General features: G+C 45.7%; 1 protein-coding gene across 1 annotated transcript; it reads right to left on the minus strand.

Moving 5' to 3' along the window:
* Positions 1–6,237: 6,237 nt before the first annotated feature.
* Positions 6,238–39,926, minus strand: LOC113501545 (fat-like cadherin-related tumor suppressor homolog). The gene is made up of 30 exons (XM_026882735.1): positions 39,544–39,926; positions 28,673–28,768; positions 25,516–28,575; positions 25,236–25,310; positions 24,948–25,152; positions 24,547–24,864; positions 24,065–24,270; positions 23,715–23,864; positions 23,260–23,626; positions 22,956–23,095; positions 22,590–22,879; positions 21,844–22,498; positions 21,425–21,754; positions 20,825–21,349; positions 20,119–20,749; positions 19,771–19,794; positions 18,075–18,311; positions 17,795–17,995; positions 17,318–17,727; positions 16,761–17,217; positions 16,134–16,451; positions 15,902–16,060; positions 14,895–15,446; positions 13,196–13,587; positions 9,818–12,271; positions 8,960–9,584; positions 8,380–8,874; positions 7,974–8,288; positions 7,786–7,902; positions 6,238–7,592 (listed from the first exon to the last, which is right to left on the minus strand). The coding sequence occupies exons 3-30, from the start codon at positions 28,549–28,551 to the stop codon at positions 7,441–7,443; spliced, it is 13,836 nt and encodes a 4,611-aa protein (XP_026738536.1). The 5' UTR covers positions 28,552–28,575; positions 28,673–28,768; positions 39,544–39,926; the 3' UTR covers positions 6,238–7,440.
* Positions 39,927–72,089: the final 32,163 nt, after the last annotated feature.

The following is a 72,089-nucleotide window of genomic DNA, read 5'->3' on the forward strand; positions in this document are numbered from 1 at the left end:
AAGTCTTGCTACGAAACCCTCGAGAAACGAAAAATAATAAAACTTACGGATCACCGCGATATCGACTATTCTGAGCTATGCTATGCTAGAAACTACGGTAAACGTTAAAACAACTCGATTTCCGCGATATCGACTTGTGGAGTTTCACCGAGCTACGCCGACCTAAGTCTTGCTACGCGCCTCGAGAAACGAAAAATAATAAAACTTACGGATCACCGCGATATCGACTATTCTGAGCTATGCTATGCTAGAAACTACGGTAAACGTTAAAACAACTCGATTTCCGCGATATCGACTTTTGAAGTTTCGCCGAGCTACGCTGACCTAAGTCTTGCTACGAACCCCCCGAGAAACGAGAAATAACAAAACTCACGGATCACCTTGATATCGACTATTCTGAGCTATGCTATGCTAGAAACTACGGAAAACGTTAAAACAACGCGATTTCCGCGATATCGACTTTTGGAGTTTCGCCAAGCTACGCCGACCTAAGTCTTGCTACGCGCCTCGAGAAACCAAAAATAACAAAACTCTCGGATCACCTTGATATCGACTATTCTGAGCTATGCTTTGCTAGAAACTGCGGAAAACGTTAAAACAACTCGATTTCCGAAATATCGACTTTTGGAGTTTCACCGAGCTACGCCGACCTAAGTCGTGCTACGAAACCCCCGAAAAACGATAAATAACAAAACTCACGGATCACCTTGATATCGACTATTCTGAGCTATGCTATGCCAGAAACTACGGAAAACGTTAAAACAGCTCGATATCCGCGATATCGACTTGTGGAGTTTCACCGAGCTACGCCGACCTAAGTCTTGCTACGCGCCTCGAGAAACGAAAAATAACAAAACTCACGGATCACCTTGATATCGACTATTCTGAGCTATGCTATGCTAGAAACTACGGAAAACGTTAAAACAACGCGTTTTCCGCGATATCGACTTTTGAAGTTTCGCCGAGCTACGCCGACCTAAGTCTTGCTACGAACCCCCCGAGAAACGAGAAATAACAAAACTCACGGATCACCTTGATATCGACTATTCTGAGCTATGCTATGCTAGAAACTACGGAAAACGTTAAAACAACGCGATTTCCGCGATATCGACTTTTGGAGTTTCGCCAAGCTACGCCGACCTAAGTCTTGCTACGCGCCTCGAGAAACGAAAAATAACAAAGCTCACGGATCACCTTGATATCGACTATTCTGAGCTATGCTTTGCTAGAAACTGCGGAAAACGTTAAAACAACTCGATTTCCGAAATATCGACTTTTGGACTTTCACCGAGCTACGCCGACCTAAGTCGTGCTACGAAACCCCCGAAAAACATAACAAAACTCACGGATCACCTTGATATCGACTATTCTGAGCTATGCTATGCTAGAAACTACGGAAAACGTTAAAACAGCTCGATATCCGCGATATCGACTTGTGGAGTTTCACCGAGCTACGCCGACCTAAGTCTTGCTACGCGCCTCGAGAAACGAAAAATAACAAAACTCACGGATCACCTTGATATCGACTATTCTGAGCTATGCTATGCTAGAAACTACGGAAAACGTTAAAACAACGCGATTTCCGCGATATCGAGTTTTGGAGTATCGCCAAGCTACGCCGACCTAAGTCTTGCTACGAAACCCTCGAGAAACGAAAAATAATAAAACTTACGGATCACCGCGATATCGACTATTCTGAGCTATGCTATGCTAGAAACTACGGAAAACGTTAAAACAACGCGATTTCCGCGATATCGACTTTTGGAGTTTCGCCAAGCTACGCCGACCTAAGTCTTGCTACGCGCCTCGAGAAACGAAAAATAACAAAACTCACGGATCACCTTGATATCGACTATTCTGAGCTATGCTTTGCTAGAAACTGCGGAAAACGTTAAAACAACTCGATTTCCGAAATATCGACTTTTGGAGTTTCACCGAGCTACGCCGACCTAAGTCGTGCTACGAAACCCCCGAAAAACGATAAATAACAAAACTCACGGATCACCTTGATATCGACTATTCTGAGCTATGCTATGCTAGAAACTACGGAAAACGTTAAAACAGCTCGATATCCGCGATATCGACTTGTGGAGTTTCACCGAGCTACGCCGACCTAAGTATTGCTACGCGCCTCGAGAAACGAAAAATAACAAAACTCACGGATCACCTTGATATCGACTATTCTGAGCTATGCTATGCTAGAAACTACGGAAAACGTTAAAACAACGCGATTTCCGCGATATCGACTTTTGGAGTTTCGCCGAGCTACGCCGACCTAAGTCTTGCTACGCGCCTCGAGAAACGAAAAATAACAAAACTCACGGATCACCTTGATATCGACTATTCTGAGCTATGCTATGCTAGAAACTACGGAAAACGTTAAAACAACGCGATTTCCGCGATATCGAGTTTTGGAGTATCGCCAAGCTACGCCGACCTAAGTCTTGCTACGAAACCCTCGAGAAACGAAAAATAATAAAACTTACGGATCACCGCGATATCGACTATTCTGAGCTATGCTATGCTAGAAACTACGGTAAACGTTAAAACAACTCGATTTCCGCGATATCGACTTGTGGAGTTTCACCGAGCTACGCCGACCTAAGTCTTGCTACGCGCCTCGAGAAACGAAAAATAACAAAACTCACGGATCACCTTGATATCGACTATTCTGAGCTATGCTATGCTAGAAACTACGGAAAACGTTAAAACAACGCGATTTCCGCGATATCGACTTTTGGAGTTTCGCCGAGCTACGCCGACCTAAGTCTTGCTACGCGCCTCGAGAAACGAAAAATAACAAAACTCACGGATCACCTTGATATCGACTATTCTGAGCTATGCTATGCTAGAAACTACGGAAAACGTTAAAACAACGCGATTTCCGCGATATCGAGTTTTGGAGTTTCGCCAAGCTACGCCGACCTAAGTCTTGCTACGAAACCCTCGAGAAACGAAAAATAATAAAACTTACGGATCACCGCGATATCGACTATTCTGAGCTATGCTATGCTAGAAACTACGGTAAACGTTAAAACAACTCGATTTCCGCGATATCGACTTTTGGAGTTTCACCGAGCTACGCCGACCTTAGTCTTGCTACGCGCCTCGAGAAACGAAAAATAACAAAACTCACGGATCACCTTGATATCGACTTTTTTGAGCAATGCTATGCTACAAAACTGCGGAAAACGTTAAAACAACGCGATTTCCGCGATATCGAGTTTTGGAGTTTCGCCGAGCTACGCTGACCTAAGTCTTGCTACGCGCCTCGAGAAACGAAAAATAACAAAACTCACGGATCACCTTGATATCGACTATTCTGAGCTATGCTATGCTAGAAACTACGGAAAACGTTAAAACAACGCGATTTCCGCGATATCGAGTTTTGGAGTATCGCCGAGCTACGCCGACCTAAGTCTTGCTACGAAACCCTCGAGAAACGAAAAATAATAAAACTTACGGATCACCGCGATATCGACTATTCTGAGCTATGCTATGCTAGAAACTACGGTAAACGTTAAAACAACTCGATTTCCACGATATCGACTTTTGGAGTTTCACCGAGCTACGCCGACCTTAGTCTTGCTACGCGCCTCGAGAAATGAAAAATAACAAAACTCACGGATCACCTTGATATCGACTTTTTTGAGCAACGCTATGCTACAAAACTGCGGAAAACGTTAAAACAACGCGATTTCCGCGATATCGAGTTTTGGAGTTTCGCCGAGCTACGCCGACCTAAGTCTTGCTACGAAACCCTCGAGAAACGAAAAATAACAAAACTCACGGATCACCGCGATATCGACTATTCTGAGCTATGCTATGCTAGAAACTACGGAAAACGTTAAAACAGCTCGATATCCGCGATATCGACTTGTGGAGTTTCACCGAGCTACGCCGACCTAAGTCTTGCTACGCGCCTCGAGAAACGAGAAATAACAAAACTCACGGATCACCTTGATATCGACTATTCTGAGCTATGCTATGCTGGAAACTACGGAAAACTTTAAAACAACTCGATTTCCGCGATATCGACTTTTGGAGTTTCACCGAGCTACGCCGACCTAAGTCTTGCTACGAAACCCTCGAGAAACGAAAAATAACAAAACTCACGGATCACCGCGATATCGACTATTTTGAGCTATGCTATGCTAGAAACTACGGAAAACGTTAAAACAACTCGATATCCGCGATATCGACTTGTGGAGTTTCACCGAGCTACGCCGACCTAAGTCTTCGAACTACGCCAGGCTTCGAAAGCCTCGAGAAACGAGAAATAGCAATCCTTGCTTATCCTCTGAGCTTAGTTAAAGCCAGCCTTTGTATCACGAGAAGTCCCAACGAGACGCTTTGCTAGCTTTTTTAAAAGCGTTTTGGCACGCGGCCCCCACGGCAGAAGAGCCGGGAAGGTGAGCTGGCGCAAGAGTATCGACACAAGTGGCGTCTCACAATAAATGCCTACCCATCTTCCAAGGGAACAAAGACATACCGCCCGGCATCTTGCCATCATCGTGTCCCAAACCGTTCGGTTCTGAATACAGCAGGTACGCCGACGGCAACAAGAGCTCGACGGATAATGTCAATATTCTTACAAGCATAGTCGGGACTGGAACCAGGTTTTAGATTAATATTTATGATTAATTTGATCGGCATAAGATTCAAACTGGTCTCGCATGTCGTCAAGAGTCTCGGACTTAGTCATAAAACTCTCGCTCTGAAGCGAATCGAAGGAAGATATATTTATTTCACATAGTTACGATTAATGCGTTTAAATAACAATCCCTTTTTTTTTCTTGAATGATTGTCAGTAAATCTTCAGGATTTAGATGAGTCATTTGGTTAATGACTTTAATATCACAAAGCCGAAACAATGGATATCTACCTCCTATAGTGGGTAGTGTGGGTACAGTGAAAAATAAATTCTACGTACATAAAATGAACTTTACCAAATAATACGTAACACGTTCAATTTCCTGAAACAATCTTGACAGATTTACCAAAAAAAATATTATTCTTCATGTTAAAATTGCAAAACAGCAAATGACTACGTACCTTATAAATCCAGGGACCCCGCTTAGGACCTGGATGAAGGGAAAGTGCCTGGTTCCAGAGAGCGTCGCCGCGTTGTGGTTTGCCGGCGACCTTAACCTGTTCTCTGGTTCATCCACCGGTGCTGCGCGGGTAAAACTCGGGAAAACAACACTGCACTCTAGGTTTATGAAGTCTCACGGCAGGTCTATTTAATTCACGAGATACATTCGACCCAATAAAGTTGGCGGCAAGACGAAACTGACTTTTCTTTACGGAGGCCGCCCTCTGTTGGTCATTCGCGAGAGTCTAATAACCACTCGATACGTAACCAGTGGGCGTGACGGTACTTGCTAATGGCAGCGGAAAACATCAACAGGCTTTCAATTATGCTACTATTTTCAGTAAAAAAGGAAAAATAAAGTTCTTAAATGCGGGAAAAATGACTAATTTCATTCTATAGATTATGTAAGAAATATTAATCGTATGAAAAAGTCATTGCGCTTCACTACCTTGATATCGCTTTGATAATATAGAGAGTAATATTCGGAGGTATTCATTAAAAAAGATATTCGTGACAGAATTATGCTTTCTTATTGATTTCTTAGTTTAGATATTTTTGAATACACTAAAATCGTCTATAAAAACAGCATTAAGTAATTCTAACAGGGGATTATTAAGAAATTAAACAAACCGAAATTTATTTTTTATTCTTCATATCTATATTTGGACTGTTCTGATTCAGATGATTCATGACCGGAACCTATCTACTCATGTTCGGATCATCTACCACCTATCTCAGAATCCGAAGTCCGTCAAGCACTGCTGAACATCAAGTATAACAGGAGCCCCGGACCTGACGGAATTACTACTGAAGCTTTAAAGGTCGGAGAACCAGCTCTGTTACTGTATTTAACTAAACTATTTAACGATATTTTAAAATCAGGAACATTCCCATTATTTCACTCAATATGTAATAAAAATTATAGAGAACCGTATTTCCGAAAAACTAGATAACTATCAAGTATCAACCTGCAGAACAAGCGGGTTTCTGGGACTTAGCACCTCCGACTTCAGACCTTCTTTAGGGTTTAAATCAGCTGATTGAGAACCATACCGAATTTAACATCCCTCTATACATCGCTTTTATTGATTTCTCGAAGGCTTTCGACAGTCTCAAAGGTTACGTAAGAATTAAAACACGCAAACGTTTCAGTTAGTCTTTATTGGTCGTGTCAAAATTTACACAACGATTCAATAAATTATTTTATAAACCTTTCTTTATAAAAAAAAGATACAGATTTGACAAGTAGAGGGCGCGTGCGCGGCCGCGCGTCAGGCGCGAGCGCGCGCGCGCCGACAGCGGCGCGGGTCACGAGTTCCCGCCCGCGCGCCATATTGTTTGTATATATAAAAATAGATCCTTAATTTAGTACACTAATCTAGGAGGAGAACGCATCGGCTACTCGATTTTTAAATGCACAGTTTAGAGTATGATATGAAACTACGATTGGAGCACCATTTCATTAACATAGAGCGCGGCCGGCCGACGCGCCCGCCGGCCGCCGCCGACACAAGTGTCCTAGCTACCGCCGCCGCCGGGCACTCGACACCCGCGGCATCACTTGCACATCGTAGTCTTTGTATTGTAGAGTATTAAATACTTATAAAATTGTTCCCGGCGTGCGGCGCGTTTACATCTTCGTAGAAAAGGAAAGTAACACAAACGAACGATTTATCACTTTCTTACAGTTATTTACAACTTGTTCTATCTAATTCGTAACTATATACTAGCGCTATGTACAAGTCTTATCCTTCCCGTCCCGGTCCATTCTCCGTCTTACCTAACATATACATGAAAGTTATTATGTACATTATCAGTTACTGATAGTTAAGTCATGTTTTATATCTATTTGTATAACTGTGTACTTTTCGTGAAGTCAGCTGACAACAGATTAAGCGTTATAATATATACAGAAACGATTCCCAATTGCAGCAGTCCGTCGGAGTCAGTATTCGGATCAATACCATAACACAAACGAGCTGCCTTTATATGATACAGGTACTTTGATGTAGGCAGACAGGGAAGATTAAATAGCTATTGGTTAGTTAAGCTCGTTTATAACCGCAGTTGTTCTTGCCGCGAATGCACAGCACTCACGTACAGAATTAGTGGGGCTCATCCTGTTAATATGTCACGAGCGACTTAAACAAACGTTGGAACCATAGTGAATTTGGCAAACATAAGGTTTTACAGTTCGTCTACGCAACCTCCAAACAGTAGAGTAAGTCTTAACTAAATTTAAATATAACTAGGTAGTTCAGCCTTCTGCAGAGTGCAACGTAGTGCAGTAGTAGAGAGAGCACGCGCGCAGTGTGCGGGCGAGGCCAGCTCGCCGCGCGCCGCCGTCACACGTCCGTGTGGCGCGCGCCCGGCCCGCCCGGCCCGCCCGCCGGCTCCGGGTCGCCCTCCGCGTCCGACTCCTCGATCTCGCACAGGTTTGCAGACAACTCGCTGCCGGACTCGTAGTCGTCGCCTCCGAGTAGTGAATTTCGTTCCTCTGAAAAATTATATTATTTATAACACACGGAAGTGAAATGACTGGGAGCTGTGACTATCAAACGCGGCTGACGTCACTCGGCGGTTCGGTTTAGTCAGTAAGAGTCTGTCACTACCAGTACCAGTCCTCTCCTCAATAAGGCAAGTGTCCACGAGGATTCCCCCGCATTAGCAAAAAAAAGTCGAGACCTCACCTAGCATAGTTATGAGGCTCGCCGCGTCCGGTTCGCGAAGCGTCCGAGCTCGCAGCGGTTCGCTATCGCTACCGACTCGAACTCCGTAGTCGTCCGTGTTCAGGAGATACGATGAAGCTGTAACAACCGGGACAATGAGTCGGGACCCGGGCAGGAAGTGAAGCCGACGTGGTCGGGGCGTAACTCACCGTCAGTGAGGCGCGGCGCGTCGGCGTCGTCGGGCGCGGAGTCCGTGTCGAGCGGCAGCGCGCGGCGCGGCGCGCGGGCGGGGCGGCGGCGCGGCGCGGGCGAGGCGCCGGGCGACGCCGCTGAGGACGAATCGGGCCGCTCCGAGCCCGCCACCTCGCTGATGCCGGGCAGCGCGCCGCCGCCGCCGCACCAGTCGGAGCAGTCCCAGTGGTAGCCGCCCACCAGGTGCGGCTCCACGCCGCCCGCCGCCAGCCCCGTGCGCCGCGCGCAGCCCGGGGACCGAGCTCGGATTCGGCTCTTGCAGCCCTTGAGGTCTGGGGGAGAAGGTTACTCGAATTAGTGACCGAAGCCGATCCACATTATTAGTTATTTTCATTTCGTGTAGAGTTTACGACGTTCACGCACCGTTATATATTTTATTGTCTACAAACGTATGTAGGTGCATTTGCTCAGACCAGGGTTTGCGATCGACGACGTCTATGTTCAAGTTGCGGCGGTAGTCGGGCGGTATCCCTTCGAGTTCGTCACCGGCGGAGCCGTAACTGCGCAGCGTGTCGACGTTGTTGAGCGGATGAGGATCGGCACAGGAAGCGGGCCGTTCGCGACGCACGGCTTCCAAGTTAGAGAGTTTTGAAGCACGTGGTGCCAGTTTGTCAAGCGCGTGGCTGTTGAGAGGCTCATCGTCTTTAGGCTTAGCCCGCGCTGCCCGGCGGCGGCGCAGCACTAGCGGCAAGGCGGCGGCCAGCAGCAGCAGCAATGCCAGCGCCGCGCCGGCGCCAGCCAGCGGCCAGCGCGCCTCGCACGCCCAGCGCCACGCCGAGCGCAGCGCCCGCGCGGTCGAGTCTCCCGCGCCGCCAGCCACTACTGCGTCTGAGTACAGCGGATTGCCGCAGTTCATGCCTGTCGGAGAATGGTCACAATATAGAAACCGCAGTCGGAGCCTAACAAAACTTCACTGAGCATAGCACGAGACAAGAGTAGTTACCGGTTTTATCCGGAGGACAGAGGCAGCGGAATGAGCCGGGTTCGTTGACACAAGTGGCCCCGTTGAGGCACGGTTCTCCGGCGCACTCGTCGACGTCGTACTGGCAGCGCGGGCCGTAGTAGCCGCGGCAGCGACACGAGGGCCCCCACTCGCCCTCCTCGCAGGCGCCGCCGTGCGCGCACACGTCGGCGGCGCACCAGCGGCCGCGCTCGCAGCGCTCGCCCTGCAGGCCGGCCGCGCAGGCGCAGCGGTAGCCGCGCGCGTCGGCCGAGCACGAGCCGCCGTGCAGGCAGGGCTGCGACGCGCACGGGTCGCTGTCCACCTCGCAGCGCCTCCCCGAGAAGCGCGCGTGGCACGAGCATGTATAGCCCTCGTCGGCCTCGCTCGTGCCTTCCGCGTCGCCCTCTAGCAAATCTGCCACATCGCGACACGAACCTCCGTTGAGACAGGGGTATGACGCGCAAGGCGTGGGCGGTGGCAATGCCGGGCACGAGCTCGCCACTCGAACGCGTACCCGCCTTACTAGTTGAGCGCGCCCATCGCTCGACGTGCCACCTTCTTCCAAAGGTAAAACGGCGCCACCTAATTTCACCTCCGATATGCAGCCGTGGAAGCCGTATGTCACCTGTTAACGAAGAGAATATTAAAATTTAGTAGTTTCTTAGGTTTACGCGAATAATAGACATTGAAATGAAATTGAAACGAATTCTGCCCGTGACCATGAGACCTGCAAAGGTGTCGAATAATAATCCGCGATAAAATCCGTAAAAGTAGTTTCATTCGAAGAGAATATTAACAAAAAAAGCTATGATTATGACTAAAAAATTACATAGGATAATTAAGACGTGGTTTGGGTACCTGTTCTGCAGCAAAAGCGTGAGCATGTCGTTGCAGCGCGGCTCCGAGCAGCAGGCGGTCGGCGCGCACGTCCAGCACGGCGGCGGGCGGCGGCGTCTGCGCCTGCGCGCTGCGCCGGTCCACGGTGAGCCGCATGCTGGCGCCGCGCCGCTCCAGGCGCGCCTCGTGCCACAAGCCGTCCGCCACGGGCACCGCCGCGCGCACCTGCGCCGGGCCTGCGCCTAGCTCCATGCGGAACTGCAGGTAGCCCTCCGCCACCTCCAGCGTAGCGTAGTCCACGCGCCCGGCGGCCTGCAGCAGCGTGCCGCGCTCGCGGCGCGTGCGGAAGCGCAGCGACAGCGTGAGCTCGTCGTCCAGCAGACGAGCGCCCTCCACCACGCCGCGCTCCAGGCGGTACAGCAGGTAGCCGTCGCCCGCCAGCTGCGCCACGGGCGGCGCGCGGCACTCGGCGCAGTCGGTGAGCGCGCGCTCGCAGCGCTCGCCGCCGTAGCCGGGCGCGCAGGCGCAGTCGCCGCGCAGGCGGTGCGGTGGCGCCACGAGCGCGAACACCTCGCTGGCCACGGCGCGCGCGGCGGCGGGGCGCAGCGCCACGCGCTCGGCGCAGGCGCCATGCACGCAGCCGCCGCAGGCCGCGCGCACCAGCTCCTCCACCACGAGGCGCGCGCGCTCCTCCAGCCGCTCCAGGTGCGCGTGCAGACGGCGGCGCAGCGCGTCGGCCGGCAGGAAGCCGCCCGCCACTCGCACCGCGAAAGCCACATCCAAGTCCTGCGCCACCTGGCGGCGTGAGCGCGCTAACTCACCTGTTTCGTCTTGCTCCCCATAGGGTTGTACGCTGACTACAATGACGTCGCTGGGTTCGCAATCTGTAGCTTCGGCGATGGCTCTGACAAATCCCTTTCGATGGCTCAGGACAAAGTCTCGATCGGTAACTTCTCGAAACCGCACTACGATTGATTGTGCGAGCATTTCATCTGACACTAAAATAACTGTCACTTTCACTATTGCGAAGCCGACAAATTTGCTATCGTCGACTGTCACGTTAAGTCGATAGTCGCCGACGTCGAGGCGAGGTGCAGCTTTTAGTGTACCATCGGATGAGTCGATTTCGAACAAGTCTGTGGGAGGGTAAGGAGCCCCATCGACAGGTGCGATGGCGTAAGTTAGAGTATCGTACGCGTCACGATCGGATGCATATACGCGACCTATGACACCTCCAGGAAATTCATCTAGATACGAATTGACAACTACTTCTAGCGGGGTCACCACTGGAGGGTATTGGGATTCTTCTATTACTTTTATGTAAACCCACGTGTCTGAGTAAAGCGGTGGTGTTCCGTTATCAAATACACGCACTTGCAAGATATAACGGTCTTTAATACGATGATTAAAGCGAGTCGCCGACCGTAAATATCCATCCTGTTCCAGTCGAAAGGCGCCCATCTCATTGCCGGATTGAAAATCAAAAGTGTAAGGTGCGGCATTCGGAGGAGCATCGGCGTCTTCCACGACAAATTTCAAAATCGTATGTCCTAGCGGTCTATCTTCCTGGACAACCGCTGTGTAATTGGATTGGGCGAAGAGAGGAGGGTTATCATTGGCATCGACCACCTCAATGTTAACAAGAGCGGTAGCCTCGAGTACCGGCAGGCCATGATCCCTGGCATGCACCTCTAGCACGTAGGCGGGCGCGGTCTCGCGGTCCAGCGGCGCGGCCACCGACACGTAGCCGGTGTCGGGGTCGATGGCGAAGCGGGAGTCACGGTCGCCGCGCGCGATGGAGTATGTCACGCGGCCGTTAGCGCCCGAGTCGGCGTCGTCCGCCAGCACCTGCAGCACGCGCACGCCTAGCGCCGCGTCCTCGCGCACGCGGGCTCCGTACGACGCCTGCGAGAACAGCGGCGCATTGTCGTTGCCGTCCGACACGCTGACGTTCACGGTAGCCAGGTCGCTGAGCGGCGGCGTGCCACCGTCGATGGCTTGCACGGTCAGTAGGTACTCCTTGCGGCGCTCGTAGTCCAGCGGGCGAGCGATGGTCAGCACGCCCGAGGCGCGGTCGACGGCGAAGTCGTCCTTGTCGTCGCCGCCCACGAGCGAGTAGTAGACGTCGGCGTTGACGCCGGCGTCGCGGGAGGTGGCGCGCACGCGCAGCACCTGCGTGCCGGGCGCGTGCAGCTCGGGCACGGCGGCGCGGTAGCGGTGGAACTCGAACTCGGGCGGGTTGTCGTTGACGTCGGCCACGGTGAGGCGCAGCGTGGCGGTGGCGGAGCGCGGCGGCTGGCCGGCGTCGGCGGCGCGCAGCACGAGGCGGTGCTCCGCCTGCGTCTCGCGGTCCAGCGCGCCGCGCAGCGTGATGATGCCGGACTCGGGTGCCAGCGAGAACGCGCCGCTCGGCTCCTCCACGAACGAGTATCGCACGAGCCGGTTCTCCCCGAGGTCAGCGTCCGTCGCGTGGACCTGACCAATTTCAACTTAAGTTTCAAAACGGTTTTAGTGTAAAATGTTACAAGTATTTAATTTTAAATGATGTTCCTCCTTGACTAGCTTGTTGGTCTACCTAATGGTTAGTGGACTAACCGAGCACGGTTTCTTGTGTATTTGTTGTATTGAAGTTTTTCAAATGAAATTCAATATACAAGTACTCAATCGAAAGTTTTGAACATGCGTATTTTTCGTTTCAAAAATCATCCCCTAACGGTCCTAGTCGGGTGTTGGAATATTGTATGTAATTGATCTGATTTTCTATGGTTTCCAATAAAAAATTATATGCATGTTCTTCATAGACCGTAATGAAAGACATGTAAAATATTTTTTTAACAAACATCCCTTGAAATAATAGGGAGGGGGCCTCCCCCCTCCCTACTCCTCGGAAGAAGTTAGGAATTTATATGGCAGCAAAACACTTTCCGGGTCAGCCAGCTTATCCATATCATATAAGTATTAAGATATTCATAATTATGATTATCTATTATTGTTTAGTATTCATAATGCAAACTCTGTTAAGTTTGAGACTAGCCAAGCTTTGTTTGTAAAATGTGAAATCTATAAGCACTGCAATGCTAGAGCACAGCAAAAATAAGAAATACGTGCGCTGCGTCAACGGTTAAAGTTTTGAAGAAACAGGTATGAATATGAGGGAAACGTTGCTTTAAAAAAAGTCTACAGTAGGTAATATAATATCTAATGTTTATCTTGTAAGGTTAAAAACTATAACAATTTTATCAAAATATTTTTAAACTGCCTAGTCATTTATTTTACTTTGCTTGTACTGTGCTGAGGCTAGAGTTGCCGCACAGGAAAATTATGAACACAAAGAAATTGCGGTTTTATGCCCATATGCGTCGAAAATGAGAAATAAATAGTAAAAGGCGCAGGCTTTACCTTAGCGACGAGCGTGCCGATGTCGGCGTCCTCGGGCAGCGTGACGCTGTAGGTGTCGGCGGAGAAGCGCGGCGCGTTGTCGTTGACGTCCAGCAGCCACACGCGCAGCTCGGAGCTGCACTCCCAGTCGTGGCGCTCGCGGTCCTGCGCGTGCGCGCGCAGGCGGTAGGCGGCGCGCGCCTCGCGGTCCAGCGGCGCCGCCACGCTCACGGCGCCCGTCTCCTTGTGGATGCTGAAGTGGTGCGCGGCGTCCCCGCTGAGGTAGTAGCGCAGGCGCGCGTCCTGCGGCTCGTCCGCGTCGCCGGTCTCCAGCGTCATGACGTGCGTGCCGTTGGCCGCGTCCTCCGGCAGCCGCGCCACGTAGCGGTGCCGCAGGCAGTAGGGCGGGTTGTCTGCCATGGGAATTCAGCTTTTTATTATAACATAATATGGCGATGGTCGTGCAGTCTGACAGTTTTTTTTTAAAGATATTCTATAAAACCCTACTAGGTGTTGCCCGCGACTCCGTCCACGTGGAGTTTAGTTTACGGCGTTCGGGGGTTCCCGTTTCTATGGGGATGCCGGGATAAAATGTAGCCCTGGGTTGATTGACTTAGGCTTATACTGATAAACTGCGCATCTATCCAATATTATAAATGCGAAAGTATCTCTGTCTGTGTGTCACGCCAAAACTACTGCACCGATTGTATTAAAATTTGGTATACAGATAGCCTGATTAAGGATATAGGCTACTTTTTAAATGGAAAAAAGGGTTGCAGTAATGGTGAGATATGGGATGGGTCAAACTTATATAAAACTTTTTTTGTAGTTTGAATTTAGGGGGGTGTAATAGGGGGTCAAGGCTACGTTTTATCTCGGCATTCCCATGAAAAAGAGGACTCCGAATGCTGTAAACTGAAGTCCACGCGGACGTAGTCGCGGGCACCAGCTAGTTTGAAATTTTCGCAAAACGTCAAGTAAAGTTGGCGACAGCGGTTTGTTTGTCAGTGCCATCGGAACTTAACGAAATCTCCATAATCAGAATTTTGCGGATATATGTTTAAGACTCAAATCACTTTATTTTGCTGTTTTGTTATTCATATAAGGTTTCCACTTCGAATCTACCGTACTCCTGCACGGAATTATTAATATACAACTACTTCGCCGATTTAGAAGAAATCAGGTGTTCGGAGATTAAAGACCCTTACAAAACATATAGGTTTCACTGCGTGCAAACTCTTTTAAATCAAAACGAGTCTGTACATGCCATAAACGACATTAAACGTCATTATGAATACTGGGGCTTGCCATATAGACATATACTGAGATATACACTAAAGGGATTGCTTACTTTGTATTTATATAATTTGTTGTTACTACAGTTAATAGCGGTATTTTTGCCATAAGCCAATAAACGTGAAAGTTTGTATGTCTGTTACATTTTCACGCAAAAACCTATATACCTATAAAACCTATGGATAATTTAGTAGAGAAACATAGTAAATTTTAAAGGTTTCAAATTATTTACTATTTTGTTACGCTTTCATGGTGAACGCTGGTTTAACCCTGCGGGATACATCAAAATAATGTTCTACAAAATTTTACACCGCGTTGTTTTATTACGAGGTAGCGATGGTATAAACGTTATAGAAATTCTAAAGCGTATATTAGCATTGCTCCCTAATCGCTCAGTACTTAAGTATAATGACATCGCGCTCACCGTTGACATCGAGCACTCTGATGCGGACGCGCGCCTGCGCCGTGAACTTGCCGTCGGTGGCGGCCACGGTGAGGTCGTAGGCGGGCTCGGTCTCGCGGTCCAGCGCGCGCGCCACGTACAGCTCGCCCGAGGCGCGCAGCTGGAAGCGCGCGCGCGGGTCGCCGTCCGCCACGAAGAAGGAGAGCGGCGCGGCGGCCGCGTCCGCGTCGCGCAGCTCCAGGCGCGCCGCCACCGTGCCCGCCGCCGCGTCCTCGCGCACCTCGGCCGCGTACTCGCGCTGCCGGAACTCGGGCGGGCAGTCGTTGTAGTCCACGAGGCGCACGACCAGCGTCCCGCGCGCCAGCCTCCGCGGCGCGCCGCCGTCGGCCGCCGCCAGCGCCAGGTGGTGCTCGGCGCGCGCCTCGCGGTCCAGCGGCGCCAGCGTGCTCACCCAGCCGGTGTACGGGTCCACGGCGAACAGCCCGCCGTCCGCGACCTCGCCCTCGCCGCTCTCCGTCGCCAGCGAGTATCGCACTTCACCATTGGTCCCCGCGTCCGGATCGTCAGCCATCACTGTAACCGGTCGGGATAACACACAAGTAGAGACAATTAGAGAGCGGCTATATATATTACAAGGCAAAGTTAATAATTTAAGATTTTTAAAATACGCTTTACGGGAGTCTGTTGAAAAAATAGGATTATATTTACTATAATCCAATTTTTTATGGGAAGCAAAATACGTGAGTAAAGTACAGATGTACTTTTTTGTACTTTTCCTAAAGAATAACGTATAATCGTAACGGTCACGTATTTGCATAATAATACGTATATGGAATACTTAAGTTTTTGCATTTTTTATATTGCACCTCTATTTTAGTACCCTTAAATACAATCATTTTAGTTATGATTATTCATACAGTTTTCATAAGATGGAATTAAGATTTTGGTTAAGACTAAAAGATAACGAACAAGAACCTAGATGTCATCAGTTAAAACGACACATTTCAGGTTATCGTTTGGATGCTTACGTTGAACGAGGCTGGTGTGCGGAGGAGTGTTCTCGGCGACGTACACTACGTACGGTTGCGAATGGAAGGACGGCGCATGTTCGTTAACGTCCAGTACGTGCAGACGTGTTTGCACCATTGTCGCCGGAGCCGGGCTACCGCTGCCCTCTGCGATGATTCCTACGAACATATATAATATAAAATATTTATATTGTAAAAGTGATAAAAGAAACGGTGGGTACGATTGACATACCTATCAAATGTTCGGTCGCCGTCTCGCGGTCGAGTTGTCCGGCGAGCACGAGGCGGCCGGCGTCGTCCACGGCGAACAGGTCGCGCGGCCAGAGCGCGGGCGCCAGGCGGAAGTGCGCGGGCGCGGGCGCGTCGGGCGCGCGCAGCTCGGCCACCAGCGTGCCCGGCGCCGCGTCCTCGCGCAGGAACAGGTCGGCGGGCGGCGCGGCCAGGCGCGGCGCCTCGTCCCGCGCGCCCAGCACGAACACGGCCACGGGCGCCTCGCCCGCCAGCCCGCCGCCGTCGCGCGCGCGCACCCACACCTGCACGCTGCGCGAAGCTGCACACACGCACGCCACTCTCATTACTACTTTACCTAACCACTGTCATTTGCAATTACTTTTGCGTGTTATTTTTACTCTTTTTTGAGATGGCGGCTTTCCTCCGAGGGTAAGAAAACCCTCAAATTAGGTTTTAAAGCTTTCTATTAAAAATCTTAGGTTTACTCTAAATGCAAGATCGAATCGTTCTTCTCTATCTTGTTGCAGATAGCATCTAAAAATGAAATCTGGCTGACTAGTGACCGGCCGTGTTCGTAGAGCGATATGATTATGTACATCATAAATGATTCACGACTAGTGGGACTCACCGAAGGGCGTGGCGTCGCGCGCGAAGGAGAGCGCTCCGGAGCGCGGGTCCACGGCGAACAGGCCCGCCGCGTCCGAGTGCACGTCGCCCTCGTACACGGAGTAGGTGAGGCGCGCGTGCTCGCCCGCGTCGGGGTCGTGCGCCGCCAGCGTCAAGAAGGGCAGGTGCGGCGCGCGGTCGCAGCGCACGGCGGCGCGGTACTCGCGCAGCGGGAACACGGGCGCGTTGTCGTTGAGGTCGGCCACGCGCACGCGCACCACGGTGTGGCGCAGCAGGCCGCCGCCGTCGCTGGCTGTCACGGGCACCTCCCAGTCGGCGCGCGCCTCGCGGTCCAGCGCCACGCGCGTGCTCAGCGCGCCGCTCGTCGCGTCGATCGCGAACGTCTCGCGCAGTCGCGCCGACGGAATAGAGTAAGTTACTGTTCCATATTCACCGGCGTCTTCGTCGTACGCCTTCACCTGTATTTATTTTAGTAAATAAATGAGTTTTAATATTTATTCAAAGAGGTATTTAGTATGGATCGCCTCTGTCGAGATATCAGATGCTTGGCGTGCGTACCGTGGTGAGTAGCAGGGGCGGCGGCTGGTTTTCGAGCGCGCGCGCCTCGTGCACAAGGTGCGGGAAGTGCGGCGGCGCGCGATTCGCGGGCGCCAGCGACAGCTTTACACGCGCAAAGGCGGCGTGCGCGCCGTCCGACACGGACACGTTGAGAGAGCGCAGCGCCGCGCCGCCGGCCGCCAGCCAGGCGCGCGGGCTGGCCAGCGCCAGCACCCCGGTGCGCGGGTTCACGGTGAAGGCGCGCGAGGGCGCCGCCGCCTCCAGCGCGTAGCGCAGGCGCGTGGCGTCCCTCTCGTCCGGGTCCCAGGCCGCCACGCGCGCCAGCAGCGTGCCGCGCGCCGCCTCGCCCGACACCAGCGCCGGCACCACGCCCCGCTCCATGCGCGGCGGGCTGTCGTTCACGTCCTCCACTGTGGACGAGAGGACGGTTACCGTCTGCATTCGACTCCGCAGCGCACCGCGCGTGTTCACACTCACCGGTGATGAACAGATGTGCCGTGGTAAGCAGCGGCGGCCGGCCGGCGTCCGTGGCCGTCACCAGTAGATGGTAGTGAGCGCGAGTCTCCCGGTCGAGCGCAGCGGCCACTCTCACTGCGCCCGTCGTAGGTTCCACGGCGAAAGCTCCCTCGGCGGCCGAGTCCATCTCCGTAAGCGAGTATGTGATTTGTCCATTTTCACCTGTAACAGAAAAGTCATCGGTGATCCTCGGCGAAAGGCGTGCTAAAGCGGTGTGAGCTGTGCTGGGGTCCGGGCTCACCGGTGTCGTTGTCGGCGGCGCGCAGCGTGAGCACGAGGTCGCCGGGCGCGGCTGCCTCGGACACGGGCGCGCGATACACGTCCTGCGGGAACTCGGGCGCGCAGTCGTTGACGTCGAGCACGCGCAGGGTGAGCGCGGCGTCGGCGAAGGCCCCGGTGACGCCGTCGGTAGCGCGCAGCACGAGCGAGTGCTCGCGCGCTGTCTCGTAGTCCAGAGCGGCGCGCGCCACCAGCACACCTGACACAACGCAAACTCAGTTCCGGCTTATTCGTGCGACCGCGTCTTGTGCCCATACCACGTACAATTAAAGCCATTTGTCAACGTCAGATATTTCACGGATGGGAAGGGTAAAAAGTTATCAGATCTCATGTAAAGCCAAGCTTCTAACACTACACGCCCTAACTCTACAAGGCGTTGGGCCTTGTAGAGTTCATTATTTTATTTATTAGAGTTCATTTCGCTACATTCACATCGGCGTAAGGTGAAAAATTAATTCACTGTTCATTACTTTTGTGTTATACAATAGTTCTTGTAGTAACGAACGGCTAAGCCTCATATTTTGACTAAGGTGTAGAGTTTGTGAAGTTAGGCCTTGTAGAGTTAGGGCGTGTAGTGTTAGAAGCTTGGCTCTACATAAGATCTGATAACTTTTTGACAGTGCGAATCATATGAGCTCGTCTTGGCAACATTTTACATGAAAATGTTTTTGGTGGGATTTCATTTCTTTTTGTAAGATGTTTGTAACAATTTTTTTTTCTTCTTTTTTTGGGGTGTATTCCTTACACATCAGAGGCGCCTTTTTTATAGCCCACTCTAGCCCACTCTCATGATCTTAAGTAATGTCTCAAGTCTCAATATATGTCGATTTTTTTTTTTATAACAAGGAGTACCTGTTCATATATGTCATATATATATCTGGGGGCATCAAGTTTTAGATTAGATTACACCTTTAGCGTCAAAATTGAAAATTACAGGTCTCATACAAACTCCCATCCCCTAGTTTAAGGGGTTGGGGGATGAAAGTTACAAGTTTTATAATTTTTTTGTTGTTTGTGTGCTAATACTAGCTTACATACAAAATTTCAGCTTTCTAGGACATTAGGAAATACCCTAAGAATTTTGATGACCATCAGTGAGTCAGTGACGAAATCAGCGTTTTTTAGATATAAATAAAATCACATGAATGTGTAGATTGGTTTAGTGTACAGCATCAGAATTAATGTGGTGTTCAACGCAATCATTTTGTAAAATAAATGCGAAATGGAAATATTTGAAATGTAATATTTTTGAGGCAAACTTAAAAGATAGGCATATGCCGTCTAAGCAGCAATTTAGATTTTCTGAACCTGCTGCTCTGCTCCTATTAATGATAGCGTGATGGTATATAAGCTGTAGCCTCCGCGATAAAAATACACATCATCAGTACTTATTTATTGGTCGACGTTCACGAGAAGAAGTGTCTGATGATTTGTCTATACAATCCACGTTTCATTAAACTTTTTCGTTTCGGTGGAGACGTGAAGTTTTGAAAGTGACGCTTCAAGTCTAGCTAAAAAAAAAAACAAAACAAGAATCACGAGCAGAAGCTAGTCGATGGCACAATGAATAGTACGCATTTTGCAAGTGGGCGAGGAGTGGGGATGAATGTGACTAATGATGCGAGTGCAGTGAGCAAGGGGGGGGGGAGCATACTCACATGGACTATTGCCTCTGTCGGGTGCTGCGGATAAAATCACCGTGTTAGTAACCCACTCAGTAAGCCGCCACCTACCATCACCTACATCATCCATTATGGTGTTACGCCAGTATGGAATGTAGAAACGTTTTTGAGTTTAAAACTTTTTGCAGTTCCGTAAACCTGGCATGCACTTAACTTATTAACTGATTACGTTTGTTAGTCATCCCCTTTAATTGATCACTAATTACGCAATATCCAATCGTGCAGTTTCATAAGTAAGTAGTAAGTTCTAAGAGTATAAATTAAATATCAGTTCAATGTATTGGACTGGTTCAATATATATCTGGATTTCAGCCGATCACTGACCTGTGTCGAAATGGACCTCGAAGAGGCCGGCGGCGTCGTCGAGCAGCGTGTAGATGAGCTGGCGGTTGAGCGGCGAGGTGGCCAGCAGCGGCGGCGCCAGCGGGTCGCCGGGCGGCGTGTCCTCGCGCGCGGCCAGCTGCAGGTGCGCGCGCGGCCAGGCCGGCGCCGCGCCGCCCGCCCACACGCGCACCGTCACGCTCGCCTCCGCGCCGCACGCCGGCACGCCGCCGTCGAAGGCCGCGATCACCAGCGAGTACAGCTGGTTGTGCGCGTCCACGGTCTGCTTGAGCGTGATCTGGCCGCTGCGCCGGTCCACGCGGAACAGCTCGCCGTGGCCGCGCTTCATCTCGTAGCGCACCTCGCCGTTGTCGTTGGCGTCCAGGTCCAGGGCGCGCACGCGCAGCACGGGCGCGCCGGGCTCCGCGCCAGCCAGCACGGCGGCGGCGTAGGGCCGCTCCACGAACACGGGGCAGTTGTCGTTGACGTCGGTGACGGTCACGTGCAGCCGAGCGCGGGCCACGCGCGGCTCGGGCCCCGCACTGCGCGCCTGCAGCAGCAACGTGTAGGAGTCGCGCAGCTCGCGGTCCAGCGCCACGCCTGTGCTACGTACCGCGCCCGACGTGCGACCCACCTGAAATATTATCGACGGTAGTTAGAAAACAAATCCTAAATCATTAATTTTATCTTTAAAGAGAAGTTATTTTACCTCAAATCCTTCAACAGGGTTCAAAATCTGAAATTCTATATGCTCATTGAGAGCCGCTCCGAGCACATTCAGTACAGCGATGGTTGTAGGTTTGGTCGAATTCTCAACGACCGAGCCGTAGTAGTCGGCCTTCTGGAAGGCGAGGCCTGAATTGTCAGCTTCGCGAACACGAATTTCGACGCGAGCGGTGCTAGAGTACAGCCCATCGGAAGCTCGCACGCGCAGGCGGTAGGTGTCGGCCAGGAGCTCGGGTCGCGCCACGGCCAGCACTCCGGTCGCGCGGAGCTCGAAGGCGCCGTCCGCATCACCTTCGATGATATCGTACTTGATGGCCGCGCCCGCCGGCAAGTCCGGGTCGCTGGCGGCCAGCGTCACCACCGTTACACCTTGCGACGTCGGCAGTAACACCGTGGCTTCGTATGTGGTTTGCGAGAATGTCGGTGGGCAGTCGTTCACGTCGGTCACTTCCACGACGACGGTCGCGACGCTTCCCGATGGCAGTCTCGGAGTCCCCATGTCGATCACCTGTTATAAAAAGGAAAAATAAAGTGACCTGCGCGAGGGGTGAAGATACAGCCTATCTGGCCGGGGCTAACCTACCCTGACGCTGAACTCGTGGTGGGAGGCGCGTTCGTAGTCCAGCGGCGCCAGTAGGTGCAGCGCGCCGGTGGTGGGGTCAACGCGGAACAGCGCGGCGGCGGCAGGCTGTAGGATCTCGTAGGCGCGCTGGCGGTTGGCGGGCGAGTCCGCGTCGTCCGTGAGCAGCACGAGCGGCGCGCCCGCCTCGGCCGCCGCCGCGTCCGCCACCAGCGCGCCGCGGGCCGCCGCCTCCGACACGCGCCCGCGGTACGCGCGCCGCTGCAGGCTGGGCGGGAACTCGTTGCGGTCCAGCACGTGCACAGCCACGCGCGCGCTGGCCGCGCCACCGCCCTGCAGCACGACACCGAGGCCAAATTTAATACATATTTTATGATTTATATCATTATTAGAAATGTACCTAACATATCAGTGGAATGTACCATATTGATCGCGGTGACCGAGAGATTATAGAAGTTTTGCGTCTCGTAGTCCAGGGGTGCTGCGGTGGTAAGCAAACCAGCGGCGGGATTTAGCCGGAACAAGCCATCGCCACCCTCCAGTGAGAACCAGACTGCGCTGGCACTGCGCACCTCGAGCGTGGCGAGCGAGGCGCCGGGAGGCTCGTTCTCGTACACCTCGCACACGAGCTCCGCGGCCGCAAAGCGCGGCGGCGCGTCGTCCGGCTCCACCACCAGCACGTGCAGCGGCAGCGTGGAGGAGCGCGCGCCGGGCGGCGGGTTGGCAGCGCGCACGTGCAGCGTGTAGTCGCGCGGGCCGGCAGCGGGCAGCGCGCGCGCCAGGCGCACGTCGCCCAGCGCCGCGTCCACAGTGAACAGGCCGGCAGCGTCGCCGCCCGCCAGCGAGTACAGCACGCGCGCAGCCTCGCCCGCGTCCGGGTCGGCGGCGCGCAGCGCGGCCACCAGCGCGCCCGCCGGCGCCGAGCGCGCCAGGCGAGCCTCGGCCAGGCGCCGGCCCCACGCGGGCGCGTGCTCGTCTGCATCGTGCACGCGCACCGTAACGCGCGCGTAGGCTCGCGAAGCACGTGGCGCCTGGTCTCGCGCCCACACTGTTAGTTCATGCGTCGCCGCGCTCTCTCTGGGGACGTGTGGTTTCCATGTAAAGACCGGGACCAAAGTATAAATTTTGCCATTTAGCTAAGCATGTCTCGTCATGGAGTGATATGTACCTATCCAGTGGGTGCGCGAGCTCCAGCACTCCGCTGAGCTCGTGCAGGCGAAAAAGACGCGCGGACGAGGGCGCGCGTGCCGCGTGCAAGCCGTACAGCAGACGCGCAGTAGGCCCGGGGGCAGCGGGCCCGGGGGCGGCGGGCCCGGCCGGGGCGCCGCTAGCCGCGTGCGCTCGCAGGGCTGCCAGCGCCTCGCCTACGCGGGTCGCCTCTGAAGTCTCCACCACATACTCTTCTTGTGAGAATGCCACACCGCCCTCGTTGGCGTCGTTGATGACCGTGATGTTGACCTGCGAGCGGCACTCGTTAAATGGCGACCGAGTAGACACAGTTCGTGAGTTCACGAAGGTAGAAGGTGGAGCTCACCGGGGTGTACACGACGTGCAAGCCGTCGGTGACGGACACGTTGAGCGTGTACTGCGCCTGGCGCTCCCACAGCAAGCGTCGCGCCAGGACTAGGCTGCCGTCTTCCCTACCGATGTAAAACTCCTGCCGTGGGTCACCGTCTGCAGGGTATTTCCAAAATATTATTAAATTTTGAAATGGATTAACCACGTAATTCTATTTTGTAGTAAGAACATTGTTGTTCTTTTGAAGAAATAGAAGTTATCAAAAGTCTCACAAAAACATAGTTTTTCAAACATTTGGTAGTTCAGTGTAACATTAATACCTGTAATAGTGTAATAGAGTGCATCGTTGTCTGGGTCAGTGGCCTGCAGCACGGCCAGCAGGAAGCCGGGCGCATCTAGCTCTGCCACCTGCAGCGGCGGCGGCGCCGGTAGGGCGGGCGGGGCGCCCCCGCCCCTGGGAACTCCCCGCAGGGCGGCCCGCGCCACACTGCAGCGCGGGCGAGGGCCGGCGTCACACGCGCGCAGCGTCACGTCGTAGGCGTCGCCGGGCGCCAGCGCTAGCCGCGGCGCCAGGAACAGGCGGCCCGAGCTGGCCTGCACGCGCAGCAGCCCGCGCGCTGAGCCTCGAGCGCGTGCCCAGTACCGCACCGTGCCGTTGGCGCCCTCGTCCGAGTCGAAAGCCACCACCTGCGGACCGAATTAACGTGTCACTCCTCGCCCGACCGGTTGTCCTCGGAAGGTCATGACATGCAGGAACATGCAGGCGACCGCTCACCGTGGCGATGTAGAGGCCCGCCGGCGCCAGCTCGTCGTACAGGTCCCAGGTCGCCCGCACGCCCGAGCCCTCTTCGTCATCGTCGGTTTCCCATTCGGTGCTGCTATCGTCGGCGACGGGTAGAGCAGCAGCATCGATCGCAGCATCTCCCTGAGAATGAAACCACGCCGTTGCACACTAGCACTCCACACACACAACTAAATTAACTTAATAATAATAATGATTGTGAAAAATGTTGCGTATTAACAACGCAACCATCAGTTGTTGGCATTGTTAAATTCACTCCACACGGTACAATAATACAAAGTCGCATGCACTTGACAATTCACAAATAGATATAGCGTGGTTACCTGCGGCAGGGAGAGCGGTGCCAGCGGTGCCGGCACACGGATGTCGTAGAAGCGCTGCGCGAACACGGGCGCGTGGTCGTTGACGTCGAGCAGGCGCACGGTGACCCGCGCGGTGGAGGCCAGCTGCCCGTCCGACGCCTGCACCTCCAGCGCGTGGCTCGCCGCCGCCTCGCGGTCCAAGGCTCGGCCCGTCGTTACTATCTCGCCTGGGAACACTCACTTATTTAATAAGAATACTTACTATACGCACGCTCTGCCTAGTTGTACATAAACATCATACCAAATAAGTAAATGATTAAAGTAATGTAATGTAATAGCAGATTTGTACGTTATTTGTACCAAATCGATTCAGATCGTTATTATACAAGTTTCAAGTTATAGACTAACAAACATATATAAATCCAGCATGTAAACGATTTGATGGTATCACATTAAAAGGTGTAATTTATATAATATGTATGTATAGCAACATTAATGAATACCAGTCTGTTCGTCGATGGAGAAGAGACCGTCGGGATTGCCGGCCACGATGGAGTAGGTGATGTTAGCGGGCGCGGGCGCGGCGTCGGCGTCATGCGCGCGCACCCGCACGACGCGCGTGCCCGCCGCGCACTGCTCGGGCACGGCGGCCGCGTACCACGCGCGCTCCGGCCACGGCGCCATGTCGTTCACGTCCTCCACCTCGATGAACACCTGCACGCACGAGTGGCGCGGCACCAGCCCGTGGTCCTGGGCGCACAGCGTCAGCCAGTAGTGTGGAGTCGACTCCCGGTCTAAGGGAGTCAGAGTGCGAATGATACCTGAAATGACAGATGTCATAAATTTTAACGTGTGAACGCGAGCGTCACCAGTACAAGGGTGAAAATATCGATGTCGGAAATACCTGCATCGTCAACAGAAAAGTGAGCCATGCCGGAGCCAGCGACAACATAGTAGGCGAGGCGTGAGTCGCGGCCGGCGGCATCGGCGTCAGTGGCTGCAGCAGTCAGCACCACGGTGCCGCGCTCGCTGTCCTCTCGCACGGAGCCCGTGAGCACGGCGTGGTCGCTGAACACGGGCGCGTGCATGTTCTCGTCTACGTCCACCACCTTAAGTCCAAACCCACTGATTAGCAAATTACAATCGCATAAATTAAGACTGTTGTAATGTTCGAGATCGGTTTCTCCAGTACCTCTACAATGACCGTAGCTTCAGACCACAACGCTGGCTGACCGCCGTCTGTGGCACGCACCGTTACGCCATACACCTGTAAAAATAATTTACAATAGCTTATTGTAAAAAGAATTAATATTGTAAATTTAAGAATCAATTCATTGAAATCAATCCGGTTTTTTCGTTTTCTGAAATAAGGCAAATATTTGGCTTTATCCTAAAACATCTTTCCAAATGGTATTATGAACACTTGAAATCTAAATCAATATAACTGTTTCCGGCTTAGCAGTTTCGCTTACCTGCCTCTCTTCGAAGTCCAAAAGTTTCGCAGTGCGAAGGGTGCCCGAGGTCGGGTCGATAGTGAATACTATATCGTCAGACGGTTGGTCTGGCAGCGAGTAAGTGACGAGTCCACCTGCGCCGAGATCGGGGTCGAAGGCCTCGACCACGGCCACCAAAGTGGCCCGCGGCACGTCCTCTCGCACGCGTGCGCTGTACGTGCTGAGCGCGAACCGCGGCGCATTGTCGTTGACATCGTCCACGGCCACGCGCACCATAGCCTCGGCCTGCAGGCCGCCGCCGTCCGTGGCCCGCACGGTCAGCTCGTACAGGGCGCGCCTCTCGCGGTCCAGCGCCGCGCACACGGACAACACTCCGCTGTCGCGGTCCACACAGAAGTCGCCGTCTCCGGCGCCGCTCAAGCTGTAAGTGATGCGTGCAAAATCGCCTGCATCCCGGTCAGTGGCGTTTGCACGGAATATTGCCGTACCATTGAGTGCATTTTCAGTTACTCTGAAGCTCGCAAGCGTCTTTTCGAAACGAGGTCGATTGTCGTTCACGTCTAGGACGGTCACTGGAAGTAGACGAGAAGCGGAGTGTTGCGGAGTGCCCAAATCGTATACTGTGATATTCAAGTAATATTCACTTTCTCGTTCGCGATCTAGGTAACCGATTACCTGGAGTTCTCCCGTGTCCGGGTCGATACGGAAGGCAGAGTCGGCGTCGCCACCAGATATACCATACACTAGTAATCCGTTGTAACCGAGATCGCGGTCGCGCGCCCTCAATTTAACAAGTGATGTTCCAAGTGCAACGGACTCGTTTACTTTTACTTCAACAGGGAAGTCGAGAAATTCAGGAGCATGTAGGTTTTCGCCGTAGCGAGAGGGTGCCAGTGAGAATTCATCAGCTAGGTCAAGTGGCGCGTTACTACGCTCCGCTGCCGCCAGCAGCTCGGTGAGGCGGCGAGCTACTCCAGAGTCACGGCACTCCAGAGCGCCGGTCTCTCCCGCACTGCCGCTGCTGCTCACCAGGTGCAGTGTCATAGAAGTGGCGTCGGCAAAGTGCGTGCCGTCCGTCGCCGTCACGTTCAACACTCTCGAGTCAGCGCGGATGTCACCCAGATCACAAGAAAGACTTAGCACCCCTGTGCCTGCGTCTAGCGCAAAGCAATTGTCCTCGTTACCTCCGATTATTCGGTATGAAACAACATCTCCGGCATCGAAATCGATCGCTGATAGTGTCACAATTTCCGAACCAATAGCAAGTCTTCGAGGTAAATAGCCTACGCAGTCTACACGCTCAAATTGAGGTCTGTTGTCATTGACGTCCTCCAGCCGCACAACGAGCCGCATTTCGGCTTGCCGGCGATACGGAACTCCCCAATCACTGGCTCGTATGCGCAGCGTGTGCTCGCGTCGCATACTTTCGTAGTCTAAAAGTCGAGTCGTCCGGACAGCTCCTGAGAAATGGTCTACATCAAATGGTACTGGTTGCAGATTTGCTATGCTGTAAGAAATATAGGCGTTATCTCCTGAATCGGCATCCCGAGCCACGACACGCGCTACTACGGCGCCGCTGGGACCGTTCTCTTGGACCATGACTTCAGTTACTTCCCTTTCAAATACCGGGTCGTTGTCGTTAGAATCAAGAACTGTTATTTTGACCTTAGCTGAAGACTGCTTCCTTGTGCCGGCATTCCCTTGATCAATTGCAGATACTGTTAGTATATAAAGTGCTTTTTCTTCGGCATCTAACCGCACTGCCGTATATAATACACCAGTCTCTGGATTGACATAAAATTCTTCACCTTCATTCCCACCTACTACTTCTATATAAACTCGCGCATTTCTGCCTTCATCGCGATCGCTAACTTTGAGCCTTATGACAGGAGTGTTAGGTGGCACGGTCTCTGGAATGCTCGCTTCGTACACCTCTCTGCTGAATACGGGGGCGTTGTCGTTAGCATCAACAAGAGTAACTGGTAGTGTGAGGTATGAAGCGCGCGGTGGCCGGCCAGCGTCCACGGCGCGCAGTGTGAGGTTATACCCGGCGGGTGCGCTCTCGCGGTCCAGCAGCGCGTGCACGAGCACATCGTACTCGCCTGCCTGCGTAGATGGTCGAACGCGAAAATGCCCGTCTGGATCACCGTCCACTATGTCGAGGCTAGCTATGCGACCGTGTTCTCCAACGTCATCGTCTGTCACTTCTATGATAGCATAAATTTCGGCCGTGGAGTTCTCGACCACCTCAGGCATGCGGCGCACGTGAAGTTCGGGTGCGTGAAGATTGACTCGCTTGACTCGAACGGCCACGGTGGCCCGGGCGGCCGGGGCGTCTTGTCCTCGGGATAGTAGAGAGGCGCGGTCACGTGCCATCACGGCAAATTTATGGTGCGCACTTTCAGCTGCTGAAAGTGGACGCGTAATGGTAATGACACCTGTAGTCGGATGGACGGCGAAGCGATCGGTAGGTTCTTCGAGGCTATAATATATTTCACCGTTGAGCCCGAGGTCGGCATCTTCAGCTGACACGCGAGCAATACTGGAGTGTAGGGGCGCATCCTCTGGGACGACGGCTTCATATTCAGTGGGATAGAAAAGAGGACTCAGGTCGTTCTCGTCTGCGATACTGACAGCCAGCACGGCGTCGGCCTCGAGCTGTCGGCCACCCGGCAGCTGCGCAGTGGCGCGCACATCCAAGCGATATGCGTCACGGCGCTCCCGGTTCAGTACGTCGGCATGGCCAGTTCGGGTACGTATCGAAAGGAAACAGAAGTCACCAACGGTTCGTTCTTCCGCCTTGAAAAATTTGTCCTTATCGCCGTGTCGGATGCGGAAGCGCACGCGGGCGTCGGGTGCGGGCAGACGTACGCCCAGTGGCTCAGCAGCCGGCGGCTGCTCGGCATAGGTACGGGGCGGGCTGTTTTCGGGGATACTCAGGTTGTAGAGAGCATGCGCAAACTGAAGTTCGGCGGGCGGGCCGGGCCCACCGCACACCTGCCACACCAGACCCCACACCGCCGCCAGCGCCAGCCACGCGCGCACGCCACGCATCGCGCTACACACGGCGCTAACAAACTGAAACAGAAGAATGTCATTAATTCTTGTAAAGTTTTGACTCTTCATTCGTGAGTGTCGTTAGGTTATGACATGGTAGCAAGTAGGTGGGACCTACCTCATATAGTGTGTGTGGGCGCGAAAAGGGGAGCGCGGCGCGCGCGCAGCTCTGGTCACGCGTTCACTCGTGGCGGCATTCGCATCGCCCGCGACCCTGAAATCAAGAATGTATTGTATACTCCATAGCTATATCTATTCATACCTCAGTAATTTATTTTTTATGATAATATTTCCATACATGCCCATAATTGCAATTCCAAATGTCAAGAATGTAATAAGGTAAAAAATATCGTTCAAACAATATAACTAAGTATTATGTGTTGTTTCTCAAGCGCAATCATGGAAATTCATCTCGGATCGCGATCGAGATTAAATGTGTACAGGGTACCTTACAGCTTAAAGCCTGGACTGTTTGTGCCGAAATGGGGCAATGCTCCGTACGTTCAGGTAACCTTCGTAAATATTCTTTTTAAAGCCCCAACCGCAAAAAAAAACGGTTTTTCAGGCAGATGTAGAGATCAAACCTATAATCGCGACGCATAAAGAGGAGTTATTTACGTGTTATAAAGTATAAATAGCTGAAGTGTATATGTTTTTTTTTCATTTCAGTATAGAAACTCGGGATTGAATCAGAAATGTGGCGAAAATTCGTAGACGAACAAGAGTCGCCGATATAGCCCGTAGGATTAGCAAGCTGAAGTGGCAATGGGCGGACCACATAGCGCCAAGATCGGACGGCCGATAGGGCAGAAAAGTTCTGGAGTGGAGACCACGTACCACCACGTCCGTCAGATGGACCGATGACCTGGCGAAAGCTGCTGGGTCTCCTTGGATGCAGGTGGTAATGAACCAGTCGCGCTGGAGAACACATGGCGAGCCCTAGGTCCAGCTGTGGACAGCTATAGCCTGAGATAATGATGATGATGATAGAAACTCAAACGTAGATCACCATACAAAGCAGTAGCAATAATTTTTAATGTACATAGATAAACCAAAACCTACGTGCTTAATGATGCCTGAATCATAAAATCATATGTTCGGCAGTTTCGTATGATTCGTATTCATATTATGATCAGTTTATAATCAGCAAAAACATACACATGATATGGTTGCGTGGAAAGACATGCAATGGGATCAGGGTGGGAAAACAAGCGATAGCTATCATCAAAGACACAGGATGACGCTTCACTGGCTACGCGAAAGTCAGGCGAAGTTCCTCATTAGACAATTGAAACGACTGAACGCTTAAAGCATTTACCACATTTACAACCATTTCAAACTATTTAGAAACAAATGCATCATTCTATAATGTTTAAAGTGCGACAGAAAGAAGGTGACCGCCACTTTTGGGTTGCTGTTACTTTTATTAACGAAATCCTCTGGCCTCTGGGAAGCTGATGGTAGAATGGCACCTTACTTATATGGGAAACGCCTATTAAGGGCCTGTCATCATTGGCCTAGCCTTTTCCCAACTATGTTGGGGTCGGCTACCAGTCCAACCGGTTTCAGCTAAGTACCAGTGTGTCAAAGATGTAGGAATAACAGCCGGGACCCACAATTTAACGTGCCTTCCGAAACGCGGAGGAACTCGTTATGACAAAGATGGTCACCCATCTACGGACCAACCGCATCAAGCATAGCTTAACCTGTGATCGAATCACTTATGCGGTTATAGCTCACGAGCTCCTCCTATTAAGTGCCTGTATCGGGTTTAAGCAGTTCATGAGTGACTGGCGAGGACTCGGATAGAGATTTGTGTAGCCAGGTAGTACGGGGTCTGGTAACTTGAAAAGCAAATTACTTGAAACCTTTTAATAATGATTATGTATAATATGTATAATTATAATAATAATTATCACGTGAATTCTTAAGTGGTTTGATATTGATAGTGGATCTTGGTTGACGAAGGTAACAAAGGGCAAAAGCTCTTTAGTAAGGCTTCTCAATCGGTTCGTTCGTATATCTGCGTTAACAAGAACGTTGATTTTATTTTATTTTTCCATTCCCGCTATACCAAATAGTAAAAAATATCGAGGTCAAGTAAAAATTGGTACGGTTTGACAGGTGTTATTTTTTTGAATGTTTGAGTTCCTGACTAAGGAATAATAGGTAAGTTTCCGCCGTTTAACGAAAGATGAAGATCCTCACTAAGAGTTTACATTAAAATCGTCAGATAACATGTAATATCGTGAGTTTGGACATTTAGTAACAACATACACTTAGGGTATTAGTGACTCTTTATCCATATCACTTTTTTATTTATGTGCAAAGAAACGATTTTTTTACCGAATTAACGTCATTGGCGGGAACTGTTACTGTAATTCTTTAATTTGAATAGAACTGCAGCCGAGGCCCATCGATTACTTGTACAACTTACGACGAAGCTGCTTTGGGCGAGTGTGCAAAGTTTACACGAACGTTCACGTCACCCGCACAAGACATCCAGCCTTTTCTATTTAATAGATTAGCGTCTGAACATCAAATTACATCAGTTGAATATAGTAAAGCGGCACAGCGCGAGCGACGTTGCGCCAGTTGGCTGTATCACAGACGGCTTCCGGTTTTGTTTTTGAGTTGCATTCAAATACAACACGAGGACCAGGTTAGTCATTATTTGAGCAGTAACAAAACTAGTTCAACACGGATGGTTCTCAGTAGGTAAGCATTAAGTACCTCATTACAATTCACTGCTAAATCTCTCCTTGATGAAGGGCAAAACATACTTGCAGTGAAGTAGTGATACAGTAATGTTTAAGCCTAAGTACCTAAGTAGTCTGGTTGTCTAATATCCTAGATCCAGGAAATAGCTCTCACAAATTATAACCATTAATGTTAAAGATTTTGTCATTTCATAATCTAATGATCTTCTTCAATATGTTAATGATCATGTTAAATACTAGCGAGTTGTATTGAGTTTGGTGACACCCTGTTAATGTAGCCTGTTTATTGTACTATACATACATTATTGTATTTGATATTTCGATGACCGAGAAAGAATTATCTAGTATTTTCTATCCGTGCTGGACCGATGCTAGTAAACTTATACTTTTACTAATTTTATTTTTCCTAATTGATTTAGTTATATGACAGTGCAGAGGTGTGTCGTAGGATTTGCTCCCTGTCGTGAGATGATGGCACACGTCATTGTGTGGTAATTGTATGCAAGTAGAGCGAGTGTCACGGTCGGCTGGCGAGGCTGGCGACACGTGGGGTGCGCGCCGCGTCACGCTGACGTCACGCGGCACGCTGAGTCATGCGCGGGCGCTTTGTGTCGCGCTAGCACCGGCGCCTGCGCTGATAAGCCGCGTAGGTAGGTTGCGGCTATCGTATAACTCCGTGAGCTATCAGTGCTCGGCTCGGAGACTGGCCGCCATCGTTATAGTTACGCATTCACACGTAACGCACGTACAGTGGCCACGAACTTCTTTTGTTTACATTATTATGATTCACGATAGTGCAACACACCTATTGACCTGAAGAAAAAGAACTACTTGTTGATTCGTGTAATTTGTTATAGTTGTATCAACAAGACGCACGGAAGATGCTGAGATGATGTCAGCGCGGCGAGCGTGGGTCATCGGCCTCACCTCGACCATTGCTTGCCTTGAATATCGATAACAAAGATGTATGCAGTGGGCATCTAATGTGTATCTCTATAAAAAGAATTTTTAGTATTAAGATAAGTAGTACTAATTTCAACCACGAATTGTAAGTTTTAAATAAAATTCTAAAATCTTTTTCGTCAAATTCACTTTCGTTAAAATAACGATTTTTTGACTGAAATTGATATTGAACAATATCTCATTTTTATTTATGTGCTAGAGTTAAAATCGTTTTACATGTAGATGTGTACATGTACGGTTGTGAATTTATCATCGTCACGGATACACAATTTTGCTCAGGTAGTTACCCGTAGCTCTTAAAAGACAAAGCGAAGGACGACACAGATCCAGCTCAGGTATGCGCGATAACATCCCGCAGGCAACGGCGAATAAAAGCGCTTGTTGTGCGGCGCGGGGCGCGGGTCGGGAGCGGCGAGCGGGCGGGGGGGGGGGCGGCAGCTGCGCGCGCGCCTCTCGCACACGGCCGCGTACCGCCGTGTGTTTACAAACAGGCGCGCCGCACGTGTGTGTGCGTGCACGCCGCGCCGCGCCCCTACATGTTACTCCGCGCGTCTTACTCCTAAGCTCGTGCCAGTACTCCCAGTACTAACATAATAATATTGCATATTTGAATAGCCAAGGTCAATTCAGTCAATCTAAACTTATTAACAAGTTTTCTTAAGGTCCATGTAAATTCATCAGATTAATTAATACATTTATATTGTTTAAACTCAAGGCACAAAAACATTATTTAACAATTATTTTGTGTTACCTCGGCATGAACCATTGTCAGATCCTAGAAACAGGTCAGAAACAATCCACACCACAATAATCAAAGTAACAGCTATGTGTCCGGTTCTAAGTCGTTCTCTTAAGCCCGAAGTATTTGGAAAACGGAACGGGGGAATGTGAGGTGCAGTAGAGGGGGAGGGGGGGGGTCTTTCATAATATGCTCAAGCGCCGTCCGTATTTGTTTATTAAGATTCGGCCGATGAACTTAGCATATATCAACGTGTCTTCTGTGTGTCTGTCGCAGGGATACGCGGGTTTTGACACACACAACACTATGTATTTTTTATTGAACAATAAAATGGTAATTTGCTAGAGCTTTGTCTTTTTACAAAATAAGCGTCAAAACATTCATCACATGGCTATATCAATCTAATACAGTGAAGCCCTAGGTGAAGTCGTTTAAATAGATTCAAGTAATAAGCTTTTCTTTGATTGTATGGATCGTAACAAAACAAGCCATGAAGCAAGTTGATACAGACAGAAACAAAAGGCTTTCTCACAAAATCTGTATTGTGACATGAACCTTAGAGGTATTCTTACTACTTTCGTTGTGTTTTCGTTATTTCGTTACTATTCTTTATATTTTTGTTGCATTTTAATAGGACTTCTCTCCTCGATGACACAATATCTACCACAATTATAATACTATTTTTTTTTTCGTGTTCTGTGTCATAGTTTCGTATCAGACATTATAATTGATCCGTAAAACAAGGGACGTAATTTCGTATCACCCCTGTTTATGTCAAGCCCTTTTCTTTTCAATTATCCTTTCATCTCATCCAGAAAAATGAACGGCAGTCAAGTAAATCAGCTAGACTTCAAATATATTCCAGATTCAATAAGGTTTATATCTCCAAGAACTTAGAAGCAAAAGTATTACTTACGTGCATTCCAAATGTTTCATATTACAAGGCCGAAGCATGAAAAAGCACATTATTGCACTAGTATTTGATCAACTTAGTCCAAAAACCATACTTCAGGTACAATTTTATGCCTTTGCAACCAGAATAACCTACATCGTGAATTCGTATGGTGAGAAAATGTATAATTCATTACACATTTTCCAGTAATGATAGATATAAAAGACCTAAGGAAAGAGTAGCAAGATTACCTTCCCCTGTATAAATTCTTCGTAAAAGGGTTAGATTCTAATTCTAAAGGCATCTTTACAGTTCTGCTAGTCTTGCATCGTTAAACACATGTAGTTATGTAAAAAACCATATTCAGTAATGATAGACGACATTCCGAGGAATTGGGTGAGAGGTCAAGTGGGCTGGCAGTCGTCAGCCGGCGGGCGCGCGGGGAGCGGGGAGCGGGGGGGGGCGGCAGGCGACATGTCAGTGTGTCGTCAGTGTCTGGCGCCGCGTGCCCAGGCCCACTCCCTATAACACGATCAACACCGGGCAGCGTTCTACAGTTACGTCTTCCTAGATTTTGCCTGCTGTTTAGCCTGCGCGGAGGTCGGTTTTTAGAGCAAAGTCTTGTAATTCAAGCAGTTGAGAGGTGACAATAAAACTAAAATATATATATAACTCTTTAATATTTTTGATATGTGATGTCTGTTTGTTTATGCTTAATGGGTTAGAGTCTTTCCTACAAATGACATGCAGATCTAAATAGGTTTTTGTGGATCCAGATTTCTGATTGCTCCACAATGTACATTTTATACTATTGTAAAAAGCGGTAAGGGATATACCTTTTTAAGTTTGATTCGTACAGAAGCGGGGTTGACTTTCAATTGCTTTATTTTTTAAAAATAACACTATAGAGTCGTCACTTTTGATAAGGTTCGCTGCAACTGGCACGAATAGGTTCGTTGAATGAAGTACAGCGCGAAAACTGTCGCCGAATTCTTTTTCCAAAACTATTATATTACAACACTAGCTGTTGCCCACAACACTAGCTGTTGCCCGCAACTTCATCCGCGTGGTTAGAAGATATAAGTTATGATTTATACCAGCCCTGTTCCGCATTTTCCATTGTATCTTCGCTCCTATTAGTCGAAGCGTGATAGTATATAGCCTAAAATCTTCCTCGATTAATGGTCTATTTAACACAAAAAAGAACAATTTTAACCAGTAGTTCCTGAGATTAGCGCGTTCAACTCAAACAAACAAACTCTTCAGCTTTATATATAAGTATAGATTTTTTTTTCAGAACTGTAATTTTGTCGTTTTGTTTTGAGCTCCGTATCGAATTTGTTTCCGTCGTAAAAAAGCAGTAAGAGTATCCTTTATTAATTAACAAACTGCAAAGACGTGAAAACTGATTCATACATAATCATAAATCAGACATACTCAGAAAAAATACGACGGGCGGATTCGATCACATCATTTTGAGGTTAGTATCTTGTAGTTTATGATAGTATTATGTTATTGTAAGTGAAGTTAAGAAAATATTAATTGTGAGGGATGCAAACTTAAACTCTCGGAAATATTAGATACTGTCAAAGGTCAGGAAAAAGAAAAAAATCTGGCAGGAAAAACAAGTTACTAGGAAAAGCTAAGATGGATGGTTTTGAAAACAGCTATGAGTAATAAGTGATTGTAGTCACACCTTCTTTTAAGTACACCGTAACATTAATAGCAATTGTTGCATTAATTTCTGAGTACAGATATATTACTTTTTTAGATCACACAAATCTTGTCTATTAGCACTGCGCTGATAAAACATATCTTATAAGCAAATCGACAGTTTAAAATACTCGTCAAATGTCAACTCAGTTGTACATTCAAGGCTGCTAGCTGCAGATTTTTCGAAAATTCTGTAATTTTTGGATTTAGATTACTTTTGGACAGACTCTAAGTTCTAACATCTAGAAATGGTTTTACGGTTTTATTCCGGTTACGATGACTTTGTACAGTCAGGATATAAATTAATTATAAAACATTTATTTTTCTCGCAACTGCGAGTCTTAATTTACCAGTATTTTTGTGTCTTCTTTTCGGCACTGTAGAGGATAAAGGCGTGTGTCGATTTTGATGATCTTTACGCCAATCGATTAGTCTTAATCCATGTATTGTTTGTAAAGTCATGAGAGTAGTCATGATACAATATCATAAAATATTATTTTTAGGAATTTAATAAGAGTTCATATAGAACAAGTCCAAAATATTAATATTGTCATAAATTTCAACTAGATCCACACTAAATTCCATAGAACGGGACTTTTAATTTTGTTCTTAGTTTTTATTTCCTTTATGCAAATTATCGCATTTATGCAAGTATCGTTTATTATCGTCTTTACAAATTCGTAATTATGTTACTTTAATCGCCTGTTCTGGTCAGTGATAAGGCAAAGTTTCTTAGTATTTCCTATTCTTTATAAACATTAACACGGCACCGATCAGATAACTTCCAAGCTGGAACAGCTCTGAGCAAAACTAAAAGAAGCCTTTCTTACTTATCTGAGACACGAACGTGAGTTGCGAGTGATCACTTTAAAGTAATGTATCTCAAATAACAAATGTATTGAGATGTTAGGGGAGTATATTGAAAAATAAAATTAATTCAGAATTTTCCGCCCTTTCCTTCGTACCTATACCGAGAATACATTGAACTCCCCTCGTATGTCACACTTGAGGATTATCTAAATGTCCATCTTAACTTTGTAACATCACTAACTCACAAGTGATTTGTTGAATGCTGCTAGTTTTAAAAATACTAACTTTATAGGATACATATTTTGAATAAATCAACTAACAGTGTTCATTTGACTGTTCTTAAAATAACAGATATAAGGTGTGTGAAAAAACTCGATGGGAAGGGAATTAAATTGAGCAGAAATCATAGATTCGAGACTCAACTAGGCAGAGAAGACAACAGAGAATAATCATTCAGCTACTGCTGGGTTCAGGCTTAGGAGACTGACGTTTCTATGGTTAAGTTTGATATAAAAGTTCATGCCATAATTTTAAACTTATAGTTGTTCATACAAATTTCTTCGCAAAATGCAATCAGTAAGTATTTGAAGCTCAACGTTCGTCTTGTGATGTTTTAGCTAAATAGGTTTGCTAAAACATCACAAGATGTTCACACATAACTACCTAGTTCTAGTTATTTTTAAATTGATCTTGTGACAAAGACAAAAAGTGGTAAAATCTTTAAAGGATTTATTTTTCGTCTTCTCTAGGGGCTTTCTATGTTAGACAAAATTATATTTTCAGAATTTGTTTCAAATATTTTTATGTATCTAACGATTGTTTTCCTTACTTTTAGTTTTATTTAATAACAAAATGTTTACGGATCTCAATGAAAATATATGAACAAAATTTCTATCTGTTACTGAATCAGTGTGGTAAGCTGTCAGACCTGATACTAGGGGTTAAAGATTTTGAAATATAGGAAATACACTCAGCAACGAGCTTTAAGAACCAGTCGTGTGTGACGACAAAACGGTACGTGACAGCAACCGGTAGATGGCGCTAAAAGGGCTCCTTGTGGACCTATCAATGAGCCACCTTCATAATAGCATGCCCAGATAAGGTACCATGTGTTATTATCGGAATGATTTAGATATGAATGTGACTTAACACACTAATATTCAGGTCATAACAATCTTTTAACATTTTAGTTAATGAAACATTATACAGTTACAGTCAGTTATGGAGTTCGGTTTTCGGATTTCTGTGAGAAATTTTAAGTTAATATGGTGGTTGATTTTTGTTACTTCAAATCTGGCTAAAATTATATGTACACTTAACACGAGTTAGCAGTTAGATTTTCTATTCCTTTTATTATCTAGCGTGATTTAAAACGGTCTTTTCTAGCGCAAAATCAATTTATATCGAATACTGGCTGCACATTCTGGTTTCAAATTTAATTTAACGAGTAACTGATTTAAGCATCCTCGTGAAGGCAACAAAACTTTTCGTAAACATGACACAACATGACAGTGCCACAGAAACGTAGGTATTTGCCATTTTCTGAAAAAACGCATTAGGACCTCCACGATAAGTCTTTCGTCTAGGAAGTTTGATGATAAAATAACGATGATATCTATATGCCCCTTTATTGGTAGTTACTGAATTAATGATGATTTTATTGACAATAACAACCTAATTTGTTGTTGCTTCTTGATACCTGTAACCTGCCTACTTGTATGTCCCAACTGACACTACTCCTGACGGCTCTGACACGTAATCTGATTAACAGTCCTTAATTTTACGAACTAAGTCATAAATATTACACCGTCAGGCAGTTTTCTGTAAAACGTGTTCGCACTGTATCAGCACGTGTTATTTTTTCGAGGTATTGTAGAAGTTAAGTGGAAAATTTATTATTTGTTTTAATTCAGGTTATAAGGGATCTTAAGTCCCATTTGTGTATAAAATACATAATACCCAGTTATTCATAAATAAATAGTTGTGTGCTTCCTCTCTGTAGCCATAATGACTAGTGTTTAGTAGGTTTTCGATTTTGATTGATTACGTTACTTCACTACATGTTTTGTGCTACTTTTATGAATCATAACTACCTTAGAGAATCTTGTCGACTGCTTGTAAAGGATTAAAAACAAATGAATCAGTTTCCCTGTAAGTCTATGAAAGTCACATTTAGCCAATGTTTAAATAAACAAGCCTGTACATGTTCTGTGCAGCGCGTCACGTTTCGACGCTGCTCGCGGCGCGCGCTGTGAGTGCGGCACAACAAGCAGTCGGCTCCGTGATGAGCAAGCTTTTATTGTTTACACTTGAGCATGTTCTAACTATCGCATTGATCACGATTCACGTTAGTGTACACCATGGGTCGTGTCGTGTCATCCAAATAATTTGACACTGCATTACGAATAGATATCCTTACACGTCTTGTTTTGTGTAATATGTGAACTTACTTATTTTATGAATCGCCTTTTCATTGTATTATGGGTAATTACGCTAATAATTTATAGATTAACAAAGAAAAACGAAATGTCCTGCGAATTTTCTATTTCCTTAATTTATATGTACCTTCCAATACAATTAAGCAGCAAGGATTTATGTATGTACAAGGACTACAGGACCTTTCTGTTAAGTAGGTGGGTAAAACATGAGACGCGTAAAGATAGGCCGTAGCTTCAAAGTGACGGACCGTGGTACCTGCTTATGTATGTTTATTTTATGAGTTAAGTAGGTACGTGATTATTGTAGTACTTGTAAACTATTTAGGAAATAAACCTTCCTAGATTTCAAAGTGTATCCTACTGTCTACTACAGTCGTAATCGACGCTGTCAAATCTCTAAAGGCACGTTTGAGGAGCGAGTTTGAGAGCTTGTTTTTGAGGACGAATCAGTTTCAACATTCTTAAAACGGATTAATATATCAGATATAAGAGTTATGCCTATGATAGAAATTTAAAGAGATAACTATCTGAATTGTTGTGTAGTTGGGTTGGTAGGTAGGTACCTATCTATATCATTATGTACAGAACCACATGTAGGTTTCATAGTTTATTACTTAAGGCTCTTTGCAGGCTGTGCCTATAACGTTCCAACGTCACCATTGTCCAAGAATATATATATCCTTGAAGTTTAACAGGTACACACTCACTGCTCACCTTTAAAAAAACTTTGTAACAAATCCCAGAATGGTGTGGACAGTGTGCACAGCGGCACACCGGCACACTGGTGTGTTGTCGGGACTCGTTTAGAAAGCACTTATCCACACAGACACAGTCGCCGGCAGTCGGCCTCGCTCACGAGGTGAACCGGCTCCACAACACACTCCACACAAGCCGCACTTAGGTCGGACTGAGGTCCAGCTCCGCGCCACAACACTGCCACTGATTTGATTCAAGTTTCACAATGATTGGTCCTGGAAGTCGCGGCGAGTCTCGCGCGACTGCGAGCAGAGGTGCGCGGGGGTGAGGGGCGCGGCGGGCGACACGTGGTGTGCGGCGCGCCGGTGTCGGCTGACTGGCCGGACTGCATCGGCGAGCTGTGGAGAGACCGGTTGGCGGGCGCGTAGGGCGCGGGGCGAGGCGCTGCCGGGCGCCGCGGGAGGGGGCGCGGGGCGCGGGGGGCGCACACAGCCGCTCTCTCCGCACGCAGCTTGCCCTATAAACTTGCTTTCTGCTCTCATATCGTGTGTAGGCTGACTGGCTTCTCGTGCACTTTTGTGAAAGGTAAATTATTTGCATCGTGGAGGGTACCTACTTAGGCTACGAAACCCGCTTACCTATAACTGTGCTTATAAGTGGCAGGTAGGGAATATGTCAGACCATATCCGTTCACTGACTTCCGCCACCCGCGCCATTTACTAAAGTTACCCGACATCGGTCAACTAAGATGCTTTATTCAAAACTTAATTCAAAATATTTACAAGATAATAGGTTTGTAACCGTAGGAGGACTGCTGCTCCAATGCTTATGCCTATTTAGCTGTTGTCTAAAATAGAAGTAGGCAAAAATTAGAACTTAGAAGTAAGTGAAGTTAGGAAAAGACCGATAAAGCTTCAAGACAGGTAAATTCCTACATGCCGCTACGCACTGATACGAGATGAAAACGATACAGTTTTAAACCATTTGGTAGCTAAGAGTTACTTAAGTTGGTACACAATGTTGGTAGTGGTCTCCACCTACAATACGCGAATGAATCTAACTAAAGTAAAAAACCGTTTACTGATACCACTGTGAAGAGCAGAAGCACAGTGTTCTGCAATTTGTTGTGTGCTGGCGGCTCACCTGCACCGGCGAGAGGTTCGTGCGGTGTGCCCACTCCTGCCTCATGCCCTTGTAATCGGAGCTGCGGCGAATAATTATTCTTGACGACAGCGACGTAATTACACCGCCACTGGGGCTCCTCCCTTCATTAAGATTAGTGATATTAAAAAGGTGAACATTGTTTGCACATGAAGGCTCTTCAATAAAGAGCTGGTGCAGAGCATGGTTTTCGACAAGCTGCTGGAATATGTGTCGATGTGATCGATACGGCGGCGAGCTGCGGGCGTCGTGCGGGCCGCACGCCAACCGGCGCGCCCCGGACCGGTGAGGCCTACCTACTTGTTATCGTGAGATGGCGAAACATTCATGTGCTTAACGCACCGACAATTCGCCTCCCAAGCAAAAATACTCAACTTTTATGATGCCACCTTATTAGGCCGAATGGTGTTACTCGTAAATCGAACTACAATTAGGAACCATTCCTATTTGATTATTATATCAACAATATGAGTAGTAGGCTTAACTTTAGAGAATTCCAAGTCTACTTGTTTTTAATTTGCTACAAACTACTCTAGCATCAATTCGTTATCTGTACCGTTTATTTTTCAGTACATGAGATAATATATAAATTATCAATAAAAAATCATAATATGTGCGTCGGTAATGTAGAGATAGGGCCTGAAATTAACTGCTTTGCGATGACGATGACGCCAGATCAAACATCGGGGGCACTGCAGGAACTCGGACCATACGCTAATATGACTTCGGGCAAGAGTGATTAGGACTCGCGGCACTTAAAATTTCCAACAGGTAGGATAAAAGAAATCAAGTTGCCAAATAGGGAAGTCATTCAATTTACGTCCATACAAACTTTTGGTTAAAGGCATTAATAATGGGATTCAATAGTTATCACGTTTCAAGAGATACAATCTGGTGACGGATGGACAGACGACAGACATACCCTTTGAGTATGGACCCCCTACAAATGAAAGTTTTATTCTTGTTTAAATGAATGAATTAGTAGTGTACGGTTCAAGTAAACCTTTGATGGCTTGACGTTGTGACCAGGTTGTCGTTTTTACTGTAGCATCTCCTCAGTGATTGTGAAATTGAATTTTGTGCACACTTACGGAATTGCAGAAATGCCTTAAAAATAAGCGTTGTTTTAAAATGTTGCCTTCAGCCTGTCGTTGCTTAGAAAAAAAGCTTACTTGTTCACCGTTTTTTAACATCCCATAACTGTTTCGCTCCTATTAATCATGCGTGATAGTTTACAGACTATGTTCCTTTAAAGCTATGTTGCTCCTTTCGTGAAATAATTAGGATAATAATTTAAAATCTGTTTTCAGTATTAGATCCAATTTGTTTGAAACAAAAAAGAAAATAGTGGTTTCTTAGGTTTACGCGAATGTTAGACATTGAAATGAAACTACTTTTACGGATTTTATCGCGGTTTAATTTTAGATTTTAGTTCCCGACGTTTCGAAACCTTTGCAGGTATCATGGTCACGGGCAGACTGAGATGGTGTTCGTCTTGACAGAAGATGTTGCTCGTTCTACCTTCATATTTTAATTAATTATTTGTGGTCCGACCTACGCAGTATGAGCTCACTGTGTCTTGATGTCTTGCAGCGCTGCTCTTGGGTTTGGCCTTGAGTTTATTTATTATTGGATCCCAAGTAGGTGATATCTTCCAGCCATCTTCTCTATTGAAATTAGGGTGTTTTTTAATCTCAATAGCCTCGCGAAACATCCTAGGTAGGAATTTGGATTCTTTAGCGAGGATCTGTGGTTGGTCAAATCTAATATAATGGCTGGAACCTTCAGCATGTTCGGCGACTGCAGACTTCGTTGAGCGGCGGTGTTTGACGTCAGCTATGTGTTCTTTAACGCGGGTCCCTATGCTTCGTTTGGTTTGACCGATGTAAGAGAGGCCGCAGTCACAATCTAGTTTGTATACTCCTGCATCTTGTAGAGGTATGTGACACTTGACAGATGGTAAGGACTGGCTAATCTTCTTGGGCGGCTTGAAGTATGTTTTAATTGAAGCTCGCTTCAGGATGTAACCAATCTTGTCAGTGACTCCTCTGACATATGGTAGTACAGCAGGCAAACGATCAACAGTGGCTGGCTTCACTCGGTTTCTGTGACGGGGCCGTGGAACTTGGAGCTTGTTGTCTCGCAGTACTTGCTTGACGTGTTGAAGCTCAGCGGCAAGGTGTCTGTCATCACAGAGTCCGTGTGCTCTCTGAAACAAAGGTCCGATCAGGATAGGTGGACCATAAGTCACACCGTGTATCGAAAGAAGACCCATACAGATAGGTACTTAAACGGTGAATCTCACCACCACCCTAAACAGTTAGCTACCGTGGGAAAATCTTTGTTTCAGAGAGCACACGGACTCTGTGATGACAGACACCTTGCCGCTGAGCTTCAACACGTCAAGCAAGTACTGCGAGACAACAAGCTCCAAGTTCCACGGCCCCGTCACAGAAACCGAGTGAAGCCAGCCACTGTTGATCGTTTGCCTGCTGTACTACCATATGTCAGAGGAGTCACTGACAAGATTGGTTACATCCTGAAGCGAGCTTCAATTAAAACATACTTCAAGCCGCCCAAGAAGATTAGCCAGTCCTTACCATCTGTCAAGTGTCACATACCTCTACAAGATGCAGGAGTATACAAACTAGATTGTGACTGCGGCCTCTCTTACATCGGTCAAACCAAACGAAGCATAGGGACCCGCGTTAAAGAACACATAGCTGACGTCAAACACCGCCGCTCAACGAAGTCTGCAGTCGCCGAACATGCTGAAGGTTCCAGCCATTATATTAGATTTGACCAACCACAGATCCTCGCTAAAGAATCCAAATTCCTACCTAGGATGTTTCGCGAGGCTATTGAGATTAAAAAACACCCTAATTTCAATAGAGAAGATGGCTGGAAGATATCACCTACTTGGGATCCAATAATAAATAAACTCAAGGCCAAACCCAAGAGCAGCGCTGCAAGACATCAAGACACAGTGAGCTCATACTGCGTAGGTCGGACCACAAATAATTAATTAAAATATGAAGGTAGAACGAGCAACATCTTCTGTCAAGACGAACACCATCTCAGTCTGCCCGTGACCATGATACCTGCAAAGGTTTCGAAACGTCGGGAACTAAAATCTAAAATTAAACCGCGATAAAATCCGTAAAAGTAGTTTCATTTCAAAAAAGAAAATTTTCCTCTTTATAAAATTGCTATGGCGCTTGGAGAGTAGCTTGTGCTCTACCGCTATTGTACTTGCAAGAATGTCATAAAATCATAAAATTTGTTGACACTCGCTAAGCTCCAAAGTTGTAGATTGTTTCTTTTTTCTGTAGTAGTATGTCTCTATTAATAGTAATGTGAAGTGGAACTCAATCCACGTAGTGCAGGTATTGATTACTCCTGAAACTTTTGAATGCAGCTAAAGATTTGGTGGAGCGTAAAGCGACGCGCGACGCTGCGACTGGATTTACTTTAATTGTAAGTGTTGATAGAATCCCGCATGCACGAAATATACGGACATAAGTGAGCAGAGAAGAAAAACAAAAAGAAAGAAAGTCATCGTAATTAAGTAGAGATTGATTTACCCATACAACCTATATGGATGAAAAATTTGAACTTATATTTTTGTGGAAGACTTATTTTCCTTAAAAACTTTAAAAGTTCTTAGTGTTATTTCGTAAGTGGGTTCCGCGAGTGACAACCGTATTCGTTTTGAGTCACTAGTGGTGCAGCGCTCGCACGGGAACCTGTGCGGCACAGAGCTTGCGCCCGGTCCTCGGGACAGGCTGCAGTCACTCTCTCATTTATGATAAGTATTCAATTGATTTTATGTTACGATAAGCCTGCTCTGCTTTTTTATTTGTAAATCGCTGGTTACAATAAACTTCAATCCCTACATATTACATATAATTATAAAAGCTTACATACATATTTTAGATCTTTTATCAATATTTCAGTCTATATCGTTTTATTTTTGTCTCACATCAGCAAAACGTAATTGTGTCTACTGAGCCTGATCCCTCTGCTAAGACTTTACCTAAACTCAATTGGTTAGCCACATCGGATCCAGGTTTGCCGAGAAAGTCACTGTAAAACTAACAACAAAATGTTGATTTTGTTATTTGTAAAGGGAATTGTGTTATTACAATCTAATCGACAGAAAACATGATACTTTAAATAAGTGTCACATTTTCTGTCTGTAAGTACTATTGAAATAATTTCCATAATAGGGAAATAAAGAAATTAAGATTGGTCAACGTGAGAAGCACTTTTTGATGAAGTAAATTAATCAACCTTAACGGTAAGGAATTTAAGAAATAAGAGTCATACGCTCAAAAGGTTCATCGTGTTCTATCAAGTTTTTTGCTTGGCCTACAGCAGTTAAATAAGTTAAATATTTTATTTCTGAAAGCGTCATCTAAGAGAAGAGAGCGAGAGGATATTGGCAGATGTAATAAAATTCATCTTCTGTGGTGTGACCGTGTTTGGGTGAAAACATAAGCGACGTACAACATGCAACTGCGTGTCGAGACGTAAGGGGTGAGGAAACGGCTTGAGCGGGGAGGGGGAAGGCTATATTTAGAAAATGCAATCTGTTGATCGAAAATAAAGTGTCGCGCGACACGTCGCCGTGTTTACCCGCGTCTCCCCCCCACTCGCACTTCGAGGTGTGCTCGCTCGAGGAAGTGTGTGTCACGTATTTTACCTTTAAGACGTTTGAGTCAAGCGAATTGATAAGATTTCCGGCTCGAACGGTTTATGATAACCGATTAGTAGTCTCAAATTAATACAGTTTACACAATGTGCGATGCTTGTAGCATTACTTGACAGGAACAATGACGTAGGTAACGTTGACTACTCAGAGAAGGAAGAACAAAAAAAAATCTTAGGTACCTAGATATCTAAATAATCCGGAGATAATAAACATATGGTTACAGCAATTAAAATAACGTATTAACCGATTATGACAAAACGATGCGCATGTGTCGACGACGCATAAACAAAAGTGTGAATGACAGCAGCGCCGTAACCGGTAACGACGCGCACTTCACTTGTAAAACGTTTCCTGCAATCAAAAAGTTATGGCGGCGCGCGGCGCGGTGAGAGCCGCGCGACGAGTGTGAGGACAGCTTCCGGACGCGTCTGCAACACAACCTTACTCAACGTACATACTTTACATTTTTCACAATACAATACATTACATATATTATACACTTCATAGAGATCTTTAGCAGAGCAAAATAAGTGCAATGTTTCTTCGTTAATTGTGGCAGTAGTGACAGAACTCGATGGTTTTAATTTTCAATTACATCTTATCTTTAGTTGCAGTCGGTAGTAACATTGGTTTCAACCCCAGTTCAACCTCACACACCTACTTACTCGTACTACCTAGTTACTCCCAATGGGTGTTTGATGGACTACGTTACAAGGCACCATTCATAGCTAAAGCGAAGTATGTTTATACACATATACATACACTATGCAGCAATTCTGGTCGCAGTTGAAAACTAGGCAAACATACGTACATAATCTAAAATACATAATTTGCGTCCATCGACATTTTAGTATCACTCCAAGCAGCATCCGATGTTTTGGTACAGTACCAGAAGCGGTCGGCCGCGCCTCGTTTGGAATTGGTTTTCTGTTGCTATAAATGTACAATGTTGCTTAATTCGGAATCGGAAGTGCGTTAGTTAGGCGCGGGCGGCGTGCGGTCATTCACTCCACGCGACGCTTATTCTGAGACTTACGAGCCGCGGCTGGGAACCATCACAACACATCAGTCGGACGCCGCTTGAGCTGGAATCCCCCGCACTGGTACGTATAACTTACATGGACAGTTTTAGAATGATACAGGATTGCCTCAAATAGGAAACAAACCAAGAATCCGCTGCGGAAGGACCTCCGCCTCACTCATCGACGGCACGTACTAATAGCTACCGTCCCCCCAATGTTACAGAAGTAATTAAATTAGGCCAGGCGCGCACTACGAGTTTTCCGCCGCAAGGCGTAAGTTAGTAACCTTTAAGAGGCGATTCTCTAAACCTAGTTTTAGAGAATCGCCTCTTTCCAAATTCATTTAAAATAATATCCTTCATTTTGGAAAAAATAAACAAAAATTTGTCCAGTTGTACGTGATGTTAAGACTTCGGTACAAACTATGTGTGCGGGTGTCGCGCGGCGTGTCGCAACCTGTGCGCTGCGACAACTGCCCGGCAAGCAGCGCGGCGCGGAGCTAGGTGGGCGGCGGCCCACAGACTTCACAGACCTCCGGAGGTACTCATTGCACAATCCGCACTTTTCTGAAGTGACAACTTGTGTTAAATATAAAGTTGTGATGTGTTTGTCACCATTCATATCACACGTGCACACGTCCCACAATTGTGTTGGCCTTCGATCGCAGCCGCTACATGTCCGTGCTTTCCTAGCACACTTCGTACCGCAGATAACGATCTGTTGCATTTGTGATTACAATCAGGTTTAAAACGAGTTTCACCAACGAAGGCGCACCTTTCGCCCAAATTGTGTCGAAATCATGTCAAAACATATCACAATGGCCGCCTCGGCGCGGCCCAATTTGCCCGCATACCCGCACCGCGCCGCGAGCTCCGCGGGAACTGTCATTACGGACGGAAATGGTGTAACAACAGCCCTCAGACGAGACGAGGGTAGAGCCTCGTGCGGCACAAAGAACATGACAGTAAACACTGCAAATAATTTACAAAAGGCGAAATACTTTCAAACACGAGCCGGTCGCGCATTGTGCGACGTAAGAGCTGTTTCTAGCGCTAATTAGGAATGTTATTATGAAGGTTCGTTATAGGCGAGCGCGACCGAGAACTACGTTCACCTGCAAGCATGCCTGTTCGGCTAAAGGGAGCTTGAAGACTTAGCGACAGTTTTTGGAAAGACATTTTTTTACAAAATATAACTGCATCCGGGGACTATAAAAACAATAATGATTTTTTTATTACATATTTGTAGTATGTTGTGGGAATCACTGGATTCGTTTCGCAAGTAATTGTCTGAGGTGAGCGAGTCGCCCACGTGCAACTGCATGTGGCCCCTCAGCGGACGGGAACGCTGCCGGTGACTGCCATTACAACACTGAAAGCTACACGAGAAACAATTGTTAAGCTTGTCACATACATTGACAGAAAAATTACTGCTTTAGAAATAAGTAAAGGCAAAGACGAGTCATGATAAGAAACTGCATGGAGAATTGGTTGAAGGAACTGAATATTGTATTCTGACAATGCCGTATTATCCATAAGGCACTTTAGGCCAGTGCCTAGGGGCCCGCTATGACCAGTGGCGCAGCAGTCCCGATAAAAAAAAAAACAAAAACGGTTTGCGTGGTTTCGTGCCACGGTACAAACCAAGGTATAATATTGACTTAAAGAGTGACCGTGTCTGTCGTCTTCAAAATTGTGTCCAAAGTAGGCATCTAAAGCAAAGCTCGATTAATTTGTTACGAATGAAAATTATTAAATAATTTGGAGCTTTTTAAATAAATAGATGCTCCTGATCCCCCTTTGACAAAGTCCTTGATCTTGTAGTAAACTGAAACGGTTGTGAATTGTTTGTCGTTAGTAAGTAGCAGTGGCGGTGGGTTGCGTGTCGCCGCGCAGCTGCCGCACAATTGACGGCAATTATATTGTTCCACTTCCTTCTAGGTCGGGCTGGAGCGCGAAGTTCTCGCTGGACTAGTACTCGTGGTATACAACATGTAAGTTCTACACGGCAATGTCAAGAAAAACTAAAGCGTTTCCTAGGGACTAATCTAATATCTAAGACATTAAACCAAACCACCTAAAAGTAAAAATAAAAAAGTTTAAATTAAACAAGCAAACAAAAGGAGGACATTATAATAAACAAAAAATGTAACTGTACTTTATTTTGATTTTATGGAAAATCTTCATTTTTTCTGTTCGACGAAAAGCAATAGATTAAATTGATTGGGTATTTCATATCAGGATTTCAATTCATTTTGAGATTTGTTCGTATGGTGGTCAACTTTAGTAGCTTATTTCTGTTAAAGTATGTTTCGTGTTCAGCGCAGCTCCTTTGCTCGGTGGTGCTCAACAAGAATGTTATCGATCGTTAAATGCGAGCATCGTGACTCAAACCGTTAGCAATCGTTAGAATAATTGGGACAATTGGACAATCATGGAGCCGCGTGTAACAGTCCGCCAGCGCCGCGCCGGGCGCCGGCCGCACGGCGATCCTGGCTCAAGCTGCATGAGCACAGCTTGAGACTGTTTACTGCACTACCACTACACGAAGTACATTGATATACCTGCAGATGATTTGTACTCAAATTGGGCAATTGCCTCGTCATGAGCTAAAGCATTGACGGTGCGATGGCAAGTCATCATTCCTCATTTGGACCTGGTTTGGTCTGAAACTAGTCGGGCGATCCCGATAAACACGTGTGGGTAAAACTTTGTCATTTAAGTAAGTATTAATGTAGATGTGGCAAGGGTATTTTTTTACATTTCCATACTTCAGATTCAAATTAATTCTAGCATCGATCTTGACGTGATTTAGCATCATATATACGAACATTTATAGGTCACCAAGTATGGCTTCTACTAGTGGCGTACAATACTCCTGGTGAGTGGAACTTACACGGTATCTCCGCAGGAGTGTAGGAGTGCAGGTGCGGAGGCCGGGGAAGCCCCGCCGGTGTCGCGGCGCGCCGGTGTCGGTGTCGCGTGTCGGTGCTCCACACCCCGACTAAGATTTATCACGTTGTTTATATGAGAACGAGCTAGACATTTCATCTAATTACAAGTACTAAACACAATTTTCACTTTATCACATATGCACACACGTCCATTGGAGTCCGTCACCGCAGTTTTTTGTTAGTTGTATTGTTTTCATGGTTTTGTAAGTATTAATATTATGCAGCTCTATTTCATTATTCACTTTATTTTTAATGGATATGGGTACTAAGGTTTTGCCTGATATATTTTGTCGTGCCACGTGGCGCAACACAGGATGCTTCATCAAAATTTGTTGAGCTGCATGAGGTAGTCATGCATGTGGCTCGCTCAGACCGACTTCATTCTTTCCTCCGAAGACTAGTCTAGGAATTTGTTTACACATAATGAAAACACATTTACACTTGAAAAGAGGCGATGACCACTGAGTTTCTTTCGACATTTCTTCTCAGGATAGATTGTAATTACCTAACTAGTAGCTAGGTTAAAATCAAATTTAACTTGTGAATGCAATTTCATTGATTCTATTATGTCTGGATATAATTATATGGACATAGGTTGTTCCACATAGAGCTGTACGAATGTTGCTGGGTCCAGTGTCAGTCGGTCTTGAGATTGGTTTTTGGCGTTAAAAGTATGAATTAGAACTTAGACAAGAGAATACTTTCAGCTTATATGTAAACAGTTCGTCTGGTTAGGAAGTGGGTCACAGCGTGTGTCTGGTGCACTGCAGCGTGATGTTGATTGCGTCGCGTCGGGCGGCGCTAGATGGATGGCTGCAAATGGCTTTTAAATCTGCAAGAGATCGGAGCACCGCGGATGAGCGACACGCGAGCCGCGGCCGGCGCCAACACAACCGGGGGTAGGGCGCGTTCAGTCGCATCACGAAAACTCTCATATAACATTAATGTACTAGAAATCCAATCAATAAGCAATCTTTTATCTTGTTTTAAAATGAGAAGCAATAAAAACCGGTTAAGTAGGGGTCAACCTCGCGACAGATCTTGTAAACTATCCTCCGGTAATGGACAGCTGAGCTTTTATGATAGTGTTCGGTATCCATTACTAGGATTGAAACCCAGCTTAATAAATTCAGGCACGAAGAAACCTACTACACGTGAAGCTGGTCGGGTGACTTACACTAATCTTACTCGACACTATCTAGGTAACATCAGCGCACACCCACACCACACACTTGGACCTTTCTATTTACTGACAGCCGCTGTGCTCCGTAAATAGGTAGTGACACATTACTGTCCTAAATCAGTGGTCTTAAATAGATTTAAACTTCTCCAGTTGACATAATCTAAAATAATGTTGCTAAAACAAGATGTGTGAGTCAGTGCCTCACCCGCTGCCGCTGCAGAGCGAAACTACATCAGTCGCTCGGCGTCCGTGGTGCGTCCTTATTGCATTATATTCATTTTTAAATTTATTGTGTGTATAATAATTATACGAGCGTAACCTCTTCATGTTGGCCCTGTATCCCGGTGCACGCCTTTAAAAAGGACCGGGTCTCTTCACATTCATGTGAAGAGACCCGGTAACTTCAGTTAGCCCGTGAATGAAAAGAGGTACCAGCCTAAAATCTTGATGAATCGTTTCATCAAAATTTTAGTTCTAGATGTCAATGTTTGGAATCCAACTTGAAATCAAAATAAAAACTTGTGTCAACAACAACACATTTTTCCGTATCTTTCAAAGGATGCTAGACTCATGTACAAGTAAATTTTACAACCCAGATTGACAGAAAAATTATGATCCGTACCTACCTGTTCCAATCAGAGCAAAACAGTCCCATGGCTAGCGCCTACTGCGATACCTAAATTCTGGGTAGTTTACAAGAAATAGAAACAGATATATTGAACGATGAAAAGCTAATAAAGCGGTGGTTGAAAGCGGCGCGGCGATGGCTCCGGCCGCGACCAGACCGCGCCGCGCCTGCCGCCACCCGCATCTAGAAGGGCCACTCAGCGCGAGGAACACTCGAGAGACGAGAATACGACTTATGGATCTGAAGGCTTAGCTCACTATGATCTAATATTCGATATTTGTCAAGATCGACGATAAAGCTCCCATGGCTCGTAAGTTTATCAATGCATATCATAGTTTTGGGAGTTGAATTACTGTTTTTTTTTGCATCACATTAACAGCACTGACGGGCATCGACCGCTCCGCAACATTACACTTTGAGTTCTTGCTAATAAACACATTTTACCGTTTTCTTACTGAAATAGTTCTAGAAGCTTATTAATAATAGTTCTAGAGGTTTACTTGAAGGGTCTTTCAAAAATTTTAAGTAAACTTTTTTGATCTCTTTATTTTGCTTGGTGGGGGTTTCCTCATGTTACACCTTGGAGGAGGAAGTGTTGTAGCACTCTTAATGACTAACTCATTTGGTTGGCAAATGGTAATGAAAACAATTCATCATGAGTTTTAAAAATAATAGAGATAAATTGCGCCTGAGGCTTTCTAATTCTTGTTAGAATATTAATTATTAAATGAAGTCTTGAAGCCAACTGGAGTCATGAGTTTAATGCTTAAACCTTAATGGTGAGGAGTGATTAATAACCAATTGCTTTTATTCGGATCTGATACAGAATGCTGTTAGCGTCTGGTAATATAATAACAACAAATCAAATATTGCCCAGCAAACAAGTCCTGGATAAAAGACTTTTTGTCTTTATTAATTTCGTGAGAACAGTGCAAGTTAATCATTTGCTTGAACTTTGACTACACTTTAGAGTATATGAAAGCTGAGTCACAAAGTTCCACACAGCTAGATTAAACTATCTGGAGGTCTAAGGGGGCGCCAGATGTGGCCACTATTATTTTAGCGTAAGTAAAACATTTTATGATAGTTTCGTGAAGTGGTTCGAAGGTTCTGAAGAAATTACAGGGACAGAATCAGTTTAATTTGACATTGTTCATCAACAATTTGATTCTCGATGGCACAACAACTTTACTATGCACAGTGGTTGGCTAAATCCTATCTTATTGGCGAAACATTCAGGTCTTTCGTGTATTTTATTGAAGAACTTGTCTAAATAAACCAAATAGCTCTGGCCACACGTACGATACGTTCACTTCGGAGAGTGACCGAAATAAAATCCAATTAAGTGCGTCGTCGCGGGCTCAGGGTGGCGCGCTGTTATTTTAGTTTACGTTTAGGCAGTGTATCTGAGTGTTGTGAGTGTAAGGTGAGGTGTCCTACACACATCATTGGCACGACCTGCTCATATGAGACCATGACTTTGAATAAGGTTTTACAGGCTGTTGGAAATATCAATATACTACCTTATTAAATCATTTTGAGGCACGCTTACTATGTTATACAACTACTATAACAACTATTTTCTTACGGATTTTGGTTTTAGATATATCCTATCTTAGTCTACTGATCCATCAATATTGCATGTTTAATGCTATTCGATAACTGTATTTAGTGTAGTTGTGAATGTGGACGCATCAGCAACAGTGTTTTCTAATCATTAGTAGCCGTTATTGTCGAGGATTTAAGTTCACAGTCGCACTTCAGGTTGTTCCCCTGCCAGTCGTTGATGTGCGGGTAAAGACACGTCCGTCACACGGCGCGGTGACTACAGCAGATTACGATTCAATTTTGCAATTAAAACTAGAGCAACGAGCAAACCCGCCCGCGTCTGGACGCGGTAGGTACTGGTACCTACCAGGCAGGACTTACACACAGAAGTACAACTCCAGGTAGACACGTAGAGATAACACGTAGAGACAATTCAAAGACAAGGAAGCAGTTTCTGTGGCGCAATCATGAAAGCGCTGACTGCGGGGTCACGAGTCACAGTTATTATAATAAACGTGTATTCACAAAAAAAGTAAGTACAGTTATTCATTATTAAAGCTATGACAGTAAGTGCAACGCCTAAGCTACTGTGACACTCAGACCGGGAGTGCGGGCGTGCGCGTATGCGGGCTGCCTGCGGGCGGCTCTTGGCACACTGCGCGCCGTTTGTTATCATCTATAACTTGTTTTTAAGTTCGCAACCGCTGCCGAGCACCGCGCCCGCCTCGGACTGTGCGAGCGATTTACAAATTATTTAGTGCTCTGCCACATCTTACCTTCGGTTTAAGGATTAGAATATAACAAACTATAACTATGTTTAGCGCCTCGAAAATCCATCGACGACGCTACGAGAAAAGGTGGTATCTTTACCTTGCCGCTGCATTAAAGCACGTTAGGAATTTCAGTAACTTACAGTGTCACACTTTCTTATCTGTTATTTGTTCCGGCGTCGATTAATGTAGACGAAACTCTCAAAATGTACTATTATACCTATAAATAACAGTTAGTTTTCATATAAGCTGTGCGGTAGGTCGGGGTGGGGGACGGGCTGTATTGAAGTTAATGCCACTTCATTTGGCACGCGCCGCGCGTTTCTGCAACCGCGGCTCACTTGCACCACACTTACAGAAGGCACACTCAACACATTTTAGTTTGAGAGGCTTCAATTCAGTCTGTTCATCAGAATGTTACACAAGAAAAGATCGTCTTAGACAGCAATGGTGTAAGTAAATCAGCAAAATCTTTGATAAAGTAGAAAGTACAAAAATAGAACTTGTGGGCCTTCATATGAAACTGATCTTCTGACTTTTATAGGCAAATGTCGCGATGTATGACGCGCGCGCTGCCAAACGGCGACATCTTAACAAAACATTGTGATAATGTTATGCGCGTTACAGATGGCACCCGCAGCGGCCAGCCAGCCCCTCTCCCTCTCACACAGGCCTCGCCGCCAACACTAACACACTCACATATTCCCAATACTTGCATATTAATGCTTCATTGACTGGTTACTAATGTTAAAGCATTTCCAGATAAAAAAAAAAACAAAAACTGTCTTTCAGGGTTACTTTATTTTGGTTTGAGCTGTTTTTGCATAACATAAATACTTTTTTAGATTTTTACAAAAAAGTAAAAAAAAAATGGGAAACTGACATCAGGCCGCTAGATGTCGCGTGATATTAATTATAACGACGTGTGTCGCGTCGCGCGAGTGTCACGCGCCTGTCGCACGTCGCGAGTCGGCGTGTCGCACTACTCGCACACTGAGATTAATTAGTTATGACCCGAGCTCTCACTCCATTTCTTTCCTAGTTTTACTGCGGTTCGAAGCATGTGGTAAGGTCTGGGTACAGATGTATGAATTTCATCTAACATTTGACTACTTAATCATATTGTCGCATGTAGTACACGGTTTGGCGTGTCTCGGGCCGCGCAGTGCTCGTGATTGTTTTGTTCGTTGTCTTCATTAAGAGGCGGTCGACGCGCCGGGCGCCGCGCACGTGCAACACTACTGGGTCATAGTAACGCGAGCACAGACATTCCTTTATTTATAACATATGACTAGTGTTTTGTACGACTTTCTGACTTTATCTCACAGACCCAGGAGTGTTCCAGTTGAATTGCGACTGCATTTGTTCGGGGCTCCGGGAGGTGCACGGACTAGCTTGAAACACGGTAACAGAACTGCTCTACATCGATGTCTGTATAAACTGGTCTTAATAAAACGGCCGTCGAACGACGAAGTGGAACCTGCAGACACTGGGTACTATTCTGCTATCACTTGTACTAAGCAAGCATGTGTCAGAGTGTTACAAAGCATCAGCTTTACTTTATTTGCAGGGTGCAAGTTTTCGCTCGTGCTAATCTCGAAATGTGACGGACGGCGGACTTGATAACATATTCTATCGTCCATTAATGTTATCCATTATATGATTCACTAATAATACACAATACTTTTCTAAGATCTTTATTATAATGACTGTTCATCGCGCCACCCACAATACAGTTTGACTTCTGGCTCAGTTAATGTGTGCTATCTAATTTACACGCAACAAGGAATCTAAACTCTCGAGAAATCGTGTCATGAATATTTACTAGGACTGTTACTTGTGGAGGTTTTTATAATTACCTAGGAGGACTTTATCATAAGTGTACTAGAGAGGTGTGAACAAACAAAACATTTATAGCGTTGCTTCTAGCAAGGCAACTAATATTATGACGTCATCGGTCACTGTCGGGAGTTCGGTTTCCCTGACGCCGCGTATTCTGCACTGTTACTCTATTTAACCAGGATGATGTAGTACGAAGAATGACTTTACATAGATAAACTTTACCTGGTAGAGGCTTACTCAATAATAATCGACAGCAAAGCTGACCTTTATGGCGGGTCATTGATCGTTGGTATTAATTACGTTCGAACTTTACCACCTTTGAGAATAGTGACGAGGTCAATGCTTCTAGTGGAAGACTGTTTGACCTGACTGTTCATAACGTACTATAATTACTATGACGTTTCAATATTTGAGGAACGAAAGCAAATTGTGAAGTAATCTACGCGTAGGTACTAGCTGACACTGTTAACGTTGTTATGCCACTTGGAAAAAATAGATGTCCGCTTCTCTCAGGCCTACACAATATACCCACAAAATTTCATGAGAATCAGTCCAGCCGATTCGGGGGAGTTCCATTACATACATCTTGACACGAGAACGTTATGTATTAGATATATCTATTTCTAACCAACTGAACTATGGTCAGATACTTTATTAAGTTAAAGTTGTTTAAAGTTTCAATCATAATAAGTAGTGAACTATTTTTAACTTTATCACCCAGATGTTTAAAGCCCCTTTGATGCGTGCCGCCTTAATGAATCACACATTAACTTTAACTCAACTATCATTACTGTTGACATTCACTACCTCGCACAGTCGCGACTTATTAACATCCTTTACGTTCAAGCCGCTGTAATGATCTTTTAAATTGTTGGAAGATGGTATCTTTATGTCGCACATTTAAGTGTGTGAAGCAGTTGTTTTTTGTTTTGCTAAGTGCGTGGTTGCCGCGGGTATATTTCTTCCCGATCTAGTTTCCCCTTCTACCCGGTCTTCATCCCCGAAACCACCCCCTGGACTCCACAGGTATGACAGATGCCTCCTCACCGGAAAAAGTTATTGTCCAGTTAAGTGGTCAGTTCCCTTGTTTAGTGCTGCCGTATCATTGATACTTAATGTTATCTTCGCAACGTCGAGATTGATCGTGGTGGCGTAACTTTGTTCCAGCACTGTGTCGAAACTCTTTGATATAGACTTAACGTTTTCATTTTTTTCTTGAAAAAGTACCTAAAGATAATGAATGAAAACATTTTCAGTTTGCGTAAATACTGTTGTACAAACTCGTCTTTGCCCAGACGCGTGTTAATTATTCCTCCTCCGTCCGTGCACTAATCAGTCATACATGTGGGTGGACTGCGAGTGTTAGCCTCAAGTTGGTTACAGGTGCCCCGCGCGGCGCTCTCCAACTAAACTAAGCTCGTCGCAACTTGCTCTGCGATCATTATTCGACATACGCGTTACTTCAGACAGAAGACAAACGTACGTTATTGTAAATGACTGGAGGTCTGTCTTTGTTTTTGCCTTTCGTCATTGGACTGAGTAGGATTTTTATCTATTACCTTGTGTACCGATTCGTATAATCCCCTCCAGTCGCTCTTACATTAGTCATATTGTCAGTGCTCTTAGTGTTCTAGTTCCTTATTCACTTGCCTTAGTATCTGACTGTACATGTGGCGACGCCCTGGTTGTATTGTTGATGTGTACCGGAGCTCGGAGCTAGCTTATGCATTATGTTACTCCTGCCACATAACAAGAGAACCAGATACAACCAAATAAGTAGGGGCATGAACAACGACGTAATATTCGACGACTCTATTAATTGATTCCATATGCAATAACGATTCGCCAACATTTACTACCACATAAATACTTCGAAGCCTTCCGTGTATGAACAAGGATCTGTTATGAGCAAATTTATTACAGTTAAGATGTGATTTTAATCCGATTTCTCAAGAATATTGATCAAGCTCTCTGATGGCTCTTAGTCTGAAGGTGGCAAACTCTTCAAAATGTACTTAACTTCTTCGATGATAGAAACATGGTCAGTTAGAAATAATAGATGCTACATTGGTTTCCGTAATATTCAGGTCCGTCCCACACTGGCTGGTTTTCCGCACGGCGGCGGCGGCGCGGCGGCAGGTAGCACGGTGTGACCTATTAACCCTGGCGGGCCGCGCCGGTGACGTCACCAGCCTACCTCTTCGACATTCACAAGTTTCACTTTTTACGTAACTGTAAGGTTTCTCACTTACCCCCAAAATACCAGGTGTACCAACTCTTCTCGTTCTACTGCGGCGCTAGGACTCTCTGGACTACACTTTTTCAATTCGACACTTCTTTTTAAAAGTCAAACACTAATTGTTGATCAGTTAAATAACTGTATCGAAAAAGGGGAGTCTTCTTTCATATTTTAAAGCTTTACCATATGTAGAGTCGATGTTACCCCTACGCAGTTCATTCCTCGTTAATTGCTTTGATAACATCTTCATGAATTTAAATGAATCCTCCATGGAGGCGTCGCGTCGTTTCTCAGCTCTATACATATTTAATTTGATCTGTTGTTTAGTGATACAATCGCGCTGGATGGCGGGATCGTTCTGTCAACATTCGCCGTCTATTGTGAGGAAGTATTTGTCGAGTTGCGATTGCACAAAATGAGTGTATCCGTGCGGGTGCAACAGCGGAGTTCCGCTGATCATGACGGTAGATCATAAGAGCCACAAGTAAACATACGAAAGGAATATAATGTTCTAATGATTTTTTCGCTTCGTTTCAATCACCTGTCCTGAGATTGGCCTAAAACTTACCTTGGAACTTGGTTGGGCCAACATTCTACTCCAAACTGACGCACAAAGGTCAAAAATAAACTTTGAAGTAATTTCCAAAGACGGGAACAATCGGTGCTGTTCAATTATAAACGGTAATTTCGAAGTTGTAATTTAGAGTCAGTTTGGCCGAGGTTCTGGCGAACGTCGGCTCCGGTAGGGCGCAGGGCCATCTGCTGCCATCTGTTCGCGGTTCTGAAAGTGTTAGCTACCGCTGCTTGTGTCATCCCATACAAGTTCAAACGGACCGCGCTCACTCTCGTGTCAGGTTGCTGCAGTCCACTAGTGGTCACATTTGAGCACATACTAGTTGTGTATTTGCGTTCAGGTATAATTCTAAAATCAGCCATTCAAAATACAATATGCTCAGTTGCTTTATACATAAAACTACTTTAAAAAATATTTTTCAACTATTATTAACAATGCGCATCGTAAAACTGTGAACGCAAATTGTCGCTGGAGCCCCACTACTCGTAGCTCTCGTTATCTGCACTTCACTATAATATTGTACAACACATTAAAACAGCTTCTGACTATTACTCAATTTTAAACACACTTACATTACTGAGTCGAATTCAGCCTGTTGGTAAGAGAACAGACTTTGAGTTGTTTGGAAGGTATGTGACGCCTAACGTAGTATAGTTTAAGAAACACAATAAAACAATGAGAATATTAACCTCACCGACGTATAACCTGGCCAAACTCAGTAGGCCAGTAAATGGATTACCCTAAACATAGTAGCGCGTGACCTTGACCCGCGGTCCGGAGGGATGCTGTGCCGGTCCGGTGCGCCTTAATATAACGCGGGAGGTCTAAGACCCGACTGGCCCGGGTCGCCGCTGGTCCGGCATCGCAATCGTAACACTGTGACCCATATAGAAAAATAGCACGCAGATTGAAATATTATGACATTTTGTATACTCCAAATATGTATATTTTGTACTCGTATGGCAGCAACCATTCGTGATGTTTAATTGGTAGCATATAATTTATGAAGGCTCAAGTGCTAGTTCTGTAGGTCTGCCAGTGTGTCGTCCTGAGCTCTTGGGTCACGTCGCCGTTCATGTTATTGATTTAATCGAAGAAATTGATACAATTAGACATGATAAGTAGCGGTTAGAGGTTGTTTCTATTACTGCAATAAAGTAGAACGTGTTGCGGTTATACTATCATTATAGCAAAGCTATCTGAGCTAATTGTTGTTTTCGCTGAAGGGGTCTGCAAGTTAATCTTGTAAAGTTTTATTGGTCGGCAGATGTCTCTCAGTCGAGAGCCTCCCCCGCACATAGCGTCACGTACTGATTTATATGAATAATCCCGTAATCCTGTGTTACACTCCCCTAAATGAAAGCGCGTGAATAATAGTCGTCCTCCATTAGGGGCGAATGCTTTACAACCTATCCGATCCTTTTTGTTTTCAATATTGACGGTGGTATAGTTACTAAGATTGCTACTAGGAACGCCTCCGTTTCAAAAACTGGTCAAATACAAGTCGGACTTGCGGCATAGGATACCTGCATTTACCCTTCTTGTCGGTATCCACCACTAAATTGATGATCGAACCAAACTCTTTGCTAAAACAAAATATGTTTTAATAATTGTTATTATAGCGGCACCAAAAGTACATCATGTGAAAATTTCAACTGTTCAGCTACCACGGTTCTTGAGATGCAGGCTGGTGACAGTCAGCTATGGATAAACATTTTTACCCTTTGGGAACGAAATCTTTAAAACGAGGCCGTTTTATTTCTCCATACATTATATAGTTACTGTTCCAGTAGCGAGCAAGTATATTACCTTGCCACCAGCTCCGCGCTCCACCACGAATGACGATGCGCTACTGTACCGCCACTACGATCGACCCTCAAGCTAGCAGCTGCAAATACCATTAAGATAATCTGGTAACTCTGGCATTCTCCCTATTGGGGCGACGGTATCAAAAATTAATTTAAACTAAACACTTCATTCAATTGAAAAAGTTAACTAAATTGTGTTTTGCAAAGTGGCAGAAGAGATGAATAAAGTTAAGTAAATGCATTTTTCACTATGAAATCGATCTTTGAATAGATTGTAACGTCTTTGTGTTTGTGAATGGGAATGACAGTACAGTTATGCAAACTTCCTTTAAACTTTCAATATTATACTTACATGTATATTCGGAAATACGATCGTCCGGAGAACTTTCAACAAAGTATCAGTCCGGCGCGACTGCTCGTTATTTCCAACTATTTGCTGAGTCGCTGAGGATGCAAGCTCCTCGCACACTCTAGCACTTTGCACGCCTAAACAGCTTTGTGTAGCGAACTGTTCAGTTTTGTTTGAATTTGAGACAATTATTAGTAGTATTAGTTAAACTGAAACTATTACATATTGGCACTCACAGTCAGGTGAGATAGTCGCCTGTGTGGTTGCACCTCAGTGTGTTTAGACCTTCCGCAGGCAGCAGAACGTCCCCAATACGTTCCATTTGTGAGCAGTTCATGCGCGAGCCTCGGCTTCACACTCGACTGTCCGGGAACTGAACGTCTTTGCGATTTTTCGCTTTACGTCTAAATAAACTAAGTACGTGTGCTAAAGCCGGTGAATACTTACAAATAATACATCGCACGTGAAACAGAGAGAGTATAAAACCAAGTATAGGAGCAAATCTCATCTGAATAAGAATGTGCACTGTTAATATAAAATGCAAATAAGCTAGGGTCTAATATTATTGAGTGGGAGAGATATTGGGTTGGGAGTGACCATGCATCAGCACATTCAAAGTTTTACATAACAGCGAATCACTGCTCCGGTAAACGCCGACCGCCGCGCGCCGGTGACGTGTTAACTTCACTTGAGTGGTGTACGCACGCATTCGTTACGTGTATTAGATTGACGCGTGTAAATAACTGACTCACGCAACGCGAGAATTTAACTACAACCAAAGTTAAAATATGTAACTGTTTGTAATCAAGTCTAGTTCACATTCTTGCGGCAGCGGTGCCGACTCGGAACAGGATGCTCTAGCGTAAGCTCCTGTCATCATTGCAAACAACAGAGTGTAATATATCCCTACCAACAAGGTTATTTCCTATGATTTAATTTGAAACATCTTCTATTCCATTTACGTCGAAGGATGTATGAAAAAGAAATTCATTTTGTGCGAGCGGGGAATTAATAATTCTAAGTTGAACAACAATACTGAAAGAAATGAGAGCACAACGCGTGTAGCGCAGGTGGGTCCGCGGAGGGTGCGGGGTGCGGGCCGGAGGGAGGGGGGAGATCTTATCCCACACGAATAGAAGTTGTTAAATTAACTGCAAACCTTTAATATATTTTTTTTAGCTCGGCTAGTTAATGTAAAGCGGAATTTAAATGACATACGCTTTGTAATAAGTGCTACTTACTTAAAGTCTTCTTTTTATGATACTGCTTAGATTCGTTTGAAGATATTAAACATATACGGGACTCACTATTCATTTGTAAACATAGGTTTTACAAAGATGGTCTTAAACAAGAAAATAATAGTTTCTCTATGTTTTGCTTCATTGGCATACAAATGTTAAGAACTTAATAACTAGATTCACATGCTAATAATATAATTGATCAGATCACGCTAATTACATCGCTGCAACTCTAGAGACTCTTCAGGTGACCTCCACTTCAATGCCTAAAAGCAAATTGGACCCAATCAGACCCATAAATATTTTCTTGTATCTCAATAAAACTGGCTGACCGTCGAGTTCAAATTGACTAAATATCTAAGGGCCCTAAGTTTCTGTGTAATGTTTTTGTCTAATTAAATGCTTAAGGCATGTGTAATATAAACCTACTATTGCCAGTGAAAGTAGCTCTTCATCTTCTAGCCATGCGTCACGGCTACGATCAGCGGCGGCTGCGGCTGCGACTCATTAGCAGCCGCCGACAGAGGCTCGCTCCGCCTACATTCGCCGACGTTTGCCGACTCTTGCCGAAACATGACGACTGTTTAAAGCTGTTGTCAACTTATTATCAATGTTAATGGGCCACCATCACTGATTTAATCGACCACTTTATAACGCGCGCGATTTCGTGACTGACGAGCGACAAGTTCCATTTATTGATGAATACTTCAACTACTGTTCGCTATTTTACTCGTAAGATCGGGCTGTTTGCTAGGGTCATAGTTATGAGGGGTGACATTTTAGTAATATGCCTAAAATAATCAAAGGTAAAAAAATAGTAGGTATCTCACTCACCCATCTTTAACGAGATGTATTAGAAATGCAAAAAAAAAACAAAACTTCTAGTCATCTTTATTCGACGTAAGTCTAAACGTAGTCTAGTGACTTAAATTATGATGTGAATAAATATTTGCAAAAATGAATAAGTAGCATCATCTTAATCGACGGTATGCGTCGCGACTGAAGTCATTAAGAAGCAAAAAAGCGTTTAACAATTCCCGAGTAAGACATAATTTACGAGATTTGTAAGTGAGAGGAGAGGCCTGTCAATGCGGAATTTGAAAAATGGCGGTGACTCGCTCCAGCTTCCGCTGATGAGTCTGAGTCTCTGTAGTTTACGGGACACAATGCGTTAAGTGTGTAAGCAAGAAGCAAAATTCAAGGATCAGACAGAGACAAGATAGGTTCGTAGATGAGTAAACTTTAATAGCCTTAACTATTTTATAAAACCGAGCATTTTACGTTTTATGTATTTTTATTTCATCTAGACCTAGAATATTTAGATACGTGTGCTTAATTATGATAGCACTGGGTATCGTATTTGAATGAATATCGTAAATTACTTGCTTTACTGTTCACTTTATCAATTTGTAGGACAAACGAAGGTCAGCTCCAAGTGATAGCTGTCAGACATAAATCGAAGTTCACGCGAAACTAATTCAAGAGGGAAGTGACACTACTGTGCTGAAGTAGTAAAATAAGTTTTGTTCAAGGTTAATATTCGCTTTATGATGCCCGTTTCGTCATGTATGCAGAATCCTAATAATGCATGCTTGGAGGTGGGCTTCCGTGGTGCTAAGTTTAGGTAAGTTGGCTGAAGGGCTTGCTGCAAGGCAGGCAGTCGCCGGTGGGGGACTGGATGACATAGACTCCCAGCCCCCCCCCCCCACTCAGGCGAGGTCGGAGTGCCGCTGGGTCTTTTTAGTGGGTATACCGGGAACGCCTTCACCGGGGAGTCCCATATACCCCTCCCCGCCCCCCGGCGGAAGCAGAAGAAGAAAAATATACCGTGGGAATAGTTGCCACAAACAATGTTCTAGATTCATCATTTCTTGTTGTCTTGCCTCGTGATCGTCACCTCCTCCTCGTGACACACGATCCCGGTTTGCGGAGCGCAACTTCCTTCTTCTGTCCTTTGCTCCGTGACGGAGCTAATAATATAGAACTGTGACATTTATAATATATAGTTTGTTATTGTATTTACACTCTACACTTGTACTATACTGCGCTATTATACGTTTGTCTAAGTTTTGTGTTTTTTCTTGGTTTTGCTTTTAATTTTTCATTTCATTACGTTACAAGAACAGGAAGCAGGGAAAATTTAGTCCAATCAAAATACATTATTGTCTTAGTGATTGCCTCGAATGAATCGCGACTATCGTCCTTGACGTGCCACGTTCGCACAATATAAGTGGTCGCGATACATTCGTTACAATTACAACAAGTGTTTGTGACAGTTCTGTCTATTTGCACATTGCACTAGTGATGTAATGATTGTGTCACATCATTTCATTAACTCGTAAGTGTAATAAGGTCCAGTCAGAAAGGATTATAGTTGTAACGAAACATACATGTTGATTAAGCGGTAACTGCTTTTTATAACGATTAATTATGAAATAATAACTAACAAATTAATACATAAATTATTCCCATTTCCGCAACCATATCACATACAGAATGTCGACAGCAGCAACAATTCATTCTTAATTGTTATTCCAAATGATTAGCGAGTGATTAATCCGAGAGGCACTATTGATCTCTCATCGCCATATCACATTAATGTCACTTCATTACGGACAAACACAGCGTGACGTAGTGTTATGGCCCCGACGTCACTTGTTTGTGTACAGTCGCGGTCAGCCAGCGCCGGGCTCGCGGGCCCTCGCAGCTTGTCTGTACTCGCGTGTAGACAGGCACAACGCGACGTGCTCCTGGACATCAATAAAACTATGTGAGTCTGCTTGACTATGCCAGGAGCGACGCCGCGGACTTACGTAAGTGTACCGAAATCGTCACACGAACCGGAAATAAAATTTTGCTTTCAAAGTGTTTAAACTACTATTGCACTTTTACTCATGTGGCACTAAAGAGATAAATGGTATAAAACCCAATGCCAACGAACGGTTCAAGAAACTCAAGCTCATTAGCCACTGTGTCAACAAGGTTATCAATTAATAACTCACAAGATAGTTCCAGAACCCGTTTCCACTCACACAGGTACTGAGAGGACAATATCTACGACTGCTATTAATTCCGAGACAATAGCAAATCAGTGAAACCACTTAGCACGACTCGCATTTTCCGAGAACCAACTACATAGTAGGTGCTACGAGTTCCGCGGGGTGTTTATTACATACCTACGACGTAGGCCTCGTAGACTTTTCGTAGAATTGGTCTACGAATTGCTACAAAAATAACCATCACGATAAAATTAATAAAAGACTATAATAAAATGTCACTGAAACTGGTAAGGCTACGAAACGCGATAATAACTTCGAGATTTTATCGAATAATGAACTAGTTACTGAAGCTAAAGAAATCGCCTCTATATTCAATAACTTTTTCGCAGATATACCATTAACAACAACGAGATCTTTAAAATCATCATCATTTGACGCGGAAAGACTATTACGTAATTGCGTGCCCAGTTGTGATTCTACTTTTAGTTTCGAATATGTGACTCCATTAGATATAACCAATGTTTTTAAATCACTCAATCAAAAGAAAACCGAAGATCTTTGGGGTTTTTCTGTAAAACTCCTAAGTAATATAATAAACATTGTAGCACCCTCCTTAGCTGTTATCTTTAATAAATGCGTAGACGTAGGTGTCTTCCCGGACTTGATGAAACACAGTAAAGTCATACCGTTATTTAAGGCAGGCAGTAAATGTGACGTTGGTAATTTTAGACCGATTTCTATTTTACCTGCATTCAGCAAGATCTTTGAAAAATTGATATTAAATCAACTACTACATTATTTTAATCAAAAGACCCTCTTGCATAGCGAGCAATACGGTTTTACAAAGGGACGTTCAACTACCGACGCGGGTGTAGCTTTACTGAAACACATCTACGATGCTTGGGAGAACTCTCAGAACGCTATTGGCGTTTTCTGTGACCTTTCAAAGGCATTCGATTGCGTCCGGCATGACACATTACTATGCAAACTCGGATATTACGGTATCAAAAATAGATCACTGGATTTAATTAATTCCTATTTGAGTGATAGGGTCCAATGTGTAGATGTAAATGGTAGTAAGTCTACCGGACTACCTGTCAAACTAGGAGTACCCCAGGGTTCAATACTCGGCCCATTTTTATTTTTAGTATATATTAATGACTTACCATTCTTTTTAAAAGGCATGTGCGACGTTGTGCTCTTTGCAGATGATACTTCCTTAATATTTAAAGTTAACAGAAACAGAAATGACTTTAATGAAGTAAATAGTGCTCTTACTCGGGTCACACATTGGTTTTCAGTTAATAATTTAGTTTTGAATGCCAAAAAAACCAAATGTATTAAATTCGCGATGCCTAATGTTAAGAATCTTGGGCCAAATATTGTTATAAATAATGAAGTGCTAGAGACTGTAGAATCAACGGTTTTTCTCGGTGTTACAGTTGATGCAAAATTAAAATGGATGGCGCATATTGCATACCTAGCGAATAAACTCAGCTCTGCGGCTTATGCGGTTAGAAAAGTTAGGCAGATTACTGACGTGGACACAGCTCGTCTTGTTTATTTTAGCTATTTCCACAGCGTTATGTCCTATGGCATACTTTTGTGGGGTAAGGCAGCAGATATCGAATCGATATTCGTCTTACAAAAGCGAGCTGTCAGATCCATTTACCAACTAGGCTCTAGAGTTTCTCTTAGGGAGCGGTTTAAAGAGATAGGCATTTTAACGGTAGCATCCCAATTTATTTTAGATAATATACTATTGATACGAAAAAACCTTCACTTATACACCAAAAATAGTGATATACATAGTATAAATACACGGAATAAACATAAGTTAATTGGTACATCGCACCGGTTACACAGGGTACACAATTCATTTGTGGGACTTAGTGTTCGCCTCTACAATAAACTGCCTCTCACTTTATTGGAATTACCTTTTAACTCATTTAAAACAACGGTTAAAGATAAGCTGTGCAAGAAGGCTTATTATACAATCAATGATTATTTAAATGATAAAAATAGTTGGTCGCCGTGATTTGCACAGGACGGTTTAGTGTGGATTAATGTTTGACGCGTATTTGTGTAATTTGATAGACATACTCTATGTATGTGTGTAACATTGTGTTACCTATTTAGTTTTATTTTTGGTATAATTATACGCATACACGTATATATTATTTTTTATAAATTTTGACATGTATAATTTATTAATTATAAAATTGAATGACGTAGCAATTTATGCCGCCTCCGTGTTCGGGGCTGTGCCAGGTAAATCAACGTTTGGGGTATTTCTTTCTTTAAGTTTTATTTTATTAGCCGGCAGCAGATACGTCATGCTCCCTTAGTCGTCACTGCCTGCGGTGGCGTCTTGGGTCGGGTCACCTCCTTCCCTCAAATATGGCGAGGGAGGTGATGGCTGACCCTTGCGTCATACTCGTGAACGGGTGCTGCTTGCGGTGGCTGGTCGGTCTGCTGACCTTGGCCTTTGTACTTACAGTTTTATTTCGTATAGGCTTAGATACAGCGACCTCAAATTTTTGTTTGTTTGGCACGGCACCTACACACTTATTTGTTATTGTTTTGTATAATAATAATATCTAATAATTTTGTAATTGGAAAGACAGCGTGCTGCTGGGGAGTTTGTTGCGCCGTTTCTTCTCTCACAGCAAAAGCACTTAGGAAGCGGTGAAGGGTGGGCGAAACTGGGTGCTGTCCAATGTAAATGATGCTGACCTTCAAAAAGTGCTACTTAGTAGCCTAATTTGAATAAATGAATTTTGATTTTGATTTTGATTTCAACTTACAGACTTTTTTTTAGTTTCCTAGTACTGAGTTGATTTTATTTATTTTATAGGGAATCGGCGATAACTAGTCGATAATTGAGACCAGTAACAATTTCGGTATTGGAATCAGAAAATATTTATTATTGACGTCGATATATCGGCTACATCCGAGAGACTGAGGTTGTATATTCCACCGCCATCCAATTACGGCACTACATAAGTGATTGTTATTGTCGGCTCGCGCGCGATACATTGCGGCGCGCGCTCTGTCGCCGGCGCCGCCGCTGTTGGCGCGCACAATTGAACTGTTTGCTGTTATTTATTCACACGCATATCATCACTTGGCACATTGGTGTTGCAGCTTCACGCAGTAATTGCAGCAATAAACAAGTGACTAGCAAGGGTTCAGCCACCGCCTGCCTGCACGCATGATGTGCGACGACTTTGTAACATAACGGTGGCAAGTGAAGATCAGCTAATACTGATCTTGTTAATGCAGCAGTGTTATCTGTACTGGAAGCCTAGAAATAAAAAGATAAATATTAATAAAACCAATCCGATTTAAAAAAATCCTAAGTTATATTTTCTAACCACGCGGACGAAGTCGCGGGTAACAGCTAGTAAAAAGATAAATATTAATTCCTGTCTTAATTACTGACCTGTCTTAAATATTCGTAACTATAATATTTCAAAACAATGTTATTGTTTATGCAAGAGATAATAACAAGCAGACACAAGTTATTCCGCTAGATAAGCAGCCGGAGTTACCGCACCCCGGCATGACCCCTCGCGCCTCTGAGAGTAGGATCTTGTAAGAATATAATATACTGATTTCGAGACTTGACTTAAGTCTAAGCATGTTATAAGGTTGCATGTATAAAAAGCCGCAAATGTCAGAAACTACCCAAAACCCGGGAAAGGGTCATCAACGTAGAGCCAACGAGAACACCTGCACCACTACGAAAGTACTGATTAATATTGATATTATATTTTATTCATAGAAATAACTGTGTCTTAAGTATAACATTCCTGAAAATATAATACTCGCGCGCTGTCTCGTTACCTGAACACTCTTTTACAAACTGTAGAAATAGGGATCCTCGTTATCTAAGCTTGGGGTTTGTTTAAAACATCTTGGAAATATATGAGCAAAGGCGAGCGTCGAGTCATCTGTTCTATTTCTAATGGCCGCGTAATACTTTGGGGGGATGATATTTCTAAAGTGTTAAAGCCACGCAATAAAACCAGATAGCGTTAAATTATATTAGAGTAGAAGTGAGCGCTAAGCAAAGAGGCCCGACCGCGGTGGAGCTCGGAGGTCGTTATCAAAGTTTTTCCTTAAGTTTTGATTCCAGTTTAGGGTGTAAATGTGGAGCGGCTCAAGCCGGCATCGCGGCGGCGCGCGGCGGCCGCTCCACGCCCGCCGCTAGTTATGATGTCTGCTTTCGTCAATACATCACACCGCTGCTACCTATTTCGTCGTTGGCTCTTTCTTAGTCTACCTGACAACTTCCAAGTCGTTCAGTTGTGTGTTCAATATTTATGCAGCATATTATATGAGTTCCGATATGAATTTCTCGCACGTAACTCAATTAGTATAAAAGGTAATTGCAAAGTCCAATCACAATGATCTGCAGCTCGTACATAACGCTGTCGAGGAGCGCGGCAAGGTCAAGCGCTCCACGTGCCCTATTTATATTTAAGCGCAGTCGGCGCGCACCCGATACCAAACCCGGACACCGCTGAATATTTTAATGACGCCCCTTGCTGTGAGCCCGCTGCCGACTGCCGACAACTGACCCTCTACAAATAATATTTCGCGTCATCGATCAGCTCCCTAACTGTGCTCCGGTCGAATTAAGAGGGTCCTATGGTCTAATGGTCAATCTTTAAACTTCCCTCTTTTAAAATAAAAATACTTTTTATTTGCTGTCGAGCAGGTAAGCGAGAACCATTAGTCGTGTTGCCGACACCTGCACTAACGGAAGGAATTTAAAGAACACAGCAATACACTTAGAAACAACAATTTAGTAAATTAGACTTCCTGTACTTCGTAACTTAATGCCATAAGCTCACCGTCCTGTGCTCGGCGCAGTGACTCACCGCGACTTTATGTTCACGAGGAAATAATTTGCTTTGCTAATACGTTTTATTATAATTGTCATTTATAGTGGCTTGTTATACGGTCTCCGTATGGCACGGACTGGAAAAAGCGCAGAGATCAAGTATAAGATGTTCAACGTAAATGAATGGGTCTGAGAGAAGATTTAAGTGGCAAAAGGTGATGCAGCGAGCATTAGTGTGCGCGGAGTGAGTGGCAGCGGTGCAGCGGCGCCGCATTACTCAGGACCTAGCGCGGCGTTTATTAATCTAGATTTATTTGAACAAAAACCCGTCGGTCACAGTTTAGAGCTGAGCCCTAATTACTGTTTCGTTCGGCGTCATCACATTACGGCGTGTTTCAAATGTTTGTGTTTTAAACGGCACACATTAAATGCTACTTACAATTAATTAGCATCAGCCGACAAATTAGTGTTTTTGTTCATAAGTGGTGACACGAGCGCGGCCGCTGTGTGTCCGCACAACTGTCACTCACCACTGAAATAGTGTTTGGTGTCATAATCACACTAAAATTGTAATTGTGTGATTGTAGCTAAAATTTTATGTTAACTTTATTTGTTACATTTTCCACTTCAAGAAAACAATGACATTAAAGTGGAGCATTAACATCTGGTTGAAAAACATGTCCCTGTATTTACATGTCAAGTGAAGTGTATTATTTATTTTTAGTCTAGACTGGATATTTATGAAGCCGGTTGAGTTGCAGTTAAGTTCAGCTTGCTAAAGGCATGTTCACATTGATTAGAATGTTTAGAAATTTATAAGAAATTGATAAGATATGACCTCCATGCATACAGATGATATAAATGTCCCGAACGTGTTGTTTGTTTGCCATCCCGTGCGTCCCGTTCGGCGCGTGCGTCACGGGATAATGATCTCCTCATTAGGCGCGCTCCCCACCTGGTGCTGGTTCCCGCGAGAGCGCGCCGCGCCGCGACACCTCCGAACCTCGCGCGCGCCGTCCTGTCACTTACTGTGGCCTAACATGTTTACAAGTTTTCAATGATTGTTTATTTAATATGAAGGTTTAAATATTTCCGCGCAAAAAACTTTGTGTCGCGCTCGCGGGCATTTTCACAAACATTCAAGTTCTAAAAAGACTCAGAACAAGCTTATTTCCGCATCGAACCCGCGACGTTTCGCCGACAGTGAGTTTTGGTGTGGTGGCCTATACCAATCGGCCATCCGAGCAGTGAATAATTGATTGTTTTGGTTCGTTATTAATATAGCAGTTCAGTTAAATCCGAAAGCCGGCTACCGGTGAGGCAGCAGGTTCTGGCGCAGCGTTAATCCCCTGACGCTTGAGTTGTGTCCCATTAGCGTGGGGTCAAGGTTCAAGGCCGCCCACGGCGCCGCGGAACGCCTCGAAATAAATTGCGCGACACAAACACTGCGCGCAGCCACCACGTCACAGCTCAAAGCTTTTAGTTAATGTATGTATTTGAACGACGCCATTAAGCAAAATGAATATACATCTGCTCTGAACATGTTCCTACTCTCTGCATTGTTGGTTTAATATTCAAATGGTGCGAAATATGCTCAAAACACATCGTATTGTAGGGCCAGAGCGTTACACTAGGAGCCATCAAGTGGAGTTGCTTTCGACATCGACGTCAACGACATAATCAGTTCCCGCGGCCTGACTTACAATCAACTTAGTCACGCTGTCAGCTGGCGCCGTGTCTTAATATTTGCGAACGATTACCGTGCAGTCGTTACAACACGAGCTGTGTCCTGTTACCTAAGAGAGGGTCCACACCGAACTATATAATTATTTTTCTTGGCTTCTTTTTAAGGGCGATTTTTCTAGATCAGTTTAGGTTTTTAATAAAAGGAGAGTCCGAGCAAATGTACATATGTACATGCTTGTTAAATGATACAGCTATTGAGTCTCGTTTAAGTATTTATTGATTAAAATACTTAAGGAAAATACATTTGAGTTGTAAAAACCGTTGTACCTATTCTATATTCTTTCTTGTACGTCTCTTGAGTGTAACATGTCAGTGTGTCTCCGGTGCGAGCGCGGTGTGGCGCCGCCCTTACGTCGCGCACTTAACTCCGCGCACGGTGTAATGCGCCAGCCGGCAATTAGCTAACGATAAGTACATCCACTGTATGCGCTAAGGTAACTTTATCTACACTATAATAGGCGTGTATTAAATTTGTATACTTAGAAGAGCATAAGAATACATTGCTGAAACTTTGCAATTCAGGGTTATGACTCCGTGTAAGCTTTCAGTCAAGATTAGATCATAGGTGTTGACTAAAGTTATTGTCCCTTCTCAGAAAATTTACTCTCTTATTGTTTACTACGAAAATGTTCCTTGTTTGTTATGCTCTTCTACATTGTAAATGTAAGCTCAGACATAGTTATTTTATGTACCGGTAAAACACAAGCACATGATGTGAGATGTTTGAGAAGTGCTCGGCAGACGCTGAACACCTGGCGGCCGCGCACCCGCTAAGTGAACTATGAAAGTATAATGTCGCACTAACAATAGCAGCCGCGGGCTCGGCTGTGACGTCACACTGTGGCACATTGTTGTCACTTCTATGATCACATCTGTTTGTGTCATCGTGTCGCCAGTCTGACACGCGCGTCCTTGTGAAGGGAAGAAGGTCGTTACTA

The sequence above is a fragment of the Trichoplusia ni genome, chromosome 2, assembly GCF_003590095.1.
Source record: "Trichoplusia ni isolate ovarian cell line Hi5 chromosome 2, tn1, whole genome shotgun sequence".
Lineage (NCBI taxonomy): Eukaryota > Metazoa > Arthropoda > Insecta > Lepidoptera > Noctuidae > Trichoplusia > Trichoplusia ni.

Coding starts and splice junctions, on each gene's coding strand:
- LOC113501545 (XM_026882735.1), bottom strand. CDS start 28,551: ATGCGTGGCGTGCGCGCGTGGCTGGCGCTGGCGGCGGTGTGGGGTCTG. Junction 22,499..22,589: donor CTCGCGCACCCACTGGATAG/GTACATATCACT, acceptor ACACGTCCCCAG/AGAGAGCGCGGCGACGCATG. Junction 17,728..17,794: donor GGCACATCTGTTCATCACCG/GTGAGTGTGAAC, acceptor TCTCGTCCACAG/TGGAGGACGTGAACGACAGC.